Consider the following 69122-nt stretch of genomic DNA (forward strand, 5'->3'; position numbering starts at 1 on the left):
ATGACCTGGATGACTGAGAACCTTCATCAACAATTGTTGTGTTTCCAAAATGGACCATAGCCTTCTCCTTTAGTTAACCCACTGTGAGATGACGATGAGGCATGTTAGTTCCTTCTCTATCTCACAAAACATTCGCCTGTTTTTGCATGTCATACTCTACTCTTACTATCTTGTTGTTGCCTTCCTCAGTTTGTGGCCTAAAAGGTTTTAGTATCACAGCTGCACTGACATCCTCCATTTTGCACTCTTAACTAAAAACAGTGGTGGAATGTAACTAAGTACATGTATTCAAGTACTGAAATGTGAAGTACTTGTACTTTACTTGAGTATTTTTTGTCATACACCTTTCTAAACACATCAAATCTAACTCAGGGGGAAATGTTGTTCTTGTTACTTCACTACATTTATCCAATAGCTAAAGTTACTTGTTACTCTACAAATTAATATTTTTACACACAAAACTATGACTTTAAAATATATTTTACTATAAATTACACAATTTTTTGGGCCACGGAACATTTTTTGCATTAAAAAAATCCCGCGACACACCACCAACCAAAAATGTTACAGAATGACACACATTGTAGCCTAATAGAGCATATACTCAGTGTGACACCTGGGCCTGTTTAGATGAACACAAAGCTGATATCTTCCTCAACAGCTCTCAGTCTATCTCTGTTTTTAGTTTTTATAGCAGTCATGCTTGAAAAGCTCAGCTCACATAGATATGTTGTGGAAAATGGGGGCAACGTCGAAATAGCTCTGTTTGCCAGAATGGGGAACCAGAAAACCAGAAACTATCTAAAGGCAGATCAGTAAATCTCAGCTTTAAACCATGGTCTTGTCTCAGTTCAGTTAATTCCTCCAGCAGCAGTGTTGACATCTCCTTGCCATTTCTGAGTGAGGGGGAACATGTCAAGGTTGGCACTTTCCAGATGTTTTTGCCAGAGGTGCACCTTTGACTGGAATCCATTTATTTTGTCTGTGCATGTGAGCAGGTTTTCATTTCGGCCTTGCATTCGTGTGTTCAGTTCATTCAGATGCTGAAATATATGTCAAGCACGACAGCCCTGCACACCACTCACCACTTGCAATCAGCTCTGCGTTATCGCACCTCTCATCAGTTTATCTTTTTTTCCCCAACCCTTTTAGTTCCTCCCGCAGCTCACACACACGTGCCAGTCAGCACTTTGCGGTGCGACAACCATCAGACTTCTGTATGGAGCAAAAAGAGGTTATGCTCTGCGCCCGTTTCCTCACATAAAGATGCAAATATGCGTCCCAAAAACTCTCTCTTCCACTCTGCTAACGAGGCCTTTGGTGCGCCATGGCTGCTGCTCCATCAGTACAGACACGCGTGCAGTTTTCCCACTGAAGTCCTCCTTGTCAAGATATTCTGATGTGACCTGAAAAATGTCCTCTCCTGTTGTTTTTTCTGGCAATGTCTTGCAAAATAGGAAGATGTCTCCATCCATCCACAAAACGCACATTGGCCAGGAGTTGAGCATGTCCACTAATATCCTCAACTCCTGGCCAATGTGCTAATCATTAGTTGATTAGTCTGTTGACAGAAAATGAATTCTAATTTGATAATCATTTGTCATGTAAAAACATTTCTTGGTTTCAGCTTCATAAATGAAGCTTTGTGATGATTTGTTGCTTTTCTTTTTTAATCATTTTAAAATTTTGATAGCTTTGAGGTTTGTGAAGGTGTGATTTTGGGCTCTGGGTAATTATGACAGCATCTCTGACTATTTTCCGAATGTTTACAAAAAACAAATACTTGATTAATGGAGAAAGTAAAAAGATTAATCTATCATGAAGTTAATCTTTAGTTGCAGTCCCATACAAAATACAGTAGTTCAAAATGAGTTCCATCGCAACCAACTACAACAGTAAAATCCTACCTTAACATTAAAGCACAAGTATAAAAATTGAATGATGTAATGCATAAAAAGTGGCACAGGAGACACTTTTCTGCAGAGTACTGTTACTTACACTTAAATACAGCTTTCAATGCAGGACTTCTACTTGTAACATAGTATTTTTACTGTGCAGTATTAGTGTTTTAATTTAAGTAATGGATGTGAATACTTCCTCCAACATTTGCTCCAAAGCTGTTTGTACCTTTCCAATTTCATATTCCTGATCCAACGTTTGGCATCTAATTAAACGCGCAATTCCAAGGGTCTTTATGCTGAACATATTAGTTACTTGTTTTTCTTCACTATGCGGTTACTTTCCACCACAGAAACGACGAACATGTCTTCAAGTTTCATTTCATCTCCAGTTGTTGTTGCTTTCCTTTTCTGGCACAGACGGTTGATAAATAATTAACAAGCTGGAGTTGCGTTTCAAAAGAATGAGTCATGGTGGATATCAAGTGTTATCTATATGCTACTCTTATGGAATAATCAAATCCTGTAAGACAAACCTATCTTAGCTGCTAAGTTATGAGAGGACAGGTGAAAGTAGAAGAAACACAACAGACTTAAATCAGTCTTTTTAATGTTGAGGATGTCAGTGTCTGGAAAAGTACTACTGATGAACAAGTTAATTTAATCAGACGTCTACGCAGAATTTTTATGAATAAAAAGAGAAAAAGAGTCCGTATCACAAACAAAAATTGCAACAAACTTAACATCAAAATGTTATTTCTTGCAATGCATAGGACGTATAGTCTTTATAAGGCTCAGGGTTGTTGTGCTCATGCTTTCCTATGAGTCTGACTGAGTAGATGGCAGGTGTTTTCAGACATTGACTGTTACGTCATGGCTCCTTTCCAACTGCATAGAGTCCATTCTGTGGTGGAGAGCTGCAAGCCAGTTAGCGATCATAGAGCTCCTTCATCTCCTTGAGGACCTTGATACTCTCGCTGTATCGTAACTGGTTCCTGTTAGAGCACTCCTTCCATCTGGAAAAAAAGACCAACATGGCTTAGCTACAGTTTAAGTATTGTTTCAAAAACACTAAGACACATTGTGCATCATGACTAGACTTCATAACAATTCAAGTATATTGTTGTAAATCCTTCAGTTCAAATTTTGAAACACGTTTTTCAGTTTTTAACCTTGAGAATGCTCATTTTTATCCAACATGCTAAAATATAGCATGCACAAATGTTTGGAGCAAAAAAGATTGGTGTATTTAAAAGTGTGGAATGTAAACGTAATATATGACAATCATGGCATTATTCACTTATGTCTGACAAATATTTTGAATTTCAGTCTCTGTCTTCTACTTTCTTGAGAAATTAGTAAAATTACATTTTCCACATGGGCTAGCTTATATGCATCTCGTGTATGTGTCACACATAAGTAATTTAATAACCATTTCTTTTGTACAAGGAAATCAAATTAAATTTGACAACCACTGAAGAGACAAATTAAAGTGGATGGGATTGTTCATGGTTATGTGGCAGATGCTGAAATGCATGCCACAACAACTACTTGTCTGTTCAGATAAGCACAGTTAGAAAATCATTTTGTTTTTAACTCAAGCTTTTCTGTTACTGTTACAGATGCTGACAAGACGAATGCACTGTGTTGGTTACAAACAGGAAATTGGTCAATGAAAATGTGAGTAATCATTTTCTACAAAAGCAGAAGTTGCTTTTCATGTGGGACATACTTTTGCCGTATCTTTTTCCAACGTTCCATGTGGTCACATATGAGGGAACCTGTTAGAGGCACTGACTCTGTTAACTGTGTAAAGACAGAATGTTGAGATTTAGTTAGTAACAGTTTATAAGTTAACTTCACAAGTCATGAATTTGATTAAATAATAGACGTGTGCCATTTAACATCGATATGCAAGTAAAACACCATCAATAATTCTCATGCGGTTTTTACACAGAACCTTGGTAATGGTGGGTTTTTCAGTCTGTGGGATCCTGAGATTAATGGGTTCGCCAGATGTGCTGATTGGACAGGAGGTTGGAGGAGGGAGCCTGTACACATTCTGACCTTTACCATTGATCATGTCAGTAGCCTGGCAAAAGAAAGAAAAAATGAAAAAGAAAGAATAGCAGAGGAACAGTCGTTTTTACAACCATAAAAATCATTCCTTGCTTTGTGATGCCAGAAGACCTTGGCATAATGCTATCTTTAGAGCAGAGCAAAACATTACGAATACTTTCTAGTACGTACTGTAAGTACTCTTTTAAATACTTGCTTTAGAGATCATTTCCCTGTTTCACAGACAAAAATTACTTATGATACTGATGATAAAGAGCCAAAGTTTTAAATTAAGCTTTAAAATTACAAAATCCAAACGCAAGAATTGTTCTGTCACTTACCACTGGTGGTGTTTAGTCATTCACTAATGCAGAATCAGTTTTAATTACAGGAATTCTGAGATAACTACTGCTGAGATATCTACAACACCCATACTCCAAAGATGGGAAAAGCACTGAAAAACTACAGATGAAATACTCAAAAGGAACCTACCTTTCCTCAAACAACAAACATGCATGCTTTCTCACAAGCTAAACAGAGGTATACGCAATAATATGGCATCGACTTCAACTGTAAATCCAAGCTAACTATAGTTACTACCCTCTGCAATGGAGTGTCCCGGTACACTAGTTTTACTATGTACAGTACTGTGGCGAAATATACAGATTGTGAGACTTTGACAATGCTGTTGACAATGTCCATTAACATTCCTGTGACTACCATCATTTTCAGAGGGCAATGACAACCCACTGTGAACACAACACAATTCTCCTATCTTCATTAGCAGTTTTACAGTATATCTCTTAGCTACAAGTGAGTGCCCTTGCTTGTAAGTCCAATATAACTGTGCCACGGACTATCAACGTGAGGTTTTGTCATATAAACATTTAGCACCAATTCCCAGTTAAATGTATTGAGCTTTTAACAACCAACCCACCCGTATTTATGGTGTTTTAACAGAATTTTATATTAATGCTATTGCATGACTCAGTTCACTGTTCAGTGTTTGTAAGTCATGATAAAATCCATTGCATAATATGAGGCTGGTTTATCACAATTAAGCTCTATAAATAGTACTACTGCAAAGTTTGATGCAATATAGTGATAACAATAATGAATGCTGTATCACTTTTGATACCAACAATATTTGCGTCCCTAGTCATCTAAGGAAGAGGCCAAATCATTTTGAAAGTCACCAATCCAGCCTAGAGTCAATGAGTGTTTCACAATTTTCAGTGAAATCTCACTTAATACCCTACAGGATTTATTTTTGTTATTTTTGGTGATGTTTGTGTGTTCTGAAGAAAATTCCAGTTGTCCAAGATAACTATAGGGCCTCACCTCTTCTTCTACCATGCTGTGTGAGGGGCTTGGGGAAGCAGCTGGTTCCCGAACAGAAGGATTGTTTCTCATCCAGGCACGACAGATAGGATACAGTGGGGTGCTGGTGTTGAATTGAGCCAGATCCACACTGCGATCAAACAACTTTATAATGTAAGAATCTAGCAAATGAGGAAAAACAGAAAATGGCAAGAAAGTAAAGAAAAGGTTAGATACTGCACAATGAAGTAAAAGGCAGTAACTGAGGGACAAAAGGACAAATATTACGATTTGATGTCTTGCTTTGTTTACTTTGTTTATGCTGATTGCTCTCTGGTATTCCCTCATCCATCTCTTTTCGCTTCTTCCTCCGGTGCTGTGGAAATCGAGCGGACGGCCTGGAAAAAAAAAAACAAAAAAAAAAACAAGGATATCTCAGCTACAATTGTCAAACATATATGTCTTTTTGAGTTACTGTCAGCTCTTCTTAAAAACAAACAAAAAAACCACTTGCCTTTTTCCAGCAGATGATGGAGACAAATCCCTAGAAATTGAAACATGAAATTTAAAAACAGCTTTTCCATTTTACATATTTAATGTTGAAATAATCCAACAGATACTCATTAACTTCTCAGCATCAGCACATCGTACAAAATACATACAAAAGTTTACAAATACATTTGTAATCCATACTTGCTTAATGAGTCCGCTGATATTTTTCCAGTATCACCCTCATTTTGCTCCCTGTCCAACATACAGTGATGGTGATTAGTTTGATTGAAAAGTGATTACAATAATGAAATAAGATTTAAAAATTAACAATTTTACTAACCTTTCGTTTTCACTCCTCTCTACAAGTCCCTGTAGCACAGCATCCAGTCTGCTGCGGGCACCAGTCCCCTCTGAATCTACATGGGTAATAATACAAGTTGTTTATAGTACGTGCTTTACTGAAACAATACACCCACAATGACCAGTTTACATTGAATGTCTGTGAAATTCTCACACTTCAACGCTGAATAGGAGTAGTTACTATATTGCCAAATGCAATGGGCAAGGTCAGGATGACTTTAATATCAAACTGTCTTATGTATAATGGGATGTGTCCGTGAAAAACATAGGGAAGCAAACTCTCACCTGGCCTTTCAGTCTTGATCTTTACGTGGTGCATTTTCTCCACTTCTCTGTAGGTTATATTATTTGTAATTGGGGGGGAAACGAGATGTACTACCAGTCGTCCACGGTCGGTAACCGAAATGCACAGTTAACCTGATGACGACTTGTAACCGACAGTAATAACGTAGGTTTGCCACAGGACGCTTGTTTGCTGACGTTAACGTAAGCTAGCTAGCTAGCTGCGGTTAAGACCGTTTACAATTGGCTAGCCACCTTCTGCGTTAGCAGTGATCATTTGATAATGTTAAAGCTAGTTCACGAGCACAACTTAATCCAAGTTTATCTATTTTACCGTTGAACTGACTAACAGCTACCCCATCGGTTTCCATACATTCGGTGAAAATATAATGTAGACTGGCTGTTGTATTATTGTTAAGCTGAGACGGACCGTAGCTTTTACTAGCTTAAATTACCGTTGCTAACTTAGCTTGTTTTTGACAAACGAATAGCCCTTAAAGACTTTCCTCTTCCGCGCGCTGCCGGTTTCCTATTATCTGATTGGCGCTTGTGCAGCAAAGACATTCTACGTGATTGGTTAATGTGTATGTCCATCATATTAAACTAGGTGCCTATTGGCTGTGTGTCTGGTAGTAAATAACGATCGGCATAAACAGTGACGCTTTCTTCTGGTTTCATCGAAAATGTCAAAAGAGCGAAGTCGTTTGGTTTTCAGTTAAAAAGTTGAACTTGTGGGGTGAATTTATCTACAAAATATCGTCTGTAGCAGCTTGATTCGCTATCTTCTGGACAAGTTGTATCGTACTAGCGTTGATTCCATGGTAACTTTTCTTGTGAACATGCCAAGTCAGATCAGAAGGCCGGTGGATACTGTGGATATTCGTCTTTTTAAGTTACAGTAAGACCTCATAACCAAATCAGTCAGACATGCTGATCCACCTGTAAGTTATTGTCAAAGCGGTCAGTCAGGACCAGGCATAAATCAAACCCACACTAAAGCGCAGCCTGTGTTGTGTGCTCTTATCTATCACCTGTGACGTCCTCAAGCTGTAATGAAATCCAGGTAAGATCCAAAGATCACAGTTTTATAGTACCCTAAACAATAGTCAGTTATTTATAAGTGTTGTTTTTACAGCGGACCTGTGTTCACAAGGCAGAATCCCTTCCAGCCAGCATCCAGGGTGGGGAAGGCACACTACCACCCATCTCGCAGCCAGTCCCTGTCAAAGAAAGAGAAAAAAACAGTATGTGACCTCTACATATGCTGCAAGACCCATCTGATGAGTCTCTTGTTTTTTTCTTTCCTAAGTCATCTCAAACACGACTGTCACTTTGTTGTACTTCTGCAGAATTTGAGTCCTGTACGTTCAAAACAGCGGTCCAGTCCACAGTTACACACTCTGAGTCCAGAGAGCAAACAGCCGTCTGAGAAAAGTCACCGGCATTTAACTGCCACAGATGAAGAACCTGTCTTTGTAGAGTCCTGGCCCTCCACTGAATGTGGATCTTCTCCTGCCAGCACTTCAACCTCATCTGACATGGAGGTGCCCAAGCCTTCTGCTAGAGTAGGAAAATCCACAGTTTCCTCAGAGCCAGGAGTTCAGCAGGATTCAGTGCTGGCAAAGTACGTTTTATATTCATTGATTCAAACCATACCCTTACACATGGCAAGGCCCATACCCTGAGTTATCTTCTTAAACAGAACTGTAACCTTTCTTTTGCAATGAAAAGTCACTTTCTTTCTGTTACTACTTGAATCACTACTTATAATCAGCACTGACTTTTGCTCTCCCAGGTACATCGAACGCTTTCGCCATGGTCGACCACAGAGTCGAGAAGAGCGCCTGCAATTTGATTCTGCCTCTGGAGAGAAGGAGCTGCCATTTTGGTGGACGTCACCCTCATCTTTACCTCCCACTTCAACACCGACTAAAACAACAGACAAAGGTACCTTAATGCTTATTGTAAATGTGTTATTTTTTCATGTAAGGGTTAATAGTTGTTACCAGCTCCTAAAGTTCAAAGTAGAAAGCAAACTTGCGAGTACAATCCTTCTGTGGAACCCTTCATCTGAACAGATGTTATCCAGCCTCTGGAAGATGACCATGGACGTGCTCTTTTCAGTGCAGCTGGACAGCGTCAACGTGACAGATCTCTTTCCCCAGGCAGAGGATCCCTTAGCGTGAGTGCACTTAAGAGCTTACTGGGAATAGATATACAATTATAGGTGCACTGCTTGTAGGATAAACTTACCTACTGATGTATATTTATTTCTCTAAATATAAAAGAAAAACACAGAATACTGTTCCATCGTCTTTTTATTATTTTCATATGCTGTCATAATAGATTATTGGGTCTGCACCGTGCCCTGGTTTATGCCAGGTTTATATGAGTGCCCTGGAAGCAGTCTGCAGGAGAGACACCTTATTCCAACTTAGTGTGCATATAAATATTTTCATTTCAACACCACACCACATGTCCATTTGGAAACTTCTGTGTTTACCAAATGCCTGGGAAGCCATCGGCTTTTACGACCATGTTTGATACTTTTATGGCTTGTTCAGCCTGCTCCCACCCCCGTATATTTGTTAGCAATATAAGGCCAGATAATGTGACTGATTCAGTTGTTTGTTTTCAACAGAAAACCTAAATGATGACTTAATAAGTGTTTGTGCTCTGTTTTGTCTTAGATTCTGTCAGACACCTCCCAGGGTGAATTCGATGACACGGAGATACTGCAGCTTCAAGAAAGGGCCAATAGACTTCTGCTGAGAGAGTATGATGACCAGCGAGTAGCATTAATGGTGAATTAATTCATTCCTTGGGTTGCAAGTAACTTTTTGTCTTTCTGACAGTGCATATACTCTGAGTGATGGACATGTCAGCTCAGAGGGCCTTGGATGCTCTGATTTCTCTTCTCCAGTCAGCGTAGATGAGCCGCTGCGAAGACCTTTGATTCCCAGTATGATAAAATCTACTACTGGTGAGGCAAGAGTGTGGTGTAACACTCATTTTTAAGATTTTTTGTAAGTTTTCTTCTAATTCAAACTTCCTCAATGCTGATCCTCCTTACACATTTCATAGAAGGTGATTCCTCTTTTTTCATGCGTGTGTCTTTAAACTTTCTGCTGTGTCAGTGTTATGGTGCAATGTGTTTTTTAACTTTTACAGCGAAGGCCTGGTCGGACTCAGTTCATGCTCCGTCCTACCAGAAATCCTCTGTCATTCCTTCTCTGGTGCCCCCTGCACGCCCAGAAGAGGACATCTTGTTCCAGTGGCGTTTAAGGAGAAAGATTGAGCAGGCCAGGGAGTGGCCCCAGTCGCTGCAACACTCCAGTCTTCATGGTCCCGCATTTAGCTGGCAGGCCTCCAGCTTAAGCCATCCCTCAGCCAGTGGACAGCCTTACAAGGTTAGAGTCAGTGTATGATATTTACTCCATATTTTTTGTTTTCAATATTATTCAAGATGCACAGAATAATTTAAATGTCCTCTTTTTTTGCATCAGCAGAGTACTCAACCACCTGAATTCTCACATAAAGCTACACATCCACACATCGCCTCTCCCCAGCCAGAAACCAACAAGGCCCATGCATCACGTCCCCCAGCTTCAGGTCCACATCCTCTCCCTGCCTTTGTTGTCTCTGGCTCTTCAGTGTCTCAACCCCAGGCCATCTCCCATGTTCCTGCTCACATGCATTTTCTCTGCGATGTCTTGCCCTGTCCCATACAGTCATCTCATGCTAGCAGGCAACCAAACATTTCTCAAAGTATCGATGAATCCCACGGCAAAGTTGTCCGTAAAAAGACACAAGCCCCCAGAGACTCAGTGGGTACCTTTACTGATGAGCCTGTTTGTGAACATATACCATCCGCACCACCTGCTTCATTTGGAGCTGTAGAAGGAGAGGGGCCTAGTCACAACAAAACATCTGAGAGGAAAGCCCAGAAAAGAGAGTCAGAGAGGAAGACAGCCTTGCCCTCCAGAAAGCAGAATAAATCAAGGTGAAGTATTGAGACATAAACACAATGTGCAAAATTCAAAAAGTCAGAATGCTTAATAAACATTTTTCTTGCAGATATACCGCGGATAGGGAACATGCTGATGTCCCCGGGTCTACAAACAAGACTTCTACACGTCACAAAATTCCCAAAAAGGTCATGCCAGGGCCAGAGCAGCAGCAGCAGAACAGGAGCCAGGTGTTTTCCAAGAGATATACTGACGATTATGCACCACCAACTTCTCCAGTCCACAGCGCCTTAGGACAGGTCAGCACATGCACAAGCTGCAAAGATTTCTACCCACTCACACTTGTTTACACCAGTTCTCATAGTTTTGTACTTTCATTAGTTTCTATTTATATTTGTGTTTGCTCATTTTAGCTTTTATTAGTGTCAGTATTCATTTTTATTTTTTTGGTTTTATTCTTCGTTTATGACCCATTTAGCACAGATTTTGAATTGTGCTGCCATCACTGATGTTAAGGTGCAATGTCCTTTTTTAAAAGCTGCATTAACCAGTAGGGTGTTGACTTGTTGTTGACAGGTAGTTTCAGAGGTGCTGTTCCCTACGGCGGATTCATCTCCTGCACAGAGGAGCCATGTCTCATCGGTAACTCCTACTCGCGTCGCCTCTGCAGCTCCACGATCCTCCGTCCCTCCATGCGACGCACAGAACTCCGTGGAGGTCATTTCACAGCTGCTGCAAGAGGCTGAGGGTGAGCTTAATGCAGCAAAGAGCATCAACCTTTACCCTGCGGTTAACTGTGGAGAATATATTCTGACCCTTGAATAGCTTGCACTCCCTACATTCCAAAACCCTTTAGGTCAAAACCCTCTCCAACTTTCTTTTTCGTGCTTGCTATTTGTACCTGACTAACATTTGTGATCCATGTTGAATTTGCTGTAGTTGTAACTACATACAATACTGCCTTTTGGGGGTTAAAGTAATAGAACAATAACATATGGTCTTGGTCCTCTCTTATTTACCTTCAATAACACTATTTGTTCCTTTTCAGATTCAGATGGAAAAGAGTTTGAAGATGACCCTTTATTACAAGTCCTTCGCAAACAGAGAACGTGGGTAAAGGAGCAGATCAGGTAAAATAATAACCTATACATTTAATTCCTCATCTAGCCACATTGACTGTCAGCATTTATGTTAAATGATGTTGTTCACAGAAGGCTGTTAATCTTAATACATGTAGCTCTTTGTAATCTACTGTATTTTTCCTTTTCAGTGAAGTGGACTCCATGTTGAATGATCTTCAGGACGAGCAACAAGTTACTTAAACATTTGAAAGAAGCAACTTGACGTAGTCTCTTTTTTTAATTTTATAAAGAAATAAAGTTTATTTTTTTTGAAGAAATAATTCCACATTAAAGAGTTTGGAGATATGTCTGTGTGCATCATTAAACACAATCACAATACAGTGCATTTTACAAAAGTTGCACGAAAAAAAACAAGCAGCAGTTTTAGCTGTGAACGCAGAATATTTACAAAGACTGGTTCCATGAAACATTATGTAAGATCGATGAGTAATAACAGGGCGGTATATACAAACCTCAAGGAGCAGGGAATATTAGAACAGAGCCAGGAGCACAACAAATGTGTCTTTTGGCAGACGTGGAGTGTGACTGGAGGAGCCTGGAGTTATTTCTGTTCATGCCTGTGTGTTCTGTTGGATTTGTTTTCATACATGGTGAAGATGGCAGAGATTTGAGTGTTTTGGTGTTAAATGTGATCAGTTCATGAGTCTGGAGTTCTCGGTTTGTAGCATCGGTGCAGATATGATCAGGATGCCATCTGGAGAGACCGCTGACTCCAAAGCCATGGTGTGCACTCCCTTTGGGATCCGGTAGCGGCGGTTAAACTGTCTCGTTGTAAAGCCTGGACCATCCTTCTAACAAAACAGAGATGAATACAATTTTAGGAGACAACATTGTAAATAAACCAAAAACTACAGCAATACTCCTCACAGAATACCAACCTTCTTCTCTTCATGCTTTCCCTGCACTTCCACAAAGTCTCCTATCACCTTGACCATGAGGTCCTCCGGGTTGAAGTCCTTTACATCAACTTGAACTGTAAAGCCGCTGTCATCACAGTTCACCTGCCAACATGAGAAGAAATACCGTGTATTATTATATAAAAATAAATACTTGATAATACCTTTTTTCTACCCTGCACTTAATATAGTAGACATCCTAAACAACATTTGAGTATCAAAGTTCATCTTGATCTTGAAAACTTTAGTGTGAAAAAACTCTTACTAGCTGTTTTGGAGCTTTCAACATCTCAGCGTTTTCATCTACTGAAGCTCTAGACCGGAAGTCAATGTTTTTTGTTGATATATATATTTTTTCAGATAAAAAGTGACAGGATCAGGGCTGCACCAAACAGTTATTTTCTCAAATTGACTGATAAGTTGTTTGGTCTAAAAAAAAAAAAAAGAAAAGTCAGCAAATGGTGAAAAATGTCAATCAAAGCCCAAACAGACGTCCTCAAAATGTTTTTCTTTACAACCTTAAGATATTCAGTTTGCTGTCACGGGAGTGAAGAAACCAGAAGATATTTACATCTAAGAAGCTTGAATCAGAGAATTTTGAACTTTTTTCTTTGAGAAATGACTAGTTAATCCATTCTCACAATAGTTGCCGATTTTTTATAGTTGATAACTAATCGACTAATCGTTGCAGCTCTAGAGAAGACAGAGCAGATTTTTAGCCTTTTGAACAGGTTGTAAAAGGCTTATGGATTTGAGGAAGACATTTTAATCAGGAGAGAAAGCCTTATTTAGTATGCCTAAACAAACTAAATAAACAATCATGACTGAATAAACAAACTGACCTTAAAGGACAACACAGTTTCATACTGTTTTACTTTGTTTATATTTGGCGGACCCTGCCACCTTTCTAGCTCCAAACACTGTTCTGGGGACCTTATTTACCTCTGAGAACAGCTCGTTTATTCACTCATGGAAAATAAATATTTCTGAGTTTGTATTATTACCTCATTAATATTGTAAATATTACAATGCTGAGTTGGAATTTCTTCTCCAAAACTACATAGTGCCCCTTTAATACACATACATTTTTTTAAACAGTTATTTTATATTTTGTGACTTGTGAGGGCTATTTTACTTTTACTTATTAATGTTTCTTATCTTCCCTTTAAATCTCATTAAAATCACTGTATAGTGCGATATTTTTATTGCAGAAGGAGCAACAGTAACATACCAATTTCCCCCCAGGGATCAATAAAGTATTTCTGATTCTGGAATGACCTACCTCTGCAGAGCTGGTATTATCAGTCTCTGGGATGAGCAACTTTGGGGACCACTTGAATTGTCCATAAGTCCCATTCAGCCGAGGAATAAGAGGTGGCAAGACCTTCTCCCATGGGATACCACCAGCTGGCAGAGTGGGTGGCAGGATGAAATCCATTTCTGATCAGAAAATGTAACAAAAAGAAGAGCTGACTTGAGAGCAGTTGAGGCTACAGCATGAGAGACTACAGAGTACACTGGACACAACTTACCTCTTTATAAATTGCCTGACCAAATGAGTGTGCACACAGGAAAGTCCAGCCCCTGTTTGACTGCTTGTGTTCCCCACAGTGAGAAGCCTCCTGCTGATGAGCTGTGCGCCCGTCTGTCTGCCTCCAAGTTCCTCTCCTCCTGAGTGCTTGACATGCCTGTGTTATGGTGTGTCTGTTTTATACTGGAGTTGCATAATGAGGGGGGAATTCATAGTGGGGCACCTTGCTTCTGTTATGTTCTGGACTAATGCGTACCCTTGGGTGCTCGGGCAGAGCCATATAGGATAAGAGTGTATTGTTTGGGGAGTGACTCAGCTGTTGCAGGCTTATTGGCAATTACTGCGTTTATGAGCTATTACCAATTATTGTAGCCTGCAGTTTAAATCCAAGGGATGATGGCACCAATAGGAACAGACTGTACAAGTTATAAGAACTGTTATATGTATAAGGTCGGTTGTTAAGGAAGGTCTATCCAAAAATAAGTTCAAAAGACGATGTTGCTGACCCTCGTGAGCAGATGCCGGACAGACAGTGACAGCAGGGACGTCCCGTACACATGCCAGAGCACGTGTGTTGCCACTTCCCCCCCATCACGCACTCTCCCACTGGTGGAACAACTATTGAGATCATTTACTTGAGTAAAAGTAGCATTACCTCAATGTTAAAGGTGCACTATGTAGTTTCAGGGAAGAAATTTTAGTCAGAAGAGAAAGATCTTTGTTGACTTTGTTGATTATGTATGCTTAAACAAAGTAAACAAAACTCTCTTTGTTTTCATGACTGAATAAACTAAATAAAACTGACCATAAAGGACAACACAATTTCGTACTGTTTTACTTTGTTTATATGTGGCGGACCCTGTCACCTTCCTAGCTTCAAACAGTGTTCTGGGGACCTTATTTTCCTCTGAGGACAGTTTGTGTATTCAGTTATGGAAAAAACGTTAAAACATTTATCAGAATCAGAACAATTATCAGAATTCGTGTCTGTTTTCCCCACGTTGTTGCCAATAAACTACATTACTGTAGTTGAAAAATGCGCTGTAAGTGCATCTAGTTACTATTAAATAAATGTAGTGGAGTAAAAAGTACAATAATTGCCTCCAAAATATAGTGGAGTGGAAATAAAAGATAGCAATAAACGAAAGTACTCAAGTACCTCAAAATTGTACATCACTATAGTACTTGTGTAAATGTTACATTGTATGACTGGCTGTCAACAAGCTGTAGATAAGTAAAAAACAAATTTTCTTCTGGATTAAAGTGAAATACAAAGTATCCACACACACAGTGTGAAACCCAAAAGGTTTAGAAACAATGTACTAAGTCCATAAAAGGATTCTTTGTAATCTACTCCATAACTACTCCTCATAAATCTGTTTTATTAAGTTACTCCCTGATTTATGAAAAGCACAGAACGTGCTGATACTCCTGACTTGTTCTTGGCACACTCTCATGAAGTCAGCAGTTAAAATGCAGGCACATGTTCTCCCTGTTAGTAATGTAGAAGCTGTCACTTAAGCTTTGACTGGAGTGACTAAAAATGGCCCTGATTATGTTATGACTCATATAGGAGGACAGGGAAGTGGCGACATTTGGAGGGATCAAGTTATTGGGTTTCACAACAGGCGCCAGTGATTGTCCAGACTTTAGGAGACTTCTGTTACAATGCAGAACATTAGGAGTATATATGGGGAAGATAGTTCACAGATGAGTCACCACAGATAAACGCCATACAGATGTGTAGGATATTTAGGGATATTCCAACATAGGTATGACATTCTGACTTGGAAATACAGTAAATGGAGTAAAAACATTGAAGCATTGTGGAATTTTTTTTATTTGTCATTCATACACAAGTAAAAATAGTTTTGGGAGCACAATCACACACGAACAATAAACATTTTAAGTCAAGGAAGAAAAAAAAAAGCTTGTTGAATCTATTGTTTATGTCCTGAACAAACCTGAAAGCACATCCAGCTTCATCATTAGTTACTGTTAGATGCTGTCATGACAGTTAACATTGCCTGCTATACAAGATTAATTAGCCTACTCTAAAACCAAAGAACTTTCTGAAATGCCTCAGCAAGCATTAAAAAAACATGAATTTTCAAATCCTACAGCAGTTACCCTTTAAAGAGATAAGGGATTACTCTGTTAACTTTATTCAGTCATTGAATTTAGCTCCAGTCACCCCCGTCTTTTACTGTAGTTAAAGAAAGAAAATTCTTTGGTCCATTGTAGTGGATCAACTGATTTTTCAAAAGAGCTGTCATCAAAAAATGTCTCAAGGAATGCCCAGTGGGATCGTAAAAGAGAGATAATCTCCCACCTCCCCCCACTCAGCTCTGAAGTGCTGGAAAATAGTAATCCATGTTGTGAGCAATGCTACCCAAAACAGCAACCCCAGTCCTGACCGCTTCACATCTAGAGGAAAAACACAAGGTAGATAATTACTTTGCATTAAAACAATGCTCAGAACACAGATATCATATCGTGCTCTAGATTTGCCGACAGCTCTTAAAGCTCTAATATTTTTTTTGACAAGAAATGTTGGATTTAAGAAATTAAGAGAGCTGTAACTTCATTACAGCAGTTTGACAATAATAGAAAAAAAACATGAACACATATTCTGTTCAATGTGTGCATTCGGATTGTAGTGGAATAGTATAAAGGTTAAATGTAAATTCAATTGAACATACCTTTTGTAAATACACATTATTATTAGAATAAAGTAAGTGCAGTAATGTTTTGTTTTTACAAAACTCTCTGGTATTAAAGTGGCAGTTCTGACACTTACAAGCTTTTATCTGGAGCTGCTCAGTGTAGGTTGGCTTTAGAAAGGCCTCCCGGAAAAACCAAACAACATTGACCAGCCACAGGAATGGGAGAAATGCAAATCCAGCTTGGAAAAAAGATGAAAATTAAAACATAGTAAGTGACAATACTACTGAATTTACTTTTGAGCAAATATACCCAAGATTGCTCATGCTTTGCTTTACTTTACAAGAGCTCCCCAGTTACTGAAACTAGATGAACCTTTCCTCTCTCTCACCTAAATGAGACTGACACAGATTATTTGAATATATATACAATTTATGGAGGCAGGACTTAATACTACTGGCATGTATCCAGAATTCACAAATCAAAAGAGAGGAGACACAATAAAAATATTAATATGTCAATCTGTAAAGTGTATCTGTAACAGTAATTACTCTCACCTAAATAGTATTTTCTGCATAGGCTGAGTTTCTCCTCGTTTGGGAGTCGTTCCAGGTTCATCGTGAACACTTGTGGATCTTGCTACAAAACAAACAAACAAACAAGTTACAGTGCAGCTGGAGACAGCAACCCAAAGACATGAAACTTCAGTCACAAAGGGCGATGCTAGCTACGTCTACGCTTGAGACACGATTCACTATTGGATTGGACATGATTAAGGCAAAGTCATCTAATATATAGTGTATAATATCCGAGCACTGAAGCCGCCTCCTAGTGCTTGCTGACCTGGTTAAAATGGTCATATGACTCGCAATTTACCTCAGGCTAGCATTAGCATTTCGATACGTTAGCAGTGTACGCCCGACTGCTACAAACAGTCGTAGCAGTAACTTATATCGATCTCCAGGATCGGTGTGGAGTCATTTTGTAATGTTTCTGATAGACTATAATAATGTACATTCATGTGATGATTTACCTGATGATTTTAAGCCAAAAAAAGTCAGAGAATGGTCGCCAATACACCCTAATAGAAAAAAATCACACAACACTTCCTCCTTCTTCTTCTCCTAAATCGGATTCTTCTTCGTCTGTTCCTTTGTTTGTTATAGCAGGCACGCGCTAACCTGCACCACATACCGCCACCTGCTGTAGCGGCGTGAATGACATGCGGACCTGAGTCATCACTGTGTTACTGAGCCCATACGTCTTCCTTCCTCCAGTCTTTATCTTTAACAATCCTTTAATACTGGTAAAGCTTTAGTTCAGATTATTTTGTACATTCTGTGTCCTCACAGGACTCTTTACACACGTTTTGTCTAATTTGACAGAGGTGTTCATCAGGTGGCCCAATTTTGCCAATCTGTAATCACACTTAACGTAATTGCCATTTTATTTTCAGAGCTGTGGGGGGCGATTCAGGGGTCTGAAACTAAGGCCCAGGAAAAATATTCCAAACAGACCAGACTTATTTTCTGTCAACATCAAATTATCATTGAAGAAGAGATTTTGCTTAATTTCTTATAGTCTATAGTCTATTTTAGGGTAACAATAAGGATGCATACTGCCATCTGCTGCAAGTGTAGGCCCCATTGCATAATAATCTCCCTTATAAGTTTATTATGACTGATTTGATTAATGATTTAACCTTCTTTGCCATAGACTATATCACTTGATCTGATTTGATTGTGATTTCATATCAGAGCCACCTTTCTTTTTTCAGTTTATTTTCACTGAAGCAATTTTAGATAAACAGGAGAAATTACCTAATCGTTTCCCATTCTGAACTCTCCTATTCCCAAGTTTTACTGTTCTAGCTGTGGGAAAGAATTATATGAATCTTATCTGATAAATCTCACCAATCTGCATGAAGGTCGTTAATTAAATAAATGAATCATTTAAAAGCTTTAGATAAAACGTCAATATTAATCCCATAATCATGACTTTATACCTCATAATTTCAACCTCTCTCATATCATTTTGTTTTTCTCCTCATGATTATGACTTTTATCTCACAGTTATGACTTATATCTCATTATTTCGACTTTTTAATCTCATAATTATGACTTTATACCTCATAATTTCAACTTCTATCCTGTAATTATGTTTTTTTCCTCATAATAATGAATTTATACCTCAAAATTATGACTTTCATCTCATAGTTATGACTTTCATCTCATAATGATGACTAATATCTCATTATTTCGACTTTTTATTTCATAATAATGACTTCATACTTCATAATTATGACTTTTCAGTTCATAAACTTTGAGTTTTTGAGTTTGAAGGGGTAGGCAAAAAAACCTAACCTGGACAACTCAGCCCCACAACAAGAGAGTAAAAGCATGGACAATAATAAGAAACACTTCCGCTGGCCATCATCAGCGGGATTAAGAGTAATAAAATAAAGCTGACTGATCTCTGTGGCTCAGTGGCAGTCTGAGATGTAATGCGTCTAAATTTCTGAATGGAGATTTGACGTACTATCACCACCAGAGGTCGACCCACTCTTTCCTCTGGAGACTCACGGAAAAAACTCACTTTCCCTTGCAGCATTGCGCCTCCCCCCTCCCATCTCGCGCCTTCCCTCTTGTCTCTCCTCGAACTGCTAGCCGTCGGTGTGTGTTGTTGTTGAAGCAATGATGGCGGCAGCGGGATGCGGATCAGCAACCGCGGCTGCCGTAGGAGGCCAAGGTGGAACCGCTACGGCCAGAGGTCGTTTCCCCGGTCGGCCTTGGTCGTCACGCAGTCGTTTGCGCTCCGAGAAGCGATGGCAACTCGGACGATCAGGCTTAGAAGCTGATGATGTGACTAACGGAGGGCCAAGGCCCGCAAACCTGGTTCTATCGTTAAACGAAGACCAGTCCCACTTACGCTTGCTTGGGATAGAGGCGAGCCACCAGACCCTTGGCCAGGCTGGATACAGCTCTAGTGGGAGTGAAGAGGTGAGGTCCCAAACCGAACCAGGAGTTAGTATCTTTATTTCATCTTTTCACATTTTGTGTGATCGTTGAATGTGTACGAATGAGTGCTGTCCACAGCAGTGTGACTGGTTAGTGCCATGGAGAAATGTCAACATCCCTTCGCTAGGCTAACGTTAACTTTAGCGTCAAGCTTGGTGAGCTAACCGTACATGCTAACGAGTGTTAGCACAGTGCAGCTTTCCATGACATTTAATGAACAGTCGCAACACAAAATACCACTTCAACAAAGCAGTAAAGCAGTTTAAGTTACATTAACACTGTTCCCCCACTTGTTGTCATGTAAATTAAAATATTTAAGGGTTAAAAAAAATACGAGTAGAAGATATATTTTTAAAAAGACAGTGAGTGAGTACGCCAATTTGTAAACAGGGATCGCAATTATTTCATGTATGGCCCGCTCGTTACCGGGCCAGAGTAGCAGCTAGCTAATGGTAGCGAACACAAAGAACGGGAAGGCTAGCGCCTGTGTACTCTACACAGCGGCTAACTGCTAACTGCTCTGCTTTCAGAAGCTGCCCAGATGCGGGCACAGTTGTCTGCCCTATTAGTTTTAATAAAACAGCACGTAGATATATAACAGGGTTGTATTTGTCTGCATGCGTTTATACATTCACATAGCCAAGTTTTAATTTAAGCTCGGTAGCTTTTCTGCAGACAGAAGTGACGCTTTCGGCTAATTGCTAGCTAATGTTACCAAGCACGACAGGTTTAAATGGTGGTGCAGAAGTGTGCCAAAGCCAGTTGCACCCTTGTTGTTAAAACTAAAAACACACTGCTAGTACACACGTAGGCTTTAATGCCTCGAGAATGAAGGCGTTCGCATGCTTGTGGGTCACAGCTGCGAGCATGAGGAAGAAGTACAGTACTTGGAGGGAATCGTAATTACAGACCCAGCTAACGTTATCCTTGTAGGTCGTGTAGGTGTTCGCTGCTTAGGAGTGATTTGCACAAAGGTTGTAGTGATCCGAGTTTGTATGAGGTGGTAAATGATGTAGATTACATGCAGCTGCACCATGAAAAGCTCAGGAAGAGTTTCCTCGAACAGCTAAATATATTTTTCGTTGTTAGTAATGCAGGTCCCATTCATGTTTAATGCATTACAACTCAGATGAGATGAATGAAAATATTTGGTTTGAATGCGGAAAAATGAAAGCAATTGTCCATTGTCTGTCATTGATATTATTGCTGTAAAGTCTTAATCAGATAACCTGTTTTTATTATTTGACATGTTGATCATATACGCTAAGACACCATTACATTGTTATGCTAGGCGCATTGATAAAATCTTAATTGTGCTGGACACAAATCCATTCCTCATAAGGGACATTCAGAGAGAGCTTCAGTGTACCCCATCTGCTTAGTGTGTGCAGTGGTAACTAAGGTCATGCTCTGGAGTTAAAAATTAATGCTTACATTTTTTTGTTTTTTGCTGATGGTTTGGGAGCCTCCAGCAGAGCGGTGTTTAGTTGCTGCAAGTGTTAATTGCCTTTATATTTCTTCAGGGAGATGACTTCAGAGGATTTGAAGCTGAGAGAAAAGGCTCCAAAGGAGGTGTATATTCACGACAAAACCCTTCCAAAGGTAAAGGCAAATATATTACTGCACCACAAAAACACATTTGATGTAATTTTTTGAAAAATGACAAATTAAAGTTTGAATTAAGCATGCAGCACAATTTAATTTAAAAAATCGTTTATTTTTGTAGGTGATGCTGTCAACACAAAGTCTAAACGACAAAGTGAGAAGCTACCGATTAAAACGCCAGCAGTGGAGGCAGCTATCACCCCACCTGATCCTGTAAAAGATGTCAAATCTTTGGAGGGAATACACAGCTTATCTCCTGAAACAGAGCCTGCAAAGGATTGCAGGAAAGGATCGAAAGGAAAAAACACTATGGATCGACAGTCGACAAAAAGTGGAGCCTCATCAGCAGCACCGAGGATTACTATAAAGTTGGTGGCCAAAAAGAAAATAAAAACCATCAAGGAGCCTAATAAAAAATCTGGGAAGAAGTTGAAGGTGAAAGGAATTCAGGATCAGCCTCAAGCCAAGGACATTCAGGGTGACCAGATTTCAAGTGCTCATGTCAAATTAAAAACTGAACCACATGAGGATAAACATGGCACAGAGGACAAGGGAGGGGGGACTGTACCTGCAAGAAGGCGTGGAAGGTCTGCTTCAAAGACGGAGCACGTCTGCCAGACGAGCGCCAAAGCTGTGGTTGATGACCAAAAATCAAAAGATCGAAAATCAGAGGATCTACTCAACACTGTAAAGGAGAGCGGGACGGTAGAGCCAAAAATGAATGCAAAAAAGTCAAAGCATAAGGAAAGTGTGACAGAGCAAAGTTCTGAAGTTAGTCAACAAGTGATACGAAGGAGCAACAGGGTCACTTGCCCACTCTCTAAAAAAGTCTCAGACAGTGCAGCTGAACCAGAAACTCTGAGTAAAAGTGATGCCCTTTTGGAGGAGTCAAAACCAGAGGTTTCGAAAACAGTGGAGGCAAAGCCATCCGTGAGAAGTGACAGGCGAAGGCAAAGCAAGAGGCTGAATAAGGATACCACGGCACCAGAAAACCACGGTCCATCACCCACAGAGACTGATAATTTGGCTGAACAATCCAGTGACAATTTGTCTTTGAAAAATGAGGAAATGAGGGTCCCAAGTTTAAAGTTGAAAAAGGTCAGAAACCCAAAATATGATGCACCACCCAGTGAGAAGAAGTCCACTCGAAAAAAGAAAGTGAAAAAATTTGTCTGGACCTTAACATTAGAGAAAGGAGTGACTCAGACACGGAGAGCAGAAAAAACTGTCAAAGTAATAGAGAAGACTTTGAGAGAAGTGGATCAGTCCACTTCTTGTGACACCAGTGTCAGCAAAAGTTTGAAGGGGGTGGATAAACAATCTAATCTGGATAACTCGGCCCCACAAGAGAGTAAAAGCATGGACCAAAATGAGACGGATTCCCAAAACACGGCTGAAGTGTCATTTGAGGAGAAGTCCACTTTACAGGTGGAAGTTGAAGTGCAACACATAAATGAAACACCTCCACAAGAAAGTACAAAAACGGATTGTGGCAAAGTCCCACCTCTTCAGATCAAAAAGGTCTCCTCTCCTGGTAAACACAAAAGCTCAAAGCCCTCCTTTTTAATTCAGCAAGTTAGTCCTGTGCCTGAAAAGAAAGATGATGTTCCAAAAGATCTCATTGAAGTTACTGAGGATAAGTCATCATGTCCGGATACTGAAGTCACACCAACTAGGAGACTAAGGAGGAGAACATCAAGCTTAGATTCACCACAGACAAAGTCTGTCAGTCAGAAGCCAGTGACCAACCAGAAACGGAGGTTAAGAGCGAGTCCCAAGGTTGAAGAAACTCCGCAGGTGCATGCTGAAGATTCTTCTCAGGCGTCAACTGAAGATTCCAGCTCAAACGGTCTTCCTAAAAACTCCTGTCAGGTTTTGGCTGACGAGCCCTCACAGGCGATCAGTGTACACTCCTCTGAAGTTCCAGAGAACGATTCCTCAAAGATCGCTGGCGATCCCCTACAGGTGCCAGATGAAGTTTCTCAGCAGAAGGTGGAGAATGAGGTCGAACTACAGATCGAAGAGGCCAAACCAGTGCCTGTGCCTTCCAAACCTAGAAGATGTAGAAATAATAAATTGGGGAAAAAGAGGTCCGTTCAGAGAAAGAAGGCTGTTGTCTCTCCTGAAACTGCTGTCAACACAGAGTTGGCTACAGCTGAAGCTACTATCACAGAGGCTGTGCTGAAGGAAGATACTCAGCCTTTAGTAACAGAGGTAGCTCAGTCAGAAACAAAAGACTGCACACAGCCTGAGGCCAAACAGGACACTGTGTCAGTGGAAGAAGAGCAGATACAGCCACCGGTAAAAGAGGAAACGGACATTCAGTTGATAGATAGTCAGCAATCGGTAGTGTCAGAAAGTCAAGTCAGTGATCCAAAAACACCGTGCCTACAAAAGAAATCTCTCAAAAAAATAAAAAAGAGGCGTAAAAGTTTGATTGGGCAGCGTCCGAAACACAGGCACAGGAGCAGAGATGGGAAGTTTGCTCCACTTAAATATTCTGAAAATAGTCCGAAACCCGTTGAGGAGGAGTGTGACATCTCCACCCCATTGGCAGCTACCACACTGGCCCCAAGCTCCAAACTTATTGGTATTCAGAAAAAGTACAAAAAGAAACAGGCAGGTCTTCAACTGTTTGGGACTAAAAGGCCAAAACCGCAAGCTAAAATCATTTCCCAGCTGATAGAAATAGGGCTTGAGAAAGATAGTTTGAAGCAGGAAGAAACAGACACACTGGTCGATGGGGCGCAAGCAGATGTTGTAGATGCCCAGCCTGGAAAATCAAAGTTTGTAAAAAACATCAAGCACTTCATTATGCCTGTTGTAAGTGCCAGATCCTCACGAGTGATCAAGACCCCGCAAAGGTTTATGGATGACGCTGGAATGTCGGTGTTGCCTCGAAGAAACTCTCCAAAGAAGGGTCTACAACTGGGCTTGCCAATGCGTCCAGGAAAGAGGCGAGATGAAGGGACAGGCAGAGCAATATCTCCTATCCTGCCAGTTGACGAGGAGGACATACTGAGTGAAGCTCAGTTGGATGTTGATCTGTTTTCAGCTCAGGACCTCGATGAGAACCTCGATATAGCTGAAAACTTATTCTCTGAGAGAAAAAGTGGCAAAATTGAGAAGAAGTCTCTTCTGAAGAACTCTAACTTCAAGTGGCATGTGCCAGAAGAGTCAAGCGAGGAAGTGTATACACTGGACAAATCTCCAGAGAGCAAATGTGAGGATCTGTTTTTATCTACACCAGTCGATAAGCCCACAGAACTATCTACTGACCTACTGGATGCACAGAAAAGGAAAAGTTCCCCAAAGTTTAACAAACAAGCAGCTCACCTCAAGATTTATCAAAGGCTAAAGAAGGCACACATGGGACTTCCCAAGAGCAAAAACACAGCAGAGATGGATTGTATAAGTAAACCTCCTCAGCCTCCTGTTGATTTAGCGGAAGGACTCGATGATGAGGCCATGAGCATAAGCCTTAGGCAGCGGAATACAACAGCAGAGAAGGACAAATCCAAGCTCAAGATTGAAGACCTCGATTCTCCTGGAGTGGTGAGAAAAGTTTCTGTGTGCGTTAGGACTTTGAACTCCAAGTCCCATGTGTTTCAGCACGGTAAAGAGGAGGACTTAGCAGGGCAAGCGACGGCCCAACTTCACTCAGGTAAGCAGAATGATTGAAAATCATCACATTCATTAATACTTGGCAAACAACATTTGTTTTCCTACTTACTGTGGACCAAATATTGTCATATATTACTTTATATCCACAGGAGAGCTGCAGCCACAACAGAACTCAGGCGATTATCTTGGATCTGTGGAGAAGGGAGCTTCACAAAGAGCACGCCTCACTGGTGCAAATAAAAGAATGTTCAATCTCCTCAGGAAAGCCAAGGTCCAGCTCATTAAGATCGACCAGCAGAAACAGCTTAAGTCGTCAGGGGTACGATCACGATCACCACAAGCGCAAGTTCTCTGTCATTATTAGATAAATATGATGTAATAGCAGCTGTCGTAGATGAGCAAAACTGTATTGATATCTTGTTTTTGCCTGTTACCCCTGTAGCTGTTATCTGGCCCGACTGGCGCCAGGTCTCGAGATGTGACCTCTAAGAGAAGGAGGAAGCAGAGGGTTCAGCTTGATGCTGATGTTCCAGTCAAGACCGAACCACCACAAGGACAAGTAAGTGCGCAAATCCAAAGGCCCAAGGCAGAAATTGGTTCAACTTAAAATCTTGTTTCTGTCTCTGGGTTCACCAGTCTTAGTTGTTGTTTATTTAACCCTCTGCTGTAGTTGAAACATAGCAAAAGAAAACTTCTTCTGTTCTGTTGTACTGCACTGAAATATATGACAAATTATTCAGATCTGAAAAAAACAGCCCATGTTCAATTCCAGCCCCATGTACATCATTGCTTCTATCCTGATTGGACTTTTTTGTCCAGCCGCAGCTCTTCTCCCCGCTGTGCCAGGAGTTCCGTAGAGCAGGAGGTCCGCGTATCAAGCATGTGTGTCGTGCTGCCTCTGTGGTGCTGGGGCAGCCTCGAGCTTTAGTGCCAGATGACATTCCCAGGCTTAGCGCCTTGCCTCTTCATGAAAGAACTGGCATTTCCCCTTCAGACAACACTAAAGGTGAGTGTAAACTGATTGGCAGAATTATCTGGATTTGCTTTCTTTAGACATTGAATTTCGAATTACTTGAAAGTGATGACTTTATGGCAGCAGCTGTAGCTTCTCAATCCTGGCAGAGGATGGAGAAATTAGATTATTTATTTTTTTGCAAACAGAAGCATTGAATCAGAGTAATTTATGATTAACCCGTCAGTATATGTCCATCAGCTTATCTATGATGTTTCTGAACTCGTATTTTTATCCCTTTATTTGTGGAAGGCAAACAAATATTTGATTATATATACTTAGAAAAGTTTTAATAGACAATATATTAGTTACTGAGTGTGAGTCCAAATCATATTTCTGCAACCAAATTATCTGCTACTGCGACCGCATCCTGAAACGTGAATAATCAACTACTTAACTGACCTACGGATGAATGTGTGTTGTTGTTGCAGATGTCGGGTCTCCCTCTGAATCAGACAGTCCTGGGCTGTCAGATCCAAAGGTCACCAAGGTCAAGAAGCCGTCGAATTTTGTGAAACGGAAAGGACTCGGGCCATTTGGTTATCGCTCTCGAAGGTGCGGTGTATGCAAAGGCTGCAACCACGAGGACGACTGCGGCAAATGCATGAACTGCCTCGACAAACCCAAATTTGGTGGTCCCAATACCAAACGGCAGTGTTGTGTGTAAGTTGACCGATACTTGATTCTTAGTCGTAGTGGAGCTCATCAGAGTGTTAAAAAATGATTAATGTTTTTTTTCCTTTCACCACAAGGTATAAGAGATGTGATCAAATTGAAGAGAGAAAAGCACGCAGACTGAGTGGAAGAACTGCACCAAAAGGTAATTTCTGTTGCTGCAGTACGGACATTCGTTCGTTCGTTACATGTCAGTTAAATGCCACTCCTTTCTTTTTAGGTGCCTCTAAGCGACGGCGGTCCTCTCTCAGCGGGGGTCATTCGAGCAATGACGAAGGGAACGAGGGTGCTGCGGACTCGCCATCTGGTCTCCATGGTGACAGCCACAGTCCGTCTGTAAGGAAGCAGCCGAAGCGCGTTGTGAAACCCCGCGTCTACTTTGATCTGGTGGACTACGACTCCGATCTAGATGACAAAGCTTTCCAGAGTTCTGCCTCGCCAGCCAGGAAAAGGGGTGCTGGACCCCGTTTCAGTGATGGTAAATTAACATTCAGGAACCTGATGAGATAGATGCTCAATACGTTATGAGTATTTTTATCCTCAACACCACAGATGATACGCATCTGCTGACATATAATATAGAGCTGTAGTCTTTGTGATGTGCCTTGTTATCTCTATAAGTTTTTTTTTTCTGTCGTCTAAAGACTTTGTGTCACTGGATGGATTCCTTGGAGACATTTCCGATGATGAAGTCAGGCATCGAAAGTCCAGTTCACATCGTGTACCAAGTAGTCGACGTAAACCTGAGAAGGTAAGTAATTCTGAATTTTATCAACAAAGCTTGTATTTGTGGCCGTTTTGTTTAGTGTTTGATAAGGCTGTGCAGCATTTTCAACAAGGTCTGCTGGCCAGCTCTGGCACACTGTTGATTGATCCAAATTATTACATATTGTCACAATCCTGTGACACCAACCTGCCAGTTTTGTCTCTGAGAACATGCCAGATACAGTGTCGCTGTTATCCTGCCAGTTTTTGGCTCCTTCATTCCTTCCTGTTCCTTTACGCAAATCCAGGACATGCTGTCCATTTCTGCAGTTTTATTTTTTCCCCAAATAAGGCACTGGTAGCTGTCGGTTCTAATTCTTGTTCAGCCACTCCTCAACTAAGGTGTATAACACTGTGGTGCCTTTCCAACATCCATTCAATCTAACTACATTGTCTACTACAATCTGTACTCAACGGCTATGGCTAATGTGTTCACAGCCATTTCCACATGGGACATGTAGTAAACTTGAGCTTGATTTATGGTGGTGTGTTAAGGGGTTTCTTCATAGTTACTGAGCCACACTAGCTGTGCCATAGGCTAACATGCACTTCCTCAAAAATGTAAGTACATGTCATAGCTGTAGTGGTTACAGCAGTGCCACATGGAGACCACAAGAGCTGTGATTGGTCATCATGTGCTGCTTGTGTTTTCTCCTAAAAGTTTGATTTTTCATGAAGTTAAAGAAAGACTCTAGACACTCTTTTGAGTAACACACATCTAGCAAAAAATCTCCCCTGCAAATCCAATAATTACTGAGACCAAAATAATATGACTGAACATAAACATGTCAATTATGTAGCAGTAATCACACATTCAGTAATGAGACAGAGGAAAAGAGATGTTAACTGGATGTAACTTTAGTTCTAGAAGTACGTCATGGCCCAATGTTATTCCATATTAGTAAAAATATAGAAATATCGATAAATATCAGCACTGAATACTTCAATGCTTATTTTCCACATCGATGCTGATGCCAGCTGTGCTTTCTCGCTCTCCCTCCTCTCCAACAGCAAGTCAGCACACACACCACTGCAGTGCCCACATAGTTCTGCCGCCTCACACGCACTTCCTTCAAATGCTGTTGTGCTTATCACACAGTACACAAGCCACAGTACCAAAACATGTTATAGAATATCAATATTTTTCAAGGCATGGTATCAAAGTAATCTAAATTTCGGTATCATGACAACACTATTACAACACTACGTACCACAAAGTGAGTGAAGGCATGTAAAAACAGTTACTGTTTGAAATGTTATTAAAGCACAATATGGCCAGATCAAGAACAATGCATCCGTCTAGTGTTGCTGTGCCACTATCGACAGGTGAGCTATAAGTCTAAACCTATGCTGTAGATATCCACAGTGGAACTTTAAACCCCTTGCATCAAACATAAATAAATCCACTATATCCACTAAGCAGCAGGTTAGTGCTGAGTAATCCATGGCCCACACGGAAATATCTTTCTTTTTAACTTCCAGCTTTGCACAATGTAATGTGACACTTTTTTAATGAGATCACAAAAGACACAGCAGCAAAACTTCGAGTCCTGATATTCTGGCCCAACTGCTCATGTTTGTAATTGCATTCTGTGGATGTTTCATGTGTACACAAGGTATCCATAATGCTTATGAGAGTTTGTATTTAAAAGCAAATGTGTCCATTACTGCCCACATTCATGTTTTGGTTGTTTCCCAGGGTCCTTTGGAGCAGACTCCTCCCAGCGTCCTGGCTGCCCTGGCCCATGGATTTGAGCAGAGAGAAGTCGAGTGTTCGAAACCTACTCACAAAATCAGGGTCGACTTCAAGGTAGGTCACTTGTTACAGTACATCACATGGATTAGAATATAAAAACAGCTTATATATGATGAATGATGATCAGTGGTTAATGTCAATAGTGTAATAATAGAGTTGCACATATCTTAAATTATTGCCATTGCAGTTGTTATTTTTGTCCACTAGAGGTCCCTGTTGATTTTTTTATTGCAAAATGGATGTACAGCCTGTAAATACTGTGATCATGATGTAAAGGATTACATATGTATCTGTTTTGTTTTCCTAATGTTATTGGTCAACAGACATACTCTAGTATTTTGTTGGTAACTGCAGTGAGCAGGCTTTTTATCAGCTGTTAATATTGTTGTGTACATGGTATGTTTGTTTTCAGGAGGATTGTAATTTGGAGAATGTCTGGAATATGGGTGGTTTGAGTATATTAACCTCTGCACCACTCATGCCACCCTATGTCTGCTTCCTTTGTGCCAGTAAAGGGCAACATGAGGTAACTACTTGATACATTTTGCTCTGTTTAATGGAAATAGTCCATGATCACATGATCCATGTGTGTCGCTAGTGACTGACAATGTTTTACCAGCAAGTGGAGATAAAAAGACAGTAAATCTCATCATCAGGAATTTTGAAATTCAAATGTTTTTGTGATTTTCTTTTTCCAGATGCTGTATTGCCAAGTATGCTGTGAGCCTTTCCACCAGTTTTGCCTTGATCCAGCGGAGCGCCCCTCTGAGGAAAACAAGGAAAACTGGTGCTGTCGCCGCTGCAAGTTTTGCCATGTGTGCGGCAGAAAAAACAAGCAGTCAAAGGTACAGCGGCTTTACTCCATTTTACTTCTTAGTGTTAATGCAGTTCAATCTTTAAGCTTTACACTTTTCATGTCTCCCTCAGCCATTGTTGGAGTGTGAACGATGCCAGAACTGTTATCATGCTTCCTGTCTGGGACCCAACTATCCAAAACAAAACAAGAAGAGGAAAGCTTGGGTAGGTTCACGCTTCTTTAAAACTCATGTATGTTCACTAGAAGCATTCTGAGGTTGGAGTACATTGATTGCTGCGCTGGCCCTAATACAGTGGTTTGTGTGCAGGTCTGTATGACATGCATCAGGTGTAAAAGTTGTAGTGTCACACCGGGGAAGAGTTGGGACACTGACTGGAACCACGACAAAGGACTTTGTCCAGATTGTTCAAAACTGTATGAGCTAGGTGAGTATTTAACCTACAGTACATTTGCTCAACTCAAAGCTCTTTTATAATCTACCAACATCACTGATCTATGTTGAGGCTAATCTCTTCTTTTCTTCTCATAAGGTAACTACTGTCCAATCTGCTTCAAGTGCTATGAGGATAATGACTATGACAGTCAGATGATGCAATGTGGCACCTGTAACCACTGGGTGCATGCCAAGTGTGAGGATCTAACAGGTGATTTTTATTCTCTATCTTTCTGAGGATGAAAGTAGTAAGTAGTAACCATTAACGCTGAAGCTGTGTCAAACTTAATTAAATTATGAAGTGTAAGGTCGCAGGTGTATTAAGGTTTATTTGCATAACTTAAAGTAAAGGGAATAAAAAGGTTGTACTAAGGATACTTACTTCCTATTATTTTCTAGGCGTGCATACAAAGCCCTGCTTCATGTAGCAGGGGCACATGTAGTGCTTTTCACTAAACCATTCCTGGAAACTAATTTCAGATGAGCTGTACGAGATCCTGTCCAGCCTGCCCGAGAGTGTGGTGTATTCCTGTCGGCCGTGCAGTGTGACCCAGCCCAGTGCCTGGAGAGAGCTGCTCTACATTGAGCTCAGGGCTGGGGTGGAAAAGGTGTTGGCCTGCTTGCTTTCCTCCACCCTCACCCAGCATCTTGTTACCTGCTCACAGGTAGGAGACTCAACCTTCTTAATGAATTAAATGTTCAATGATGTGACAAATAAGACAGTTACATGATGTGTTAATGTTAGAGTGCTTGCAAAACTTAAATTTCATTAGATGCCTTTAGAAGAATGCCTTACTGCTCATTTATATTAATCTAACTTTTGTGTAAATACTGATGTGGGGTGTCAATTATGGTTTGGTTTCTGCTGCAGTGTGAGAAATCGGTTGATCCCGACAGTGGGATCGAAGGACAACCAGCCTGTGACCTCCGAGCTGTAGGCAAGAAGTTTGACAAAGGCCTTTATACCACATTGGTGAGTACACAATCTCTCCTTTCTTTGTGTTGGGTTTTGGACTGTTGGTTGGACAAAAGTAGCAATTCGAAGACGTCACTTTGGTCTCTGGGAATTTTAATGAGCATTTTTACGCATTTTTTGACATTTCATAGTTGAAATGATTAATTGAGTTATTGAAACTAAGATATACAGCCTAATTGATGATTGAAATTATTTTTTTGTTTTACAGAAAATGTTCCATGAAGATGTGGTTCAGGTGGTGCGAAAGAGGCTTGAGCAAGAGGAGGATCTTCCAGAGGAGCAGAGACCCACTGCCCTGGCTCGCTCTTACTACTTAAAGGTGCTGTATAAACAAAAAAAGTAGCACTCAGATTACTGAGAATTGTCTGTAAACATTTTTCCTACTGTAAAAGTGATGCTATGTAATAGTTTGTAGGAATGCAGGTGAGTTAGCATTTATAAGTGACTGATGTAATTTTTCTCTTTAGCTCCTCGAGGAAGTATTTAATTGGTTCAACAGCCAAGACCCAAAGGTGTGGAACCCTTGTACCAAAGACTTGCCCATGTGAGTAATGGTTTCCATTTACTACTTTGTATACAAATGGTAATCAACTTGAATATTACTCTGTGCATATATGGCAGGTTAGTCCTTCATCATAATTATCAATTTGGTGTAGTGTATAACTACTCATTTACATGTATGAAAGTTGCAAGCACTGTACAGTTTTTAAAGAAATATTGATTTGCTTTTAAACTCTTGAACTTTTTTAAATAGGGGGATGCTGTCCAGTGCTGTTCATCCTCCTACAATGGAGCATGTTTATGCCCAGTGGCAGGAGAGAGAGGAGCTCTTGTCCATGGCTCCGCTGGGGCTCCTGCAGGAGGACAATGGACAAAGCTTAGATTTAAAGGAAGAGGAGGCAGTTTCTCCACTGTCTGGGGAGCCAACAAGCCGAAACCACTTCAAAACCAGCAGGGCTGTCAGGCTCAAATTCAAAGGTAATGCTGTCAGGGGAGATGATAAAAAAATGTTTAAAAAAAAAAAAAAAAAAAAGATCTTTTGCATTGTTAAAGTCTTTTATCTATGTTTATATATAGGGAAAAGGGGGCGGCTTTCAAAAGCTGATTTTGACACTGGATGGTCTAAGGATGATGAGAGACAGTGCTCTTTGTGCCAAAAATATGGAGACCTCAAACCTAATGTAAGTGATGCATTAAACATTACATTTTGAATACCCAATTCAGAGGGTAAACTGATTGTAAATACTGTGCATATGGCAATGATTGTTCCTCACAAATTACTTCATGTTGTTGGTCCATAGGAAGCAGGCAGGTTGCTGTTCTTGGGTCAGAATGAGTGGGCACATGTCAACTGCTGTCTGTGGTCAGCTGAGGTGTTTGAGGAAGATAATGGCTCTCTACTTCATGTACACAGTGCTGTCACAAGGGGCCGCCTGATGGTTAGTTGTTAATTTATCTTTAAATGGATTTATCTGTCAGTTTAATACTGTGTAGTCCCACACAATCTCACTGTCAAACTAAATAGATATTGATTTTTTCAAGAGTGAAACAAATAGCAATAGATCGTAAACAAATACACATTGCTGTAATTGACTGCTTTTCCTTTATTACCCCCTCTTAGCGGTGTGAACGCTGCAACCAGACCGGTGCCACAGTGGGCTGCTGCCTGACATCTTGTCAAAGCAACTATCACTTCATGTGTGCCCGCTCCCGTCACTGTGTGTTCCAGGATGATAAGAAGGTCTACTGCTACAAACACCGGCATCTCATCAGTGGCACTGTAAGTTCTGCTCATCCATCTTGTCTCTTACTGTATCAGTTTAAAGGTTTGAAATTCTGGGATTTATTATGACTCCTCTTCCTTTGTTCTACAGATGATAACTGGTCAAGAATTCGAAGTAAACCGCAGAGTGTACGTGGATTTTGAGGGCATTAGCCTCCGTAGAAAGTTCTTGACCGGACTGGAACCAGAATTAATCAACGTGATGATTGGTAAGCTCCTTTCTTTTAGGTAGTTTCCCAATCACTCTAACATTTACTAATATGAGCTTATGATTTACTAATAATTGTTATCCACATTGTCACTACACAGGTTCCTTACAGATAGACAGACTGGGTGTGCTGACAGAACTTTCAGCCAGCAAAGGACAACTGTATCCTGTGGGTTTTCAGTAAGTTGTGTTTATCTTTTCAAACATGTTAAATAAACAAGTCATGTTTGCAACATGGATGAAGGACTTTTAAAACTTTGTTTTTCCTTCCTAAGGTGCTCTCGTTGGTACTGGAGTACAGTAAATCCATTGCGCCGGTGCAAATACACATGTACAGTCCGGGAGGTCCGACCCGTTCTCCCTGAGAAGCCTGTGGAGGAGATGCCTAACCAAGGAGACAATCACACGATTGCTCACAGCCCTTGTCCACTCCCCGGTGCGTATTTTACTCCTGAAAAACTGCAGTACAACAGGAAGTGAGTTAATATAAATTGATAGACACTAATGGTTTCACAAACTGTTTTTATAAATCTTTAGAGTCTGAAGCCCAAGAGACTGATATAACAGAACCTCAACCCCCAATGGACGAAACCTTTGTCCCTGGACCTCCCCTCAAGTCAGATCTCGGTGCAAGGCCAAAGATTCCCAGCTATCCTCAAGCCAGGCGACCAGCTGGAGGGATGTCCCGACCTCTGCCATCCCCAGGTAAAATATATAACATTTATTTATCATAACATTTTGGGGATTTTGGGTACAATTATTTAAATTCACTAATGAAAAAATATGTTGATCAAATGAAAAGCACAAAAGTCTAAAGCTGTGGATTCATTTTGATTTCTTCATAGGGCTAACCCAGCTGAAACCCCACCACATATTAACCATAAGCGATCTGGAGGACACTCGACGAGTTCGTCGCCACAACCCACACTCACAGACAACAGGCCCCCGCAGTCACATGCCCCCACCTCCTCTGGGCCCTCTGACTGGACCGATCACCCTCCGTGCCGGAAAATCCTCCGTTCCAACTTCCCCACTGTTTCCACTCGGTGCTTCAGACAACCTGATAAATTCTCCAACAACCCGCCCAGTCGGAGGCAGAAGTGCTTCCTCAGTCCGATGCCCTGGGAACACAATGACTCATTGTACTTCATCTTTCTTTCCCCAGTCTACCTGGCAGGATAGTGCGGGCAGCTTTCCCTCTCCAAGTCTGTCTTTCTCTCCATCTGTACAACATCTACCCAGACATCGCTTGTCATTTGATCTCAGCCAGTCAGACTCAGTCGAGGTGCCGCATAACTTCTTAGCTTCACCAGAACCTGAGGATGTCTCTCCAGCAAATGGTACATCACCACAGGGGGACTTAGACCAACAGAAGGGTGAGGAAGAATTTCCCTATAGTTCATTTCACAAAGATCCCAGCTTGAGTCTCGGCCAAGAGATGAGGGCAGAGCTGGAGATTGAAGAGACACTCCTGAATGAAGGTGTGGCAATGAACTGTGAGGGTCAGATAGTGGTGGAAGGTGATGATCAGGAGGAATTTTGGGGAAGAACCCAAGAGGTAAACAAGAGGAAGACCCTTGTTGCCAACCTGCCACGGTCTGCAGCCTCAGCCAGGGATGACTTGGGCAGCACCTCCTCTGATGATGATATGGAGCACTATTTTGACTTCTCGCGGACAATAGTTAGCTGTCCTTCATCAAAAGATCGTTCCAAGTCTCCCTCCTCCCCTTCCTCACGGCCTATGGCTCAGCTCGATGGTGTAGACGACGGTACAGAGAGTGATGCAAGTATAGTGAACAACGATGGTCAGAAAGTTGAGGGTTCTAGTCGAGCTCAGATGCCAGCCAAAAACCTAAACATTAAAAATGTCCCTGAATCTGAAACTGCAAACAACACACAGGCAGTTCAGAGTCTGTTCCCTGAAGCATCATCCAAGGATAAGCACACAGATTCGTCATCAGTCACCCTCTCAGTTGCCAGCAGAAGACCTACAGATAGTTCAACTCCTGATCCGCCTAAATCGTGTGATGCCAATCCATCAAAGAAGGACAATATGGGATCTATTTCTCCACACATTTCCAGAAACTCTCCACTCAAAGAGCAAAGCTCTGACACTCCTTTGTTAAATCAGGAGACTGTGCTTCCTACTCCAGTTCATGATGCTCTGCCTAACTTACTCACAAAGGTGCCTGAGATCTCTTATTCAGAGGACTTACTCCAGAGTTCCAGTTTAGGTTTTGCCTCTGGAACACCTCTTCTTCTTGAGAGATGTGACACAAGTCCACATTTAACTGAGATGGTTCCTTTGCTGGAAGGCACGCAGTCTGAAGCTCGTAAACCCCTGAACTCAGAGCCTGACAGCAGCCACTTTGTATCATCAACTGAGGGGTCTACTGTGTTGATGAACCATGCAACAGCTGAGGCAATGGATCCCTCGTTAGCAAATTCTGCTAATAACAGTCAGGGTACTCTGCTGGATCTTCTTCAGCCCTCCCCCTTAATGTCGACGGATGTGCCGAACTCCTCTCAAGGCCTTGTAGACCCCCTGCAGATGTATTCCTGTTTACCAGGTTTCAGTCAGCCTCCCCTAACAAGTATCACACTTCAGCCAGTAACCTCCTCACAAGATGTTACAACCTTCTCATCCATGGAGCCTTTGTCTACTAAACTAACCACACTCAGTCCTGTCGAGGATGTGACGCAAACACTGCTAAACGTGGCCCCTCAAAACGATCCAGTGTTATCAGCTACGTCAGGCACTTGTCTCCCAGCAGGAACTAGTGGAACAATCACTCTACCCATCTACTCCACACAAACACAGCCAGCGGGTTCAACAGCTGTTACCATTGTTTCTTCCTCTGCACCAATATCATCTCTTTCTGGACTGACAACACAGTGTTCAGCTGCTCCAACAACAGTCCACACCACCTCAGCCCCTGTGATCGTAAATGGTTACAGCTCTTCATCCGTGCAGAAGGAAGCTACATCTGGCCACACAATCTCCATCAACTTTTCTACACCCAGGCCAGCTTTAGAACCCCAACACCCAGTGGTTCCCCAGGCTTTACCTGGGCATGCCATTCTGACTGTGAAGGAGGTTGGCGGTCCAAATGTGGATCCTACACCACATGTCCTGCTGGTGAACCGTCTTGGGCAGATCTTTGTGAAGAACCCAGAAAGTAACACTTTTCAGCTGCCCACTCCCACCTCCCCCTCTTACAACTGTGTCACACAGATCGCCAGCCTTTTGCAAAGCAATGCATTGTCAGCCACACTAGCAGCAGCTGGTAATATGACTGCTCCCCCTGCCGTGGCCAACATAGCAACAGCAGCTCCTCCAACGGTTACACCCACAGCTCAGAATCCAACCACAATTACACAGCTGCTCACTCACAATAACAATGGGGCAGTGGCATCAGTTAATGTGAAGAAGCCAAGGAAGACTGCAAAAACATCAAAAGATGAAACTGTTCCAGAGTCGAAAAAATCTAAGAAAAAGAAGGAGTCAAGTGCATCCAAAAAATCCAAGTCCTCCAAGGCCTCAGGGCAACCTGCTCCATCAGCTGAGAATCCTCCCATGACTCCTGCTGAAAGTGCTCAAGCAATTATCAACCAAGCCATGGCGAGTAACTACACCCCCAAGTGGAGTGGGCTTCGAACGCTAAGCCCTTCCTCACTGGTTTTGCCACCTGGCCTACTAATTGAACCGGAACCCCCAGCATTGCCTCGCTCTCCATCACCAACACCAGCTCCCCCTCCGGCTCCAGCTCCGGCTCCTGCACCCCGCCCTCGTACCCACGTCCGGATGAAGAGAGTGTCTTCGCTTTCAGACCGTATCGTCACAAAGAAGTGTAAAGTTGACTTCATACAACCGGAGCCCATCATCGAGGAGGAGGAGCGCCGCAGGCCTACCTTTGCAAGCATCTCCAGCAGGGCGTCCGGAGTGCGCATAAAGACCCCAACAGTGAAAGGAGTGCTGAACCTGGACGAGTTAAAGGAGGAGCATATAAGCGATACTGATAGCTCAGGGTAAGATTTAATTTGTCTTAAATAGAGCTGCAACTGATGATTCTTTTTTCTTTTTTTTAAAGCAACATTATGTATTATTTTGTCTGATTTGGCACACTGTTTCCAAATGCAACACCACGGTTGTAAATACAAATCCCAGGTCTTTAACAATTTGTCAGGCGTGATGTAGCTGCCAACTACAAACAAAACTCATTACTTCATAACAATGTTATGTGTTGAAAACTTGTATCTTGAAGTAAACATTTTGTAACGCTGTGATCCTACCCTCACTGAAGTTACATAGTGCAGAAACAAGTTATGGGGGGGCGGAGTGACTGAGACAGATGCACCATTCACCCTATTACGAGAGACAGTACCATCGAAATTATTTTGAAGCTTTTATTTTAAGGTAAAAAAGTTAAATAATGTTGCTTCAATTGACACAGAAAAGCAGCAAATTAGCACATTTGAGAGGCAGGAAAATCAAATATTAACTAACTAACCCATTATCACTAACTTCGATCAGGTAATAGGCTAATTGACTAGTTGTTGCAGCTTTAATCTTAACTATGAGATGTAACCTGCTGAAAAGGAGCTAACATAAGAAGTAAAAAAATTTGGGGTTAATGTTAATGTACACACTCCAATGACAAGTTATGCTGTTTTTTCCGTGATTTCATTAAAGCTTTCACTTGATTTATGAATTACATATTTAAATTTTGGGATTATGAGACAATTGCAGCATCAGTGTTCACTTTGTGGGTCCTGGAAACAGTAAATTGTATTAACATTGAGTGCATTTGGTGACCAATGGAAGAAAATTAATTTTGTGTTTAAAAAAAAATCTGATTTTAGAAAAACTTCTGTTTCTTATCTCTCTCAGATCAGAGCCTTGGGATTATATGTCTCGGGGCGAACAAGGCAAACCACATGCTTGGGAACCAGTGGGACACAGCACCCTGACTGACTGGAAGAAATACTCTGGTATTCTTGAGTTTAAACTGCTTAATTTAATGATTGCTGTGGATTGAAAAATATTTGAGCTCAACAAATTGTGTTTCGTTAGGCGCCGATTCTACTTCAGATGAAGAACCACCACCATCTGACGAGGATGAGGAATGTCACACAAGCAGAGAGCAGCCACACTTGAAATTTGAGATAACCAGCGATGATGGTTTCAGCGTAGAGGCAGACAGTATTGAGGGTAAGGCTAATACTTCATACAAAATATTTCTCACAAATGCCCTTTAATAATGCGACAGTCTCAGAAACAATGACATTTCTCAAAATAATGAAATTAGTTTCATGATATTGTAATTTTGTCCCCACTTTTGTTCAGTGCATTCTTATTATGACACCTAATTCTCAATTCTCCCTTCAGTGGCTTGGAAAGCAGTGATAGACGGGGTGCAGGAGGCACGAGCAATAGCAAGGTTGAGACCTCTGACCTTTCAGAGGATCACTGGTGCCCGTATGCTGGGTCTGGTCCATGACGCTGTTTTGTTCTTGTTGGAGCAACTTCAAGGAGCCCATCGCTGTCAACGGCACACCTTCCGTTTCTTCAAACAGTTCAGCCAGGAGGACGATCTTCCCGTCAATCCCAGTGGCTGTGCGCGCTCTGAGCTGTACCTTAGGTATGTAGACCAATTACTGTTACACTAATGAATCTTAAATATATCAAGCTGTTCTGGTTAACATGTCTAGTGGTAAATTGTAGTGTTTTCAACATCAGTATTATCCTTAATGAGCACACAGAAATGACAGTCGAGATGGGCACAGAAATCATTTTGATACATTTTCATTCTCTTATTAGTTCTTCTTATGGATCTTGAGTCTTTACTGAATCTATTATCTAATCTGTTTTCTGTAGTACAGGTGATAGAGGATGAAAATGATAAATTGAGATGTTTTAACTAATTTTTGATTTTAGTTTTTCACTTTTTAAATGAGTTGATTAATGTGTCCATACCCCTCTAGACCTGATACCATTTTCTCTTTTTTTCCTAACAGGAAGTCCACATTTGACATCTTTAACTTCCTGGCTTCTCAGCATAGACAGCTTCCTGACATTGGGCCTTACGATGATGAGGAAGATGAGGTTCTTTTGAAGTCCACAAGGTCAGGCTTCACACAGTTGTAGATGTTTCCTGGGTTAAATGTTGTCTTAATACTTCAAAAAGCACTTTTCTGTTTCATTCTAAAAAAGAAAAATTCTCAACAGTTTTACTAAATTAACAACCTACTTCTGAGTCATTTTGTTTCTGCAATTTTGGTATTGAAACTATAGTTGTCTATATATATTTTTTTTAAATATTTAAACCATTCAGGCCATTTTGTTGAATCATTGTCTGCTCTCTCTCTCAGACGGGCCACTAGTTTGGAGTTGCCCATGGCCATGCGCTTCAGACATCTGGAAAGGACTTCCAAGGAGGCTGTTGGCGTGTACAGGTCAGCACAGAACTACATTTGCAAATTATATGTAATGCTTAAAAACTATCAGCACAACAATGTTGGGTTTGTAACTTCTTCGATGGGCACAATTAAATTATAAAACACATTGTGAATTTTCTAAACAGACATTTTGTGACGGTTGTGTCCAAAGTGACTCAAAAAAGAAGTTGCAATTAGCAGTCTTTTTGGAACGTTGTGGTGACAAAAGCACCTCAGTGCAAGACGGTTTTAATCAAAGAGAGAGGGGAAAGCTGTACATTTAAAACTGCTGCAATTTTTTATTTTCAGTTCTACACATCAGTGTTTTAGCTCATCTAGCCTTCTTAAGAATGGAAGACAGCAATTGTCAGACTTACATAGTGTGTAAGACAGGTGTTTCAAATCAATAAGTCTACAGACCAATCAGTATGAAAATACAATCCACAGAGATGCAATTCATAGCCAAGACTACATTTGGGAAGGTAGTGGTATTTATGAAAAATAGAAAAACAGTTTAAAATATATAATGTATTCTGTTCACATACTAGTAATTTACATGAATTTCACATGCAAAGATTTTTTAAATGAAACCTGCACCTGTGTGAGTGTGAATGTTTTAATCTGAATCTGGTTAAGCATCAGATAACACATGACAGTATGAGTTCTGTCCATTGAAATATAGCTCTAGTTCCATCTATAGGTGAAGTGCAGAATTCAAGTGCACATGTCATCTACATTTAATTGCAACTGCAGTGCATTCAAGATTTATGGCAGTTTATATTGAAAGCGCAACTCCCGCAGGAGCTGATGAGTAACATTCTGGAAGCGATCCAAATTCGTCATCAAAACAATTTGGGGGAAATCTGTGGGTGGAGTAGTGGAAAAAAATGTACTGTAGATGATCGAACCAAGGTATTGTATAAAAACAATGACAGATTTAACAAGCGACATGTAAAAAGTGTACAGCCATCACTTTTCATCATCCTTGTTTAATGAAGCCAGCATGATTACCTTGTTTTTTGCACATGCCTCTGGAATCTCTGAATGACTATAGACTTCTATTGTACAGATGGTGCAGTTAACTTACAACAGCTGTTTCCCACATGTGCCATTACTTGCGGTTGCAGAAAATAGATAAAACAACTTTGAAAAAGGACAAAGAGTCTACTGTGTTTGCAGTTCTGGTGGTTGTAGTTGGGCAGAAACATTTTTGACCAGTATCAAAAAATCTAAAACAATTTTTTTTACTATATTTATTAGATATGATATATTGGTTGGTGTGCTAGCCCACTGTTTGGGATTTTATTAATTCAATGATGGAATCCCTTTTTTTCCCCCCACTGTCGTTTGCTAGAATGAATCGAGTTAATAATCACATGATCACTGTTGGCCTCTTGAGCATCCAGAAAAATAAACATGTCTGACCTAACCAGTACTGACTTTTGGTGTCTCTGTTGCAGGTCTGCCATCCATGGGCGTGGTCTTTTCTGCAAGAGGAACATTGAAGCAGGGGAGATGGTTATTGAGTATGCAGGCATCGTCATTCGCGCAGTGCTCACTGATAAAAGGGAGAAGTACTACGACGGCAAGGTAGGTTGGGTTTCTGTTTCTGTGATCGTTTTCATTCAGATGTAGGTCAGTTATTGAGGGCTAAAGTTGAGAAAGGTCAAAGGATGTATCAATAGCTTTCAATTTTTGCCTTTGCAGGGTATTGGCTGTTACATGTTCCGCATTGATGACTTTGATGTGGTGGATGCAACCATGCACGGCAACGCAGCAAGATTCATCAACCACTCCTGTGAACCCAACTGCTACTCGCGAGTGATCAACGTGGAAGGCCGGAAGCACATCGTCATCTTTGCTCTTCGAAAGATCTACAGAGGGGAGGAGCTGACTTATGACTACAAGTTCCCCATTGAAGACGCCAGCAACAAACTCAATTGTAACTGTGGGGCTCGGCGCTGTCGCCGTTTCCTCAACTGAGGCATCCCTCGTATGGAAAGGAGAGGATCCTGTTTACTAGTAAGCCTTAACTTAAGGTGGCACTGGATTGGGCTTGGGGAGGCTGCGGGCAGTCCGCACAGCAGGGGAATTAGCCACTATGAGACCGGTCAGGAATATTTGGCGGTTCAGAAATGATATGTGGACATTTTATCGATTGGAGTAGAAGAAGAAGAAGAAGAACCTGCACAGAAAATGCATTAACTTTCTGAAAAGTTTCTTGCCTGATATAAGTTCACAAGGTACTTCTGCCTGTGAAGAGTTCAGATGTACAGCTGGCACAGCGGTTCATATTGTTGAGGAAGTGGTTTAGGTGTACAAGACAACTGACTTTTAAACCAGATGTTCAAAACGTAGGGGTTTCCTGGATCAGTATGGATGACACCAACAGAATTTCTTCACACGTCAAGCCTTATCTGTTTGAATCATGTTTGTGGGGTGGGTGGTATATCTGTCTATAGTACACTTGTAATCATGCTCCATCCTCCAGTGATGGGTACATAATAGCCCCATCCGTGCAGTGGTGAAGTCAGTTCTTGAGCCATACATTTACCCAAACCTTTATTTGTGTGTTTTATCTTACATTTAACACTTCACACGTTGTTAATATTTGTTCTTTTTAGACTTTTTTCTTTTTGTGAATAACAAAACAAACATGGTGCTAAGCTTTCAAAGGTCTTTAAAGTCATTAGTTGGACTAAGAGGTCCTGCAAATCAGGAATTGTTTAGCTGTTGATTCACCCTGCTGAGACCATTTCTCTTAAATTTATGCACTCAAGCAGTACTCTTATCGTCATTGGAATACAAAGTGTCTGCTAAGTTTCACACTTTAGATCATACATCTGCTGTTTTTCACCTGCTCTTTCCATTTTGAGTTTAAAGTAGGTTATTGCCATGTAACGGTTTCAGTCAGTGTCATATTTATAAAGACAGAAACATGTCTTTTAAGACGTGCTTTTTTTTTCTTGATGTACAGTGTATGTAGCAAACACTACCCAAGCCAAAAGTGAAGAGTTGTGGTGAATATCAGTTTTTTAAATATATATTTTATTACTCTCATGGCAGATGCTCAATACCTATTGCAATAAGACTTTGCTGCCCTACAGTTGCACATAAATAACCATCAAACATACAAACTATTGTCATCATTGTGAAACTCGTTACAGTTTATCTCTTAATCAGGGAGAGCACTGGTATAAAGCATAGCCACTGAGTGTGTGTGTATTCAGCTCCTGCACCAGGCTTGTTGAGACTTTGTAGATGTTGCTGTTGCAGAGAACATTGAGTCTAAAGTGGAGCTGAGAATGCACTCAGCACCTTAAAATAATGTTTAATGTTGTTCTTAGTCGATGTTCAGCGCTGTCATTGATGAGGCTTATCTAATTCACACACTGTTCAAATTGGTAGTTCTATTTATTCGTGTTTAGATTTCTATTTTTAATGGTTAAAGGTTGTGCTTTGTATAAACGGTGGCAGTCTAGTGTATTAGGAGACCTCCCCCATTTGTATCTTTTTTTTTTTTTTGTTTACGAATGATGTCCTTTTTGTTTCAGTAATTTACTTGAATTTTCTTTTGGGGCAGTTGTGTCATGCATTTAAGCCTTTATGACAGAAATTGTTCTAAAGCAGGTATTTTTAAAGAATCATTTTTATTTTATTTTTTGTTATGGTAGATTAACTGACGTCTTAGAATCAGCCACAGGAGTAAAGTGAGCACTGTTTGCCTCCCCAAGCCCATGATCATATGTTTATTTTCCCCCCCAACCTTTTTCTTTTCAGACTTATTAGAGCAAATTTCCATCATGTTTTGTCCTGATTTTATTCCCCCTTTTCCTTCTTGCATGTCCAATCACTGGGATGGAGCCCAGATTAACTTGTGTCAATCACCTATCTGACAACAAGAGCAGAGTCACTCCCAACTCCTTGCAAGGATTCTACCTCAGCTGTTTATACAGATGTTTGGGAATACTGATGCAAAAAGAGAGGATGATAATTTAAGTGTAGGTTGGTTTTAATGTCCTGCAGAGCTGGTGTGTGTGTGTGTGTGTGTATGTATGTATGTGTGTGTGTGTGTGTGTGTGCGTGTCATGTTGTGTGTATGTTTGCAATGAAGGATGCAAAGCACTAGTCAAAACCTTAAGTTATCATGACCATCTCTCCCAGAATCTGTTAAGAAAGCTGTATGTTATATATACACATATATAAAAATAAATATATATATATAAATATATAGTAGGGTTATTTTAAAGTAAGTGTAAAAGACATACAAATGAGAAAATATGTGATCTTTAAATTTACGTCTTTGTTACCATGTACAAATAAACCTTGAGTTTGTAAATATTTGTATACATATTTCTAAACCTGTTTAATTTTTCTATGCACTTTTTTATTTATAATGTTATTTGCTTAATAAAGATGTTAAGATGTTTGAACAAATCATTTTTTTTATTATGAAACATGAGTAGAAAATAAACTGGTAATATGAAGCAATAATTAACTGGAATGGTAAAACAACAAAATGAACATTTGTTGAATAATTGTTCATTATTAGTTGTGACACATTATGATCATAAATCTTGTAAACAATGATGCAAGAAATATTTAAACTGTGGGATATTTAGTTGGACAAAAAAAGGAAGAAAAGGAGCAGTTCAATGAATAAACGTGAGAAAATATCAGCTTAATATGTTCACTACTAAAGGCAGAAAAAGTTGTCTACTTGCAGCTGCGCTTGTTCTGTCAGTGTGACGTATGAACCTCTTTCCACCTGCAGAACAGCACCAAGCTTGTAACCAGTTCCAGAGTAGCTGCCAGTTGAATCTTTTTTTTGTTATCCCAAATATTACATATTTTTGCACATTTCCATGACTCACAAGAGACAAATTAAAGCTGCAATATGTCGAAATCATCCACCTGTCAAATTGCTACTCTAAACAAGTAGGGGCACAGCATACCACCAGTGTAACCGTTAACTGTAAATGCAGTTAGCTAGTTAGCTTCATGCAGCGGCTACGACCAGGACTCTCGCTCCGGAGGCAACAAAAACAAGACGTTGGGCCCTGATCAACGCCCTGCTCTGCCAGAGGACTACAAGCTGCTATTGTGAGAAAAGAATGGGCCGGGGCTAGCTTGTTAGCATGCTAACTTCAGTAGATATCTGCAACACAGTTCATTGATGTCGTTGACATAACATTAAAAGTGTTATTTCTTCACTTTTTGTTGATAAATTAATAAAATAAAATAATTTAGTAATTTTAGTTTTAGTTTTTTCTCTACTGTAGGCTACCTTTAAGAAAAGAGTGGTCTAACTTTAAACTTCGAAGGAGAAATCCTGATTTATAGGCCCATTTCCACTGACGTCCCTCGGCAGGTGTTTGTGAAGTTTCACTTTATCTTGTGGGTTAATTTTGTTATGCTAAAAATATATAATAACAACATTGCAATTACAGACATTGCATCTTGTTTTTTTTTACTAGCAGTATCGGTTACAAGCTAACATGACTCATCCTCATCATCATATGAACATGACAGCCAACACGTGACAGCAGATTTAACCGCGGACTCAAAACTGCACACACACACACTTGCAGTCTTATATATATCATTACTTGCAGACTTGTGATGACAGCTTGTGTGCTCCCCCTCAGATCAGCTCCGCAGTGTTGCCAGGTGTACGATCATTATCGTATTTGTACGATAATTTTGCCTTCTGTACGATGTACTATCAATAATCCCAAAAAAGGCCAACTATACGATAATTTGACCATTCCGTGAATGTGTGATTGTAATCAGCCTGCAGCAACTGTCTGCCGGAGTTTCTTTGTGAACCCTGAAGGCATCTGTTTCCATTGTGACAAGTTTCCAGCCAATCGTTTTTTTTAAAATTATTATTATTATTTATTATTATTATTATTATTATTATTATTATTACTGCACATAAACATACATTCATAGAAGTTTCCAGCCAATCGTGCTTTTCAAAATGTGAGCTACGTGACGTCCATGCGTTTGCCTCAGAACAACGAGCATGATTGGCTGAATGGTTCGCTGCGCCCGCCCCACGAGACGCTCCAGTCGGGTCCGGTGCTGATGTGGTGCCGTGAATCCATTCCGTACTGACGCCACAGAGCCGTGAGTGCCTGTTAGACGCTATTAAACACTAGAGTGACTATAGCGCATCAGCATATTTGACTATAGCGCATCAATAGACTTGTTATTTTGGTTATGACGGGTGTACGATAATTTCCCTCAAAATAGGATAATTTTATGTCTCCGGTGCGAGACTGCTGCAGTAGGATGAAGTCGACACTGATAACGTTTCTTATTTTACCAGTCGTCTCTGAAATGATCATGGGTAAGTTTGAATGACGTAATTGACACTGACACTGTTAATCCTTAATGACAGCATTTCTTTGAGTAACTTTATTAATCCCGAGGGGAAATTAGGTTATCAGAGCAGCTGGTACGTTTAAGAGCAGCACAATTTATGCTGTGTCATAGTCAAGTGACTGCTTTCACTTTCTTGTAGACGTCTCACCTCTCATCCAAGAGGCTTCTTCAGTTCTAACTAACTGGAGAGGAGTTTGCTGGCTTTTAAACTGTCAGCTGACAGCTTAACAACCATTCACACCTGGGCTCACCTCGCCTTAGAAACCCACATGAGGTCTTAAGGACTCTGTAAGAACACTCCCACACAGGGTTTAAACAACAACATACAGCATCTAGATTTACCATGACCTGGATGACTGAGAACCTTCATCAACATGCAACAATTTATTTATTTTATTTGTCAACTAAAACTAAAACTAAATATCTTTGAGTTGTGGACGAACCCAGACATTTTAGGGCATCATCGTGGGCTTTTTGGATAAACTGATCGATGTTTTTCACCGTTTTCTGACATTTTATTGACCAAACAACTAATAAAATAATTGACAGATCAATGACAATAACATAAGCATTAGTTGCAACCCAAGACAGCCCATTTTTAGGAACTGATTCGCCACTTAATTGAAAAGCACATGAACTGTAACCTTCAGAGGTGTTCAAACTGTAAATGTAGGGCTTGTTTCCACAGGAGAGCATTGTTTAATTTGCCCAAATCCGACACTCAAGGCAAGAGAAGGTGATGACGTTGTTCTTCAGTGTCACACACATCCCATGGTCGACCTATCTTCTTATACCGTGGACGTGAAGAGAACCGGCCGCAAAGGTGTGGTGCATGCCTATCGACATAGACATGACCATCCCCATGATCAGATGGATCAGTACAGAAACAGGACAACCCTCATCCATGAAGACCTGAGCAGAGGGGTCGTGACACTGCGGATCTCTTCAGTAAAGCAGTCTGACAGCGGTCCATACAAAATCTATGTCCCAAAACCCAACTGCAGTTTTATTATCAACATCACTGTTGGTAAGCATCCTGAGTTTAATACTCTACAGATGGATTTATAAAATGATGAAATTACTTTTTTTGCCTCACATCAAATGCCTCTGCAGTAGACACAGGTGTTTATCAGCTCCAGCTCCGGTCATCTGTGACAGAAGCACAACATGCTGTGTGTTCAAGTTGAGGACACTGTTAATAATTTCCCTCCGTCCCTGTTCAATAGTGCTTGAACCAGTGAGAGTAAAAGTGGTGTAAGAGTGAGTAGTGCATGTTCTTTGGTATGACCGTTCACTAAAAACCATTGCTGCTCTTTAAGTACAAAATGAAGAATGGAAACAAATAATGGAAACGTAATACACAAGCATGATAAGAACAGTATAAACATAACAAAGACTAGTGCGCTCTCAAGGCTCTATTGCTTGAATCTGACACAGACAGCATGTTACACCTGTTACCATTCCTGGAAATGTATGTGAAATGATCCTACAACGCCCATCCCATGTGTTGTTTTCCTGTGAGAAACACATCCACCAGATTATTCCTCCACCTGACATAGACTTCAGAGACAAGGCTTCTTTCTTACCACGAGCTGGCTACAATAACACTTCTGCAGTCTGATCCGATGTCGAGGGTAAAGCTGGCGTGGCTCTCCTTCACCCTTCGCTGACCAAAAAACCCTGTTCAGAGACACACCCGCTGTGCATGTAGAGCCTGCATGTCACGCAATAGCGACAAACAGTGTGTACAACAGCTTTTAGATCAGAAAATTACGTGAGATAGACTTCTCTAGTAGATAAGTCATGGAAAATAAGAACTGTTTGAGTTTTCCTTTCATTCAAAGCAGCAAAAACGCTGTGGCAAAACATCTTTGAGTTCATTTGCTTTACGTGACATTGCACGTCCTACCCACCTGCACATCGCAATATCGATGCTGAAATGATACATCATTTGTCTAAATGGGTCTAAAGCCATAGATAAATTACTGCATCACCTTTGAGCCCATCCTTCCGTCTCAACTCTGTCTGATATTCTTTCAGGTGCTGCAAAGACTGTCTGGATCATTGTCGCTGCCAGTGTCGGTGGTGTTGTTGGCATTGCTGGCATTGCTGCTGCTGTTGCTGTTTCTATCCTGGTGAAACAAGGAAAGATCCGTAAGTTAACAGGTTTTACTCTACAGCATTTTATCAGTGGTAAAAGTAACTAAGTACATTCACTCAAATGCTCTACCACTGCGTAGTAGTAAGGGGGATCTATTGGCAGAACTGGAATATTAGATTAATTATTAATCATGTTTTCATTCGCTTATAATCCCCTAGAACTAAGAGCAGACAAACCAAAACACTGGCTCAAGAGAGGGACTTTTTAGAGGGTGAACGAGGGGAATTTAGTTGCTTTCAATCTGCAACCTCGCTGCTATATGCCTTTTAAATCCTACACACTGCAGCTTTATTATGTTTTTGAGGTACTTTTCTTTTGATCCTGTTTTGTGCAGCTTCCTCTTTAAACTTCTCAAATGGTCTCATTTGAATAAACCCAAAGAGGAAATGAAAAAAAGCTCTTTTTGCTGTAATATAAAGATAGGCATGACTAATGTTCAACCACAAATGTGAACTGAGACTTGAGACATACCGGAATTATTCAAATTTTAAGGACACTGATATTTTGACACTATTTATATTTGAAACAACAGAAAGAGTCTTTTATGGGCATGGACATGGTTTGCTGGTTTATTTGCCAAATCCTAATACAATATAGGAGACAACAAGAAAAGAATGAAACTAAAACAATCTTCACTTAATGGTGTACTTCGTAGAGATAATAATGTTGTATCTTGTAATCACTCATGCGAGATACAGACTGGGAATATTGTCCTGGTATATATGTTGTATAATATAGGAGATGATGATTTGGCATTTCATCACTAGTAAATACAAGTGTATGTATGAAGGGGACCATCTGTGGTTGAAATAATTACCGTCCTATCCACATCAAATCACATTATGTTTTATTTAGGTTTTACGATGTAAGACGACCCGAACTTCTTTCTAAGTTATATCCTGAGAAAGATATTGTGAATATCTGAGTATTTATTTAAAACTATCTCTGGCCAGAGGAGCTGCAACAATACAATGCTACTCACACGTTTGATGCATTAGTATTCTTTAAATCACGTCAGATAGAATTTTACTTAAAGGTGAAATATATAAGAATTGGCCATCTGTCTAATTCATACTCCAAACAAAAAGGGTGCAGCATGTCACCAGAGTAACCGCTAACTGCTGCTAACTGTAGCTGGCAGTAGCTAGTAAGTTAACCATTCAGCTAGCGGTTGTATGAGCTGACTCTGCCCGGACTGTGAGCTCAGAGCACCAGGGAGGGGTTGGTGTGGTGTGGTACAAACTGGCTAAGGGCTAGCTGGTTAGCAAGCTAACCTCAATAGATATCCCTGCAACACAATACAAAGACGTCTTCAACATAATGTTGAATAAAACTGTTATTTCTTTATACTGTGTTGATAATTTCCGTTATTATTTTTTAAAATGTTTTAAACTAAAATTCTTACATATTGTACCTTGAAGTAGGATTTTTAAAACAGGACTTGTATTAAAGTATTTTCACATCATGGTTTTGGTACTGCTGGCTTTATTGGGACATTTGTGGACAGCAATTCAGTATTTTTGTTTATTGACTTTCAGGGTGATCTGATGTCATTTTTTCCTAATCCAATCAAAAACTAGCACTATTATTTAATTTATTTAAGCCTGTGCAGAGTGTTGTATCATGTTATGCACAGCAATGCTTTGCTTTGAACGTCTCATAATTTTGCACTCAATCGCCATAATGTCACATCAGACAATATCATTAATACTGCGCTGATGATACTAACAATGTCATGACACTGTCTGGCTCTACTACCTACCTTCTTAGCAGTATGCATAAACTGTCTTAAGTTGTTGCATAGTATTAGTTTGTCACAAATAGGTTTCCATATTCTCACAGAGATTTTCAGGAAGATGCTCAGGACGGGGGGAGACGCAGAGACGCTGCCAAACCACATTGAAATGGGACCCCCCATGGACCGAACAACAGAGGTCCCAGACAGCCTTGCAGAAAATGACTTACCTTTGTTCTTAATCAGCCAGTTTATTGCAAATTAATATATTGCCAAAATACCTGCACCCATTTTTTCAGATTACCTCCAGGTTAGGCACTTTATCATCTCAGAACAAAATGGCCGTCTATAAACTTTACAAGAGTTGCCTCGAGATGCACTTGTGTGTGACAAACGGGGAGTAAAAGGGTTTATATCTTATACTTAGTCCGGGATTTATCAAATCATACTGCTGTGAGTGCACGGAGTGAGGAAGTGGAATGGGACGCACTCTGTATTGGTAGTCAGTATTTCTCTTTTAACTCTAGACATGAAATTACACAATACAGTCTCATTCATAGAAAACACTATACCCCTGATAGGCTACACAGAATAAAGCCTCAGTATTCAAAGTTCTGCCCAAGATGTAAAACTGGAGTAGGAACACTGATTCAAAAGACACATTGACTTTGAGACAAGGGGACCAAGAGTGCAAACTGATTTCTGGGTAATAGGACTCATTACTACACCACTCTATGAATTAGTTCGAATTCTATGAATTTGTTTAGCTTATTAGGATCCCCATTAGCTACTGCACTACAACAGCTATTCTTCTGGGTTAAACAACAAGCTTTACATTTGTGTCTGTGCACCACAACAAACTCACATACAGAACAACAACTACTGATAATGACTACTTGATAATGATGATCAGGGATTATAGTATTTTTATTACTCTTACTAATTGAGTTTATTATTGCTATCATACTGATTTTCCAAAAAATATTTATACCTTAATAACTTAATTTCTTATTTTTTATTGCACACCCACAGTAAGGTGGCCTACGGTTAATTAATACAATTAGGTAATAGTTTATAATATTAGGTTCAACTCACTCTGTCACCATCCTGGTAGTTACCACAATAATTATTGTTTGCAAGTGAAAGTCCCGAGGGTGCAAGCTCTGAGTGTTTAAAATGGTTTTCTAATGCATGAGTCCACAACACTGTCATGTATTTGCCAGATATGCTTTCAGTCCTGCTGTTTCAGCTAAATTACACTCTATGCAACTATTCTGATTCATGTTTTCTCTTTGGAAAAGTTTTTTTTTTTTTTTTTTTTTACTACCTTGTACTGTTTAGCCTTTTTACTTGAGAAATCAATGTTCAAAGCTATGTGGGGAGGGTGAAGTAATGTGTTGGAGGGAGGGATGGGCTGATCTGGCATCTATATGATCACGCTTCTGTACGTTGCTTCAGCCCAAGGGCTTTTAAGGTACAAAACCAATAAAAAATAATGTTGAATAAAATGTATTTATTTATAAAATTTCAGTTGCCGTTGTGGTAATTGTTGTAAAGCCCCTTTACCATTGTGATTATCTGAGTTTGGTCCTCACCAGGGCACAACAGTATTTTACTTGCATTTGCCCCAAATATTACCATCTGCCATAACCTTTTCTCACTCCACTAACCCTGAGCTAACTACCACCCAAGTTACCCACCTATTATTTCTACCAGCCCACCCAATATAGCATGCCAAAAACCGACCCTGGGGTAGAACTCTTCTGGCTGCAGGATCTCCCAAGATACAATATGGGCACAGTCACCAATTCAAAAACCAGAGCCAGTCCAAACAAGAAAATATCAAAACAAGGAAACAAATATTAAAGAGCATTTATTATAGTGGCTAAATCATGAAGAGGGCAATCATTAAAAAAATCTAACATGTTTCGGCCATTGGGTCTTTATCAAAGTTCCAAATAACAGTACCTAGAAAATAATGAAACAAGAGAAGAGATGACACAACGGTTTACAGGCTTACGACATATATATGATATGATAAAAGGCTGTATGTATATATGGGTGATATTTTTTGTTTGGAGTGCCTGTATTGCCTCTGGTGCTTGAATCACTCCCCAGACACAAACATCGTGTTACACAGAGCAACCGGTCACCTTCTTCTTTCCCCTTAAAGGTATTGCTGTTACTATGGTAACCCAGATGGTGGCACTGTTGAACAAACAGAAATTTTCATCTTCATTTGTACAACTACATTTGTTTCTTAAACCACAGTTTATTAAACAAAAAAAGGGTTTCTTTCCAAACAATTCTGAATTATTTTCCCTAACACTTTTGTCTGATTGTGTTTGTGTTGGTCTTTATATGCACCTGTGTTTTTTTGTTGTTTAATAAGCTGTGTGATTTAAGAAGAGAATCAGTTCTTGGAGAAAATGTCAGATGTTAGGTATTGATTTAGAAAATGTATTTGTGATTAAAAAAATGCTGCGTTTAGAATAAAGGAAGTACTCAGATACTTAAGAGCAGTATTATCTGGATTATGATTTTCATATTCGGACAGTGAGACAGACTTTAAACCCTCAGGGATTTACCAGAAAATGGGCCTCAGAGTTTGTGAGTGTGGACATTGGAATTGGGCCAATCGAGAGGGCCGAGCTCCAAAAACACTAGCTCCACTGTTCCCAAAATATAACTTGAGAGCTGAGGGATACAAATGACTTTCTTCCAAATCTTGATATACTGACCATAAAATAAGTGATTTCAGAATCTTTTCTTTAAAGAGCCACAGAAGACATTGCAAAGCTGTTTACACAACCACAGTAGTTTTGAACTTTTCTGCATCAAACTACTTTCCCCACATTTTCTCTTTGTTACTGCTGATCAGTTTGGTATGCCACCTTTGCCACCGTTTGTTTGTGGATTCCTGTAAGTACTATTTGCAGCACTATTGGACGTTTGGACTTTTGGGTGAATGCTATACGTCCATCTGATTCAGTTTGAGTTTGGCAAGAGCAGCAATGGCATCGTTGCGCTCCATAAGTCGGAGCATCTTAGCCAGGTGTCCTACTGTCCACTCAGGGTGCCGGCTGGTGACCCCCTCCAGCACGGCTTTCAGAGGGCTCTTACTGTCCTTCATGGAGTAGCTGTAAGTAATCCAGGTGGAGGGGAAGGAGCAATGAGAGGCCAGATGTTTGGTGTTTTTTACCCCATGGCTTTCTGGATCCAACAAAATGACTAGCTCCTCCAGAACATCCAGGTTGTCCAGCACTGTCTGTATAGGTGCTGACAGGATGGTGGGACCTACAGAGGGAACATGCAGGAAAAGACAAATGCATTCTTTGTCTTTTTTTTTTTTTAATCAGTTTATTTGGGTTTGTAGTTGAGCGCACCGGATGAGACACAATAAATGGTCCAAGAAATACAACATTGCGTCCTGCAGCCAAACAACACTGACTGAGTCACACTAGTCATAACTTATAACTTATTACCGACTGACAGCACACCAAGAAAACCAACTGGTCCAAAACTTTTCTGGCATGATAAAGAAGGTGTTGATAAACAGGACATGATAAAGAAAAGAAACGAAAATCACAGCTCAAACGTTTGGTTATGCAAAGTTCATTTAGAGATAACAATCTCATTTCCACTCACTCAGAACGTCCTCCAGCAGATCACTGTTATCAGGTGGAGCAGAGAGAGAAGAGAACCCCGCATTGATGTATGATGATCTTCTGTTATAAGTCAACACTGTGCCCTGACCTGTGTTGAAGCCGTGCACGAGAGACACATAATCAAAATCAGAATTACCCCATACGCCCTGCTGTCAAATTATATCCCAGGAAAATAACATGCTTGATCAGTGCAGTTTCACAGTCTATGAGTTGTCGACCTTCTTCACCTTTATGCACACTTATATTTGTGTTTAAACCTTTGCTTTCAATATGCAAACCTCTTTTCCGCTTCATGTAGATTACAACGGCAGACAGCACAACCAGCATGATGGAAATAAGGATAACCAGTGGTACTGCCCCTGCAAAAGTAACAAAATGTCAAGGGTAAATTTAGACTACGAAGAAATGTGTTTTTGTTCCAAGCAGAGGCGTGAGACTGAGGGGGGGAAAGAGGATCGAGGAGGGCCTACGAAGATAATAATAAAATAATAATAAACTTTATTTATAAAGCACCTTTCAAAACCAGAGTTACAAGGTGCTTCAAAGGCAGACATTAAAATACACGGGATAAACAGGCAGATAAAAGACGGGTATATTAAGATGTTAAAATAACCACAATAAAAACCAGTTAGGAGAAGGCCCTACAATAAAAGAAAGTTTAAAGTGATGATTTAAAGGTGGACTAATGGCTAATCTGAGATAGTAGAATGAATAGTCGTAGGTGTGGGAAGGGGCCTGTCGAGAATGATGCCAGCATAATCAAGTGTAAACTTACATTGTAGATGGCTAGGGTGTTGAAGGGGGACCGAAGGTGCCTCAGTGGTTTTTTCTGGTGAAGTGGATTCTCGGGTTGTCTGACTCTGAAATGACAACAGAGTGACAGAGAAACTTTTTCACTTGGAGGGTAGAAAATGAAATTTATTGTTGGACAATGGGCCAAAAGCAGGGCAAAAGCAAGTTATTAATTACATCTGATCAAATTACTGTAATTAAGTCATTTTTGGGGTACTTGTACTTTTATGAAAATGTTTTCAAGTCTGTAATTTTAATCGTAGTTAGTTATACATTAGACCATGTCATCTACTTAGCTACATATAAAATCATAATCGAGTGCTTTTATTCGAACTCATATCTAAACCTTTCATCTGCATTTTTGTAGCCAATTAGGCTATCTGATAACAAACAGGCCAGTGAATAATGAGGTAATAATACAAACTCATTCCATATGTGAACAAGCTGTTCTCAGAGGAAAATCAGGTACCCAGAACACTGTTTGAAGCTAGAAAAGTTGTCAGGGTCCGCCAAATATAAACTTTAAGATGCAAAATGACACCAATTATTGTCTAAAAAGAAAATGTAAATTTAATTTTTTTTGTAGAGCAACAGTGAGCAGATGAGAAGGAATTAAATTTCCCAATGTGCAATTTCTGCATCTCAGTGTGCAATAGTGTAAACATTTTTGGAGTTTTTGTTTCTTATTTATATTGTTTCTACTGCTCTTGTACTTATATATTTTATATATTTTCGACTTTTTACTTTTTTTCATTAGGATATTTTTAAACTAATGAATCAACTATTTATAATACGCCAACAAGGTTTTTAAAAAAAATAAATAAAAAAAAATTAAGACAATGAGTCAAACCATGAAATTAGGGAACTTTTACATGTGGGTTCATTTCCTTATAAGCACTGACGTATAGGCTGATCATTTCCTGTGTTGAGCCACAGAAATATCTCCCCTCTTTATCTAGATGACAGTTACCGTTGAAAATTCTGAGACAGTCTGAGGTGTTGATGTTTTTGTTGTTGTTTCCTGACGAGAATGAGAAAAAATGAGATCATGTTTCAAAAAACATTATTAAAGCAGTGACATAAAGCTCAGGACAAGGTCTACTCACTTTGTCTGGAACTTGGGTCGTATGGTTCCTAAAAAAAAAAAAATGTACAGGCTTTCACTATAGTAACACAAACGGTTTACTTGAAATAAAGAGCCTTTTTCTAGTTCTTATAACTTCCACTGCAGAGGAAGCGGGTGATTCAGTTTTCTCCGTGTTTCACCGATGCTTGGGAACGAAACTTGCCCACCTTGTCTGACAGATCCTGGGGTGATGAACACGCGTCCTTACCTTGCTTCTCGGCACTGCGTGTCAGTGGTTGTGCTGCAGGGGCTCACGGTGATGTACCCGGGCGGGCAGGAGCGACAGGGCTGACAGTACGCCCAGCTGCCGGTATTGAACGTACTGGCTGGTTTGCATGATCTGAATGGAGAGTCGTGTCGCCCCCCCTTATCATCAAAGCCACAGTTAGGGGTTACTTCATGTCCTGAAGCAAAAGAAAATAACACAATATAACATAAAAATATAACTTCACATGGGTTTATATAATATAAGAAGAAGAATAACAATAATAACATGAATGACTTACCTGGCTTTAAATCACACGGCACACATTGTGAGTTTTTCCAGCGGGTTGTAAGATCGGTGCATTTTTGAGAGTAGCCCATCGTGCCTCAAACTGAGCTCCTGCGTAAAATTGTGAGTACCTCATCTGGAGAAAGCGCCACCCACTCCACCCTGTTCTTACGCATTTGACATATGTATAAAACCCCAAGTAAAACAGCCCTGAGCTCGCCGAGTGTTAAAAAGTAATCAATTCAATTCAATTCAATTCAATTCAATTCAATTCAATTCAATTCAAAGGGGCTTTATTGGCATGAAAGTTTTACAACAATGTTGCCAAAGCATCAACACACAACTTGTCCAAACAAAACTAGAACAGAGAAACTAAAATCTCTCATATGTCTGGATATATGTTTATTTATTGCATTTGCGAGGGGCTCGATGATCTGATCTGAAAATATAGACCCGAGTCCCAACACAAAAAACCCACCTCTTAGTTCTGTTCTAGTTGTGTTCATAGCCTACTGTTGCTGTCCATTGTGTTTGTGTTACTTTAATTGTTTTAATCCAAAATCCTGTCAACCATGAAGCCCTTGTGCATTTTGTGACTGTGTTTTGGAAAAGTGCTGTATACAAGACGTTCACACATTGGAACAACAAATAAACAAACAACAACAACAACAAAAACTTCCAAATGCAGCAGGCAGACCAGATCAGTCCGCAGGTCTGGTCAGGTGGGTGGCGAGGCAGAGTCATGGAGGCAGAACTTCGCCGGAAAGCATGGCGGATGCGAACTAGACGTGCTTGAAGTGCGTGGCCGGACTATTTATAGCAGACTGCGAGATGAGGGAACAAGGTTGACAGTAGCAGTGGCGGTCCTAGCTTGCATGATGCCCTGGGCGAACCTCGCCTCCAGCCCCCTATTTTATTTTATAGCTACTTAAGAATTTTATTGTATATAGTATTTTATTGTTTTTTACATATTGTATATAGTACTTTATTGTTTCTATATTTGCCCTTGTATTTTGATTGTATTTGTATTTTAATGTACCCAGTGCTCTGATAACCTAATTTCCCCTCAGGGATTAACAAAGCTATCTATCTATCTATCTATCTATCTATCTATCTATCTATCTATCTATCTATCTATCTATCTATCTATCTATCTCTCTATCTGTCTGTCTGTCTGTCTGTCTGTCTGTCTGTCTATCTTATTATGACTGAAATGTGCTTTATTTGGAAGCAATTCGTGATGTGATTGACTTTAGCATACTAACTGCATTAGTTGTGCACTATAAGATGAATCCCCTGCTTCACAGCTCCCCCTTACCAGTAGGGAGAGCTGAGGTCTAGATGAACCTATCCAACGCCCCTCTCTCTTTCCCCTTCTTCCACCTCTGTATAAGAGACTTTCTCAGCAGCAAGCAGACTCACATTTACAATGAATGCAAACAAATTTAAGGCAGCCGGTACGGGTCGGTACCGGGGGCGATCCGCCGAGATAAGCCCAGAGGCGGCTGCTACAGAGCCGGTTATGGTGGGCGACTGTCCGCTCTCTTTTTTTTTTTTTGCGGGCGCTTGTGCCGCCCCTCCACAAGTGTCGCCCTGGGCAGCTGCCCATATTGCCCATATGAGGAACCGCCCCTGGCAAGTAGGCCAGGAAGAGGACATAAGTGATGTAGTACAGGGAAATCTGCCATTGAGTTACATTATGAGAAATGTTATTGGAGTTTGACCCACACTAAGAACTGAACTGCCAGGATATTAATTTTTTACAATGTTTTACTCACACTTTCATGTGACCGCAATGCTTAATGTCTTGAATACCACATTAATTATACAATGACCAGTTAAAGGAACAGTTCACACAATGGCGGCGCATAAAGATGCAGGAAGTTGCATTAAGACTAAAATTATGCTGCTTTTGTTTGTTTGTTTGTTTGTTTGTTTTGTTAGCTGTCATTCTTCGGCTTTATTGCTGACACATGTAACACATACAACAGAAATACTTTCAACGACAGGAGAAGGAAAGCAGGTGTTTTGGATTAACTTTTGAAATTTTTGGACTTTGAGTCCATCACAGCCTGTGGCCTCTTTCAACCATCCGGCCTGACCCGCCTGACCGCCCCATTGAGGAAGACAGTCAGAGTAAGAGCTATGCTAACCCAGCTTGGTTTAAAGTCTGCTCGAATAACGAAAATGAGATGGACAAAATGGGACTGGCCAAACAACATGAAATCAAAGACTGTTGTGCTCACATCTTTACAGAGACCTGGCTCCCCCAGTACATCTCGGATCGAGCTGTTGCACTCAAGTGTTCTGAGCCAACATGCAACACCTCAGCACAGCTGGGTGAGAGATGGACTCTGTGGTTATAACATTGATGCTTGGTGCTCACACAGTCAAAGTTGATGGTCACAGTGTTTCCCACTGTCTTTTACATGGTTCATGCTATAGTGTACATGGAACAACAAGAAGAGAGAATAAAAAAAAGGATTGATCCCTAAATATTGACCATGAGCACAGCAAACTTGTCAGAGTGTAGTGTTCCAATATTACATTTCTTAGTTCTTTGTAAAAAACAAACCCAGTTGGCAAAATGCCCCTTTTCCCTTTCTGAGTCATCTCACAATTTTATCATCTTATGTCTGTGTCTGTAACAACAGTTACAAAGTACTGTCTGGGAACAGTTCAGCATGATCTGTTCTTAGATAACATCAACAAATGTGACTAACCAGGCCACACAAAGTTGGGAAATAAATGCTTCATCTGTGTTGCGAAAGTAGTTCTTTTCATATTATCAGCAAATGTATTACATGTAAAACAACATATCATTAGTGATTTGATCATTTTTGCACTAACTACATAGATTTAGACTCTGCTGGATGACAGTACTCTGAAATTCAAGGCCTGCCTGAAGCAAACGACGATGGAGATGATAGTTTTGTCCCAAATGATCACTTAGATTATTCAATAGAGGCTTCTTGAAGGTGTGGTGAGTAGTGCTGTGGAATAATAGTTGTTTGTTGAGTCTCAGGACCTGGTAATCAAATACCAGTTATCTGGAAGTGAGACTCAACAGCAAACTATCTTTCTCTAGAATCTCTCACCTCATCTCTTCCCTGTATATCACTGTATGTCACAGGATATAAACTTACACGCGAATAAACCGCAGGCGCAGTGAACACAACCATGCTGCAATATATGTATATATGTATATATATTTATGTATATGTATGTATAAACCGTTGTATAAACCGGTATAAACCGTTTTCAAAGCCGTTTCACAAAGTTTGTTGAGTTTCTCCTAATGATGCAACACAGAAATGAGTCAAATCTAACTCTCAGTGGACTATTTCTAACCTTTCCTTTTTATTATGTGTAAATGTACTCAAACATGCTGATGGTATTTACATTTTTAATTTATGAATAGTCTTGTTAAGTGTTAAACTGGGGTCAATACATCACATTAGCAGCCTGTCCTGTGTAGTTGTTCTTCATGTGTGAAACAGCTGTGTGTACTCAACTCTGCAGGATACAGTACAGGAGTACTGCTGAGGCAGCAGGATGTCGGGGCTAAGCTCCAGCTGGAGTGGATCTCTCCCTAACTTTCTCCCGTTGTGTTGACCACTCCAATGTCACTTTAAAAGTATACAGGCCACTAACACATTGTTTAAAAGGAAGTATTTAGCATCTTGTCTCTGGTATGGAATAATGGTATGCACTGGCACCACCCTCAGGTTAATTCAACTCAGATTTAATCTGGATATTCTGCTTTTTTCTTAGAACCAGCTTTTGCAATCTGTGTCAAACTATTTTTTAAAAATATTCTCAGAACTGTAACTCTTGTCTGTGGCCATGGCATTCTCTTTCTGGTTATTTGTTGCAAAGAATTTGAAGTACTTTCGACAAGCTTGAGTTTTTCTTAATGAGTGATGTACTCCTCCTGCTGGGTGTAATATATCCTGTCTTCTTTAATTTCCTTAGGTCTTGAATCAATGGAAGAACCTTTGAACCTGAATGATCATCCCCATGCTCTGCTGCTAGGGTCTATTGCCTTTGCATTCTTGTAATGTATCCTGGTGCGAGAAGAGACTACAACTTTGAGACCGGAAGATCCCCTGAATCCTGTAGGACAACAGTGAGCATAGGGGCCGTGGGGCCTCCACGGACCACCCAGGATGGGATGAGGGGGCGGCGAACATCCATGCCCTGTCATCCAAAATCTATCATGGTTGTCCATTCCACACCTTCAGGAGAGGACGTTCAGTGTGAGAGCTTTGTAATAAATGTAAGGCAGTGTTTGAATATTTCCAAGAAAATTTTCTTTTGCAGATTGTTTTTGTAGAAATTATAGTTGGCAGCTGTACGCCCTTTTTCTCTATTTGTGCAGCCTGCCAAGCAACTGAGGTCTATAAAATGGAAACTGAAACGGAAAAAGACCTCCATTCTGAAAGTGACATGCAAAGTAAATTCTTGACCTTGAATAAACTGTTAATGATAACACACTCTCACCTGTAGTGGAAAACAACTTTGGAAAAATAATCTGGTGTCCCTGAACTGTAGAATGCACTCAGATTCAGGTCAGCAAAGCTGTATCCTGAAGGAGATAATAACAGCCTTGTCTCTGTTCCTTTTTCCAGACAGACAAAGAGTCAGCTTTTCCTCTTCTGGACATCATGCCAGGGACTTTTTCTGAGCTTGCAACAGCCAGGAAACGCCATAAGAGTACAACAGATATTTCTTACCGGGGCCACTTGTGCTTACCTCCACCTTCCACCCTCGGTCAAACAGAAAGAGAGCAAGCCTTGCTGCGCCGCTGCTCATTAAGAGAGACCAACAATGTTTCACACTACCCTCGCCATGCGCTCAGTGTGGCCAACATGGGCAGCACCAGCCCCCTGCGTGCCATTAACAACAGCCCTCTACACATCACCCCACTCTCCCCTGCACACAGCAGCATGCCCAGCCCTGCTAGAGAGATGGAGAGGCTGGCTAAGGCTCGGAGTAAACTCCTGGAGAGTGAGTGCAACCAAACCCCCACCATTACTCCAGAAACCCGAGGGCAACTTCGGTATGTCTCCAAGGATGGGAAGTGCCGCGTCAATCTGTGTCACATTTCTGAGAGGGGCCGCTTCCTGTCTGACATCTTTACCTCTTTTGTGGACCTCCAGTACCGCTGGTTTCTATTTGTTTTCATGATGTGCTACATCACCACGTGGTTCCTGTTTGCTGGACTCTACTTCTTGAATGCCTCCTTCAGAGGTGACCTAGGACAAGATCCACCACTAGGGACCAGTGAAGACCAACAAGTAGACCAAAGGCCCTGCTATCTAGGTGTAGATGGCTTCATCTCAGCTCTACTCTTCTCGGTAGAGACACAGCGCACCATTGGTTATGGGTCACGGACTGTATCTCCTGTCTGCCATGAGGGTGTGCTGCTGGTAATGATGCAGTGTATTGTTGGCTCCATGATAGATGCACTCATGGTGGGTTGCATGTTTGTCAAAATATCCCGACCTAAGAAGCGGGCTGAGACTCTTCTCTTCAGTCGCACTTGCGTTATTGCCAACCGAGATGACCAACTATGTTTGATGTTCCGTCTGGGGGACCTGAGAGAAAGTCACATGGTGGACGCCAAGGTCCGCGCAAAGTTAATCAAGTCTCGCCAAACGGCTGAGGGCGAGTTCTTGCCACTTGAGCAGACCGAGATTGATCTTGGTTATGAAACTGGGTCGGATCGACTCTTCTTAGTGGAGCCTCAAGTCATTCAACACAATATTGACTCCAGCAGTCCACTCTGGGAACTGGGCCCGGAGCAGCTTAGACGGCAACAGTTTGAGATAATTGTCATCTTGGAAGGAATTGTTGAGGCCACAGGTGAGTAATCAATAGTAGTAGTCAGACAGAGATATAGAAGCAGATAGAGTTCCTCAACATATTTTCACACTGTCCCATCCCCCCCCGACCCCACCCTAGTGACTTAAAGCCACAGAAATAGTTCTGGTTTCATTTTTATTGCTTCCATTGAAAAATATGCAATAAAAAATCCATTGGAATTTTCTTCAGCAGTTGGTTCACAGTACATTGTAGTTCACTTTGAGGTCTGTGGTTTAGACAGAGAAAAAATCAGAAAAGCATACGTATGTTGAAAATTTTAAATGAAATTTACCACAAAGAAGAAGTTGCCCTCCAGAACAGCTGGAGACAAAAAGCTCAGACATCATGGGGAAAACATGGGCAAGTTAAACTAAACCATCTGTATGGCTGAAAGAAGAAAATCTGCTGCCTATCAATACAGCCAAGATAGTCTGTACTCCATGGGAGAAAGAGAGTGTTATATTTTAATGCTTTAACCAAGAAAGTAACTGTGGTCATGATGAATTATCTACATGTCAAAAGGCTGAAGGCAGAAAACTTTTCTTTTTTTTACAGACAGGAAATTAAATCTAAATCTTTCACTCAGCTGGCAGTAATCCCTTTATCCTGTTTTGTTATTCACTGTAATGAACAGTCCATGGATAAGGGTGGCCCTGAGGGACAAAACACAACAATATTACACAAAACATTTTAAAAATCTCCTCTGTACATGTATTAAGGCACACAGAAAATTCTCTAAAATGTGTCTGACATGGTTTTTGCACGACCAAAGCAATTACTGCATTTACATCCTTAAACTGGCATGTCTCCTTCTTTCTACTTAAAAATCCTAGAATATATAAATATGCCAACATTTTTCCTTTCATGAGTTTAAAGGTGTTGTTGATAATGTTTAGCCACTAAGTGTGACATTCAATCTCCCTCCTACCATTGTATTCACATCAAAACGCTACTGTTGTTCAAATCATCTGCCTCCACAAGCGGTTGCCAGTTTGTTTTAGCTAACGCTAATGTTGCTAACACTAGCTAGTTTTTTCCCACAAACTTGCAACTATCTTGTGTATGCTGAATGTCGGATGAGGAATGGCTTCCAAACTATTAGTGATGTCACAAATGATGCTTGTAGGCCCACCTCTTAAAATCAGATTTTCAATGAGCACAGAAAAATGTTATACTTTCAACATGAATGTAAACAGCCTTTCAGTGTGAAACTCTGCACATATGTATATATATCATTCTGCACAGTGAACATAGTACAACAAAGCAAATAGAAATGCTTTGTAAACCTCCGTATTGCTGCTTAGAATCATTTTTAGTTTTATTGAATATACAGTATGTAATTCCTGCCACTAGGGGTCTCAATGAAAACAAAACAAAAGGGTGCAAGTAGCGTGGGATCATGGGAGCTGGTGTCTTCATTGTTAAACAATCACCATTACTAATGTAAATCTGGCTGTCTCAGGCAGAAATGTTCATGTACGAGGTAATGTATTCAAGTTTTTGTTCACGCTATGTTTATTCACTCTCTCTTATTCATCTGGCGTTTTCCTTAAAGTTTTAGTGACAAATTTACTGTTACCTTGAGTAAAGTTACACATTTCTCTGGGTTTGAACATTATTGGGAGAATATAAGTACGCAACTCAACCAAATATACAATAAAGGTCAAGTAGTTTTGACAAATTTAAATGCAGAAATGTTATATATTACATATTTATTACACACTTTATAGATTTTTATTTTGTAACTTTTAAGGAGAATACTACGTGTGGATAAAACCATAGATTATATTATCTTTTGATAACATTTTTTGGTAAGGGTACATTAACTATCATGATAAAGTAATGGATGTATTGTCCCCACATTAACAAATGCATGAGATTCCGTTAATACTTGTACATTTCTGATTTCTTCATGAGGTACTATATGAATGAATGTATGTTTTTCATCTTGACATCACGTATGAATTCATAATAATTCATGTACCCATATTCATAAAGTGTTAAGATTTCTTTTTCTTAAAGAAAAAAAAGTTGGTGGTGTGTTTTTCAGCCCTGAATTGTGTCTGTAGCTATTCCTTTCAGGCTGCATACAACATTCACAAATACTGCATCAGTTTTAGGCTTCTCCACGGTCTAGCTACATATTTTCTGTACAGATGTTTCTCATCTAACCCTTGGCACCAAAGCAAATACGCATTTTCCCCAAATTGTCAAACAATTTACTGAAGCGAATGAAAAACAAAACAGTCTTTCATAAAATGGGACGAGAGTACATGTGAAAACATTTTGGAAAAGAAAATGACTTTTCAGGAAACAAAGCAGCATTTACAGTTTCTGTCCAGTTCTCTTCATTCATTTACATATTTTCTGGGACTAATTGCTTCACTAAAAAATGTCTTTCAGCTTTCAGTTGTGTACGCTTCCAAAAGAAGACTGCACTTCTTTTTCGCATGAGACTATTCAATTCCAAACAGAAAACATCTGTGTGTGAGCTATGGCTGCGTAAGCAGGGTCTCCAGTTCTCTGGAGCTAGACCCATTAAATCCAGCTGCAGCTGTGAGGCTCAACGATAGCACGGCACAGTAAGAGGGAGAGGAAGAGGAGCAGCAACGCCGATGGTCTCTAATTAAATGCGATCATGACTCATGTTAAGGATATAATTTGATTAAAGGTTTTTTTTTCTTTTTTTTATCTGAAAAGCAAGGAACAATTTTGCCTGTGATGCTGATGAAGTGATATGGCCAGATGGAATTATAGAACGGATCCAGCACCGTAACCCTCTTTGTTTTTTCTGGACAGTATGTTTGCAAGTTAACATCTACTCATTAAGTATGAGTCTTACTATTTTGGCTATTTTATGTGTTTTCAGCTGTAGTGTCACCACTTATGCACTGTGTCAGCATGACTTTTCCGTAAAAGAAACATTAAGTTTCCAGTGACTAATGTTGAATGAAAACACCAAAGAGTGTCCACGCACACTTTCTGACAGTTGTTTGTAAGATGGCTGCTTTAGTGCTGTGTGTAATTCATGTGTGGGTAGAAAGTTCAAAAAGTAGATGTATGTGTTGTTTGACAGCAGTTTACCATCATAGAAGGTGTGTTTGGTTTGTACTAAGTGTTGGAAAGAGTCTCAGTTTTTGGTAGGAGCTTTGACAAACTTTAGATTTTTACATTTTGAGACAAACAGTAAAATAAGGAAGTACCCTGTGTGTGTGTGTGTGTGTGTGTGTGTGTGTGTGTGTGTGTGTGTGTGTGTGTGTGTGTGTGTGTGTGTGTGTGTGTGTGTGCAACATATCACTGGGAAAAAGCTTACTGAGGGGGAAAAAAAGGTTCCTGTACCCCTACATTGTGGTTAAAAAAGTCCTGCCTTTAATGTTGTCATTGCAGCTTCTCACAAACAAAATGTAACCCAGGAAGCAAATTTCAGGAAATGGAAGTGACACGAGTAATTCCATCAAAACTATGTTGCTCTGTGAGACAGAATGCAGTAATTGTTATCGTATCAGAAAAAAGTACGACTTTCACACAGATTGCAGTGGACAGTGAGAGGATATGCGGCCGCCACATCCACCAAAACATTTGAACTGACTGCCGCAGCCTTGTCCCTGCTGAACTGCAGCCCTCTTATTATCTCATCATATGAGAATGTAGTTGTGTACAGGAGTTGAAATGAAAACATAGAACAGCTGAGAAAAATGTGTCCATTGAAATAACCCTGCAAGGGAAAGTCAAATCTTTTAACAAGACTGCCAGACAGATGATGGAACCCCAAAATAAAGTGAAAAATCATTTAGCAAAAGGTTCTTTTAATATCCATATATCTGTATGATGGGGCCTCAAATGCAGGACATTTTAGTCGAAAACCTACACCTCATAAATGATCATCCCAACAGCTGTAACCAAAAGGAAGTAATGACAGGCCTGTTTCTTATAAATTATGTTGGTCTACTTTCTCTAGAAAGCAACTATAATTGTTGTCTGGTATTACAAGAGGGGATACTTCTGGGAAAAGTAATGAAACAGTGAGTGGGAGTGGCTGTTTTGCAGATACAGTTCAGTATCAACAATATGGGCCTTGGCACATACGTCCGTTCAGAAAGTTTCTTCATTATGTTGATTAAAAAAGCATAATATGGGTGACACAACGTTTCAGTAAAAATTGGAAAAGCCTACTGTGGTCAGAACATACTCATTAAAAAAAAATAATTTGCCTAAAACAGTGACTTTAAAGCTACTCCAAGAAACAGTCATTATTTGTTGATTCTTGGACAAATGTTGGAAACAAAACAGGCAACGTGCACCAGGAGATACACACTCTTTAACATCCTGTGGGGGGTGTGCTGGGAGGTTTTCACTAATCAAGTTAGCATTTATAGAAAGTCTTGTCTGGTATTAGCATCTAGATCACATGATTTGGTTCAGGCTATCTTTCATCGTTTCGTCAGCCTGATCAGAAAATATCATGGCCGCCAGTGGTGGAGAACCTGCTTCCTTGGGGTTAAGTAATGATATATTAGTCATACTTATTTTCAATAAAACAACAATATAAATTCCTAAAATTAATTAGGACATTTGTCTAAACATTCTGATGAAGAAAAAATGTTCCAACTGTGTTTGTGGTGTTACTTAGTAGCTTTTGAAATGTATGTATCCCCTGAGATACGTTGCCAGATTAGGGGTAGAAATTTGGTCAATGTGCATTATTCAAAATTTTGTTTCAAACTGGAAGGCATGTTAATAATTACTGCAGTACCAGATATTATCATGCACAGCTGTGCCCATTACAACAGTATAACTGTATTTTACTTTAAAAAATCTATTTATTTTCAAGCAGGGCATCTCGGCTAGGTCCTTTTATGGGAAAAGAAAGGAAAGCACAGGAATGAGAGTGATAGAGGAGATCCCTGCAAGTTCTTCTGACTCTGAGTCAAATAGTGATGAAGATCAGGAAGTAATTTTCAGCCAGCATGAGATAGAGGCAGTGAATGAAGGCAGTTCTGATGAGGAGGATGAAAGTTCTGATGAGGAGGATGAAGAGATGGATTGCAGTTGCCCTATTAAGGTATAAACAGAGCCCAAATGATAAACATATTAATGTTCAAAAATGTTCAATCAAATTGAACATTAATATGTTTATATCATTTGGGCTCTGTTTATACCTTAACAGGGCAACGTATCCTGGGAGATACAACTCATAAAATCCAAAATATTGAATATATATATATTTTGAATGTGGAAATATTTTTCTTAAGGCCCAAAGGGATGAGTGATAACATTACATTATTTTTTGCAACTTATTTTCCGCTCCTGCCTGTTTTAGGGTTAAGAATAACTAATAGCTATAATAATAGCCAGTCTTCTCGCTGATGGTCTTGTTATATAATGTAATACTTTCAAGTGTTTTAATTACACATGAAGAAGTTCAATGTAAAGTGTCACAATTAATGCAAAGTTTTTCTGTCATGTTGAGTCAATGTGAAAATATAAAATAACCTAAATTAAATTAATGCAGTTTTAAGAATAGAATAGAATATGCCTTTATTGTCACTATACACATGTACAGTGAAATTGTGAGTGGCTTTCTCTTCAGGTCAGTAGAAACAAATAGTGCAAAGTAAGAAAAGGAAAGTATACCAAATAAAATATATAGTAAAAATATATGCATATATACAGTAAAAAAAAAGAAAAACAGATTAAAAATATATAAATATATACTGTATACAGTAAAGACAGAGGTATCAACATAATAAATAAACATAATGTGTTTTTAAAGCATTTATTTTGTATGTGTTATACATGGTTGGTTATTCTGTCTGCTGTAATAAACACACATCTAGTTTTAATGATTTATAATTAATAATAATTTAGTTCTAATTTATACAAAAAACTGTGCATTAAATGTGACAATTTACATAAAACATATGTATAGAGTTAGATGGAAAATGTAAACCTGAATAAAATACTTTAAGTCAATTTATATTTGTGTAAGAACAGATCATCAGACCTCACCCATGACTGACTGGTTGCTTGGTTCAGATTCATACACAGCGACACCATGTGGCAAAAGATGTGTACTTCAATTTTAAAACATGTTTTTAACATGTTTGACAGAATCTAACAGCCACTTCATTTTATACACAGGCATGATGTGCCAAGCCAAAACATCCTATATTGAAACAGAGATCGAGTGGGGCGCCCGCTTCGAACCCTGCATGACTCTGGAGAAGGGCTCGTTCAGAGTTGACCTGCGCCGGTTCCACACCACCTACCAGGTACCGCTGCCCAACTGCAGCGCCAGCCAGGTGCACCAGGTCATGGCTCTGGCAGACGGTAAACTCCAAGACTCCAGATCCAGCAGAGACTGGGGGACCTGGGCAGAGGGAACGGCAGAGGAGGACAAAGACAAGAAAGTGCCTCATGGAGGATTCACTATTGACAACATTCTGGAGGAGAGAGCGTCTGAGGGCAATGAAAGTGAATGAAGTGCAGAGAAAAGCTGAGACAAGACATTCTTCACAAGGATTAAAACATTAGAACATAGTCTATTTGGGTATGTACAAATATAAACAAGGAGAATATGGATGGACTTTCTTTCCACAGAAGACGTATTGACAGTCACAGTGGGAGAAGCACAGGTGAAAAAAATTTAAAGATGGCCGACTTGACCTCTCTAGCACTGCACGTGCTGTTTACGGTAATGCAAGCACATTTATCCCTACTAATTCTTGGTAATTTTTTAAACAAGTCCTTCATTTCATAGACTTCATGGTTCCAACAGGCAAGCAAGTCAGTTTTCACTGCTGAACTGGCAACTGTCGCTGGCAGATTTAATATTTCCAGTTAGCTAAATGCGCCAACGCTAGCTCCATGAGTGGGTTGAAAATGCAATCTCCGACTGAATATTAAAGTTTTTCCAGATAGCTGTTTTATAATTGGAATCATGTTTAAAGGGAATTTATTTAAATAAGCACTTGTTGGTTACAAACACGTCATTGTGCTCAAAGACTGGGGCTGAAGCTGCATGTCCTGGGTGAAAAGTTAGCTTCCTCAGCGGCTAATAATCCTCGTAGCCTAGAAATAAGAATAAAGAATCAGAGTTGCTCTTGTTGTGCAGCGTTGAGATACACAGTCCTAGTATTTTACTATAGGTGAGGAAAAATGTAAGATCG

General features: G+C 40.2%; 7 protein-coding genes across 8 annotated transcripts; 3 read left to right on the plus strand and 4 right to left on the minus strand.

The window, feature by feature from the left end:
• Positions 1 to 2491: 2491 nt before the first annotated feature.
• Positions 2492 to 6889, minus strand: lin37 (lin-37 DREAM MuvB core complex component). Its single transcript, XM_073486223.1, has 9 exons — positions 6414 to 6889; positions 6109 to 6184; positions 5970 to 6020; positions 5791 to 5820; positions 5589 to 5674; positions 5298 to 5458; positions 3859 to 3990; positions 3631 to 3704; positions 2492 to 2914 (listed from the first exon to the last, which is right to left on the minus strand). The coding sequence occupies exons 1-9, from the start codon at positions 6445 to 6447 to the stop codon at positions 2827 to 2829; spliced, it is 732 nt and encodes a 243-aa protein (XP_073342324.1). The 5' UTR covers positions 6448 to 6889; the 3' UTR covers positions 2492 to 2826.
• Positions 6890 to 7073: 184 nt separating this feature from the next.
• On the plus strand, positions 7074 to 11805 carry proser3 (proline and serine rich 3). Of its 2 annotated transcripts, none has more exons than XM_073486216.1 (13): positions 7074 to 7473; positions 7546 to 7654; positions 7760 to 8034; positions 8206 to 8357; positions 8489 to 8592; positions 9101 to 9186; positions 9266 to 9393; positions 9582 to 9820; positions 9917 to 10413; positions 10488 to 10677; positions 10955 to 11126; positions 11427 to 11508; positions 11649 to 11805. In XM_073486216.1, the coding sequence occupies exons 1-13, from the start codon at positions 7463 to 7465 to the stop codon at positions 11698 to 11700; spliced, it is 2097 nt and encodes a 698-aa protein (XP_073342317.1). In that variant the 5' UTR covers positions 7074 to 7462; the 3' UTR covers positions 11701 to 11805. The 2 variants fall into 2 exon arrangements, with proteins under 2 accessions (XP_073342317.1, XP_073342318.1); XM_073486217.1 differs by having other exon boundaries at positions 9920 to 10413.
• A 50-nt stretch (positions 11806 to 11855) lies between these two features.
• On the minus strand, positions 11856 to 14097 carry hspb6 (heat shock protein, alpha-crystallin-related, b6). The gene is made up of 4 exons (XM_073486224.1): positions 13949 to 14097; positions 13699 to 13856; positions 12399 to 12521; positions 11856 to 12311 (listed from the first exon to the last, which is right to left on the minus strand). The coding sequence occupies exons 2-4, from the start codon at positions 13852 to 13854 to the stop codon at positions 12153 to 12155; spliced, it is 438 nt and encodes a 145-aa protein (XP_073342325.1). The 5' UTR covers positions 13855 to 13856; positions 13949 to 14097; the 3' UTR covers positions 11856 to 12152.
• A 1672-nt stretch (positions 14098 to 15769) lies between these two features.
• On the minus strand, positions 15770 to 17745 carry psenen (presenilin enhancer, gamma-secretase subunit). The gene is made up of 4 exons (XM_073486225.1): positions 17645 to 17745; positions 17169 to 17250; positions 16748 to 16852; positions 15770 to 16374 (listed from the first exon to the last, which is right to left on the minus strand). Exons 2-4 carry the CDS (start codon positions 17227 to 17229, stop codon positions 16235 to 16237), a joined length of 306 nt encoding a protein of 101 aa, XP_073342326.1. The 5' UTR covers positions 17230 to 17250; positions 17645 to 17745; the 3' UTR covers positions 15770 to 16234.
• A 1562-nt stretch (positions 17746 to 19307) lies between these two features.
• kmt2bb (lysine (K)-specific methyltransferase 2Bb) lies at positions 19308 to 44059 on the plus strand. The gene is made up of 36 exons (XM_073486212.1): positions 19308 to 19610; positions 21152 to 21230; positions 21355 to 24897; positions 25007 to 25176; positions 25300 to 25416; positions 25677 to 25863; positions 26301 to 26532; positions 26622 to 26689; positions 26765 to 27022; positions 27189 to 27295; positions 29009 to 29119; positions 29478 to 29591; positions 29764 to 29910; positions 29993 to 30085; positions 30190 to 30307; positions 30413 to 30526; positions 30796 to 30980; positions 31187 to 31288; positions 31500 to 31610; positions 31759 to 31835; positions 32046 to 32269; positions 32369 to 32472; positions 32593 to 32730; positions 32913 to 33071; positions 33166 to 33283; positions 33384 to 33462; positions 33558 to 33718; positions 33820 to 33987; positions 34128 to 37311; positions 38174 to 38274; positions 38357 to 38494; positions 38672 to 38924; positions 39301 to 39408; positions 39655 to 39738; positions 41181 to 41310; positions 41428 to 44059. The coding sequence occupies exons 1-36, from the start codon at positions 19308 to 19310 to the stop codon at positions 41701 to 41703; spliced, it is 11661 nt and encodes a 3886-aa protein (XP_073342313.1). The 3' UTR covers positions 41704 to 44059.
• Positions 44060 to 51863: 7804 nt separating this feature from the next.
• On the minus strand, positions 51864 to 56177 carry igflr1 (IGF-like family receptor 1). The gene is made up of 8 exons (XM_073485452.1): positions 56099 to 56177; positions 55801 to 55996; positions 55573 to 55600; positions 55437 to 55487; positions 54450 to 54534; positions 53953 to 54033; positions 53655 to 53762; positions 51864 to 53303 (listed from the first exon to the last, which is right to left on the minus strand). Exons 1-8 carry the CDS (start codon positions 56175 to 56177, stop codon positions 52978 to 52980), a joined length of 954 nt encoding a protein of 317 aa, XP_073341553.1. The 3' UTR covers positions 51864 to 52977.
• A 4103-nt stretch (positions 56178 to 60280) lies between these two features.
• kcnj20 (potassium inwardly rectifying channel subfamily J member 20) lies at positions 60281 to 68652 on the plus strand. Its single transcript, XM_073486218.1, has 3 exons — positions 60281 to 60364; positions 60717 to 61953; positions 68095 to 68652. The coding sequence occupies exons 1-3, from the start codon at positions 60281 to 60283 to the stop codon at positions 68433 to 68435; spliced, it is 1662 nt and encodes a 553-aa protein (XP_073342319.1). The 3' UTR covers positions 68436 to 68652.
• Positions 68653 to 69122: the final 470 nt, after the last annotated feature.

This window comes from Pagrus major, chromosome 17 (genome assembly GCF_040436345.1).
Source record: "Pagrus major chromosome 17, Pma_NU_1.0".
Classification (NCBI taxonomy): domain Eukaryota; kingdom Metazoa; phylum Chordata; class Actinopteri; order Spariformes; family Sparidae; genus Pagrus; species Pagrus major.

Excerpts from the sequence above, each read along its gene's own strand:
- lin37 (XM_073486223.1), bottom strand. The coding sequence starts at position 6,447 with ATGCACCACGTAAAGATCAAGACTGAAAGGCCAG. Across the intron at positions 5,821-5,969 it reads TCAGCGGACTCATTAAGCAA|GGATTTGTCTCCATCATCTG; the intron begins GTATGGATTACA and ends TTCAATTTCTAG. Across the intron at positions 3,705-3,858 it reads AAAAACCCACCATTACCAAG|TTAACAGAGTCAGTGCCTCT; the intron begins GTTCTGTGTAAA and ends GTCTTTACACAG.
- proser3 (XM_073486216.1), top strand. Across the intron at positions 7,655-7,759 it reads CAAAGAAAGAGAAAAAAACA|AATTTGAGTCCTGTACGTTC; the intron begins GTATGTGACCTC and ends GTACTTCTGCAG. Across the intron at positions 8,358-8,488 it reads GACTAAAACAACAGACAAAG|ATGTTATCCAGCCTCTGGAA; the intron begins GTACCTTAATGC and ends TCATCTGAACAG.
- hspb6 (XM_073486224.1), bottom strand. The coding sequence starts at position 13,854 with ATGGATTTCATCCTGCCACCCACTCTGCCAGCTGGTGGTATCCCATGG. Across the intron at positions 12,522-13,698 it reads ATAATACCAGCTCTGCAGAG|GTGAACTGTGATGACAGCGG; the intron begins GTAGGTCATTCC and ends TCATGTTGGCAG. Across the intron at positions 12,312-12,398 it reads GAAAGCATGAAGAGAAGAAG|AAGGATGGTCCAGGCTTTAC; the intron begins GTTGGTATTCTG and ends CTGTTTTGTTAG.
- psenen (XM_073486225.1), bottom strand. The coding sequence starts at position 17,229 with ATGAACCTGGAACGACTCCCAAACGAGGAGAAACTCAGCCTATGCAGA. Across the intron at positions 16,853-17,168 it reads ATGCAGAAAATACTATTTAG|CTGGATTTGCATTTCTCCCA; the intron begins GTGAGAGTAATT and ends CTTTTTTCCAAG. Across the intron at positions 16,375-16,747 it reads GCAGCTCCAGATAAAAGCTT|ATGTGAAGCGGTCAGGACTG; the intron begins GTAAGTGTCAGA and ends TTTTTCCTCTAG.
- kmt2bb (XM_073486212.1), top strand. The coding sequence starts at position 19,308 with ATGGCGGCAGCGGGATGCGGATCAGCAACCGCGGCTGCCGTAGGAGGC. Across the intron at positions 30,981-31,186 it reads ATCTTGTTACCTGCTCACAG|TGTGAGAAATCGGTTGATCC; the intron begins GTAGGAGACTCA and ends TTTCTGCTGCAG. Across the intron at positions 39,409-39,654 it reads GTTCTTTTGAAGTCCACAAG|ACGGGCCACTAGTTTGGAGT; the intron begins GTCAGGCTTCAC and ends TCTCTCTCTCAG.
- igflr1 (XM_073485452.1), bottom strand. The coding sequence starts at position 56,177 with ATGGGCTACTCTCAAAAATGCACCGATCTTACAACCCGCTGGAAAAAC. Across the intron at positions 55,601-55,800 it reads ACGCAGTGCCGAGAAGCAAG|GAACCATACGACCCAAGTTC; the intron begins GTAAGGACGCGT and ends TTTTTTTTTTAG. Across the intron at positions 54,535-55,436 it reads CTGTCTCAGAATTTTCAACG|AGTCAGACAACCCGAGAATC; the intron begins GTAACTGTCATC and ends TTGTCATTTCAG.
- kcnj20 (XM_073486218.1), top strand. The coding sequence starts at position 60,281 with ATGCCCTGTCATCCAAAATCTATCATGGTTGTCCATTCCACACCTTCA. Across the intron at positions 60,365-60,716 it reads GTGAGAGCTTTGTAATAAAT|ACAGACAAAGAGTCAGCTTT; the intron begins GTAAGGCAGTGT and ends TCCTTTTTCCAG. Across the intron at positions 61,954-68,094 it reads AGGAATTGTTGAGGCCACAG|GCATGATGTGCCAAGCCAAA; the intron begins GTGAGTAATCAA and ends TTTTATACACAG.